We start from the raw sequence: 72089 nt of genomic DNA on the forward strand, positions 1-72089 counted from the left end.
ATAGTTTGACTTCTTCTTTGCTGATTTGGATGCCTTTAATTTCTTTTTGTTTTCTGATTGCTGAGGCTAGGACTTCTAGTACTATGTTGAATAGCAGTGGTGATAACGGACATCCCTGCCGTGTTCCTGACGTTAGCGGAAAAGCTTTCAGTTTTTCTCCATTGAGAATGATATTTGCGATGGTTTTTTCATAGATGGCTTTGATAATATTGAGGTATGTGCCCTCTTTCCCTACACTTTGAAGAGTTTTGATCAGGAAGGGATGCTGTACTTTGTCAAATGCTTTTTCAGCATCTATGGAGAGTATCATATGATTCTTGTTCTTTCTTTTATTAATGTGTTGTATCACATTGATTGATTTGCGGATGTTGAACCAACTTTGCAGCCCTGGAATAAATCCCACTTGGTCGTGGTGAAGAATCCTTTTAATGTATTGTTGAATCCTATTGGCTAGTATTTTGGTGAGAATTTTTGCATCTGTGTTCATCAAGGATATTGGTCTGTAGTTCTCTTTTTTGATGGGATCGTTGTCTGGTTTGGGGATCAAGGTGACGCTGGCCTCAAAAAATGAGTTTGGAAGTTTTCCTTCCATTTCTATTTTTTGGAACAGTTTCAGGAGAACAGGAATTAGTTCTTCCTTAAATGTTTGGTAGAATTCCCCCGGGAGGCCGTCTGGCCCTGGGCTTTTTTGGTTTGGAGATTTTTGATGACTGTTTCAATCTCCTTACTGGTTATGGGTCTGTTCAGGTTTTCTATTTCTTCCTGGTTCAGTTGTGTTAGTTTATATGTCTCTAGGAATGCATCCGTTTCTTCCAGATTGTCAAATTTGTTGGCATAGAGTTGCTCATAATATGTTCTTATGATTGTCTGTATTTCTTTGGTGTTAGTTGTGATCTCTCCTCTTTCATTCATGATTTTATTTATTTGGGTCCTTTCTCTTTTCTTTTTGATAAGTCTGGCCAGGGGTTTATCAATCTTATTAATTCTTTCAAAGAACCAGCTCCTAGTTTCGTTGATTTGTTCTATTGTTTTTTTTTGGTTTCTATTTCATTGATTTCTGCTCTGATCTTTATGATTTCTCTTCTCCTGCTGGGTTTAGGGTTTCTTTCTTGTTCTTTCTCCAGCTCCTTTAGGTGTAGGGTTAGGTTATATACCTGAGACCTTTCTTATTTCTTGAGAAAGGCTTGTACCGCTATATATTTTCCTCTCAGGACTGCCTTTGTTGTGTCCCACAGATTTTGAACCGTTGTGTTTTCATTATCATTTGTTTCCATGAGTTTTTTCAATTCTTCTTTAATTTCCTGGTTGACCTGTTCATTCTTTAGAAGGATGCTGTTTAGTCTTCATGTATTTGGGTTCTTTCCAAATTTCCTCTTGTGATTGAGTTCTAGCTTCAGAGCATTGTGGTCTGAAAATATGCAGGGAATGATCCCAATCTTTTGATACTGGTTGAGACCTGATTTAGGACCGAGGATGTGATCTATTCTGGAGAATGTTCCATGGACACTAGAGAAGAATGTGTATTCTGTTGCTTTGGGATGAAATGTTCTGAATATATCTGTGATATCCATCTGGTCCAGTGTGTCATTTAAGGCCTTTATTTCCTTGTTGATCTTTTGCTTGGATGATCTGTCCATTTCAGTGAGGGGAGTGTTAAATTCCCCTACTATTATTGTATTATTGTCGATGTGTTTCTTTGAATTTGTTATTAACTGGTTTATATAGTTGGCTGCTCCCACGTTAGGGGCATAGATATTTAAAATTGTTAGATCTTCTTGTTGGACAGATCCTTTGAGTATAATATAGTGTCCTTCCTCATCTCTTATTATAGTCTTTGGCTTAAAATCTAATTGCTCTGATATAAGGATTGCCACTCCTGCTTTCTTCTGATGTCCATTAGCATGGTAAATTCTTTTCCACCCCCTCACTTTAAAACTGAAGGTGTCTTCGGGTTTAAAATGAGTTTCTTGTAGGCAACATATAGATGGGTTTTGTTTTTTTATCCATTCTGATACCCTGTGTCTTTTGATTGGGGCATTTAGCCCATTAACATTCAGGGTAACAACTATTGAGAGATATGAATTTAGTGCCATTGTATTGCCTGTAAGGTGACTGTTACTGTATATTGTTTCTGTTCCCTTCTGATCTACTAGTTTTAAGGTCTCTCTTTGCTTAGAGGACCCCTTTCAATATTTCCTGTAGAACTGGTTTGGTGTTTGCAAATTCTTTCAGTTTTTGTCCTGGAAGCTTTTAATCTCTCCTTCTATTTTCCATGATAGCCTAGCTGGATATAGTATTCTTGGCTGCATTTTTTTCTCATTTAGTACTCTGAATATATCATGCCAGCTCTTTCTGGCCTGCCAGGTCTCTGTGGATAAGTGTGCTGCCAATCTAATATTTTTACCATTGTATGTTACAGACTTCTTTTCCCGGGCTGCTTTCAGGATTTTCTCTTTGTCACTAAGACTGGTAAATTTGACTATTAGGTGATGGGGTGTGGACCTATTCTTATTGATTTTGAGGGGGGTTCTCTGAACCTCCTGGATTTTGATGCTTGTTCCCTTTGCCATATTGGGGAAATTCTCTCCAATAATTCTCTCCAGTATACCTTCTGCTCCCCTCTCTCTTTCTTCTTCTTCTGGAATCCCAATTATTCTAATGTTATTTCGTCTTATGGTGTCACTTATCTCTCGAATTCTGCCCTCGTGGTCCAGTAGCTGTTTGTCCCTCTTTTGCTCAGCTTCTTTATTCTCTGTCATTTGGTCTTCTATATCGCTAATTCTTTCTTCTACTTCATTTATCCTAGCAGTGAGAGCCTCCATTTTTGATTGGACATCATTAATGGCTTTTTTTATTTCAACTTGATTAGATTTTAGTTCTTTTATTTCTCCAGAAAGGGCTTTTATATCTCCCGAGAGGGTTTCTCTAATATCTTCCATGCCTTTTTCGAGCCCGGCTAGAACCTTGAGAATCGTCATTCTGAACTCTAGATCTGACATATTACCAATGTCTGTATTGATTAGGTCCCTAGCCTTTGGTACTGCCTCTTGTTCTTTTTTTTTGTGGTGAATTTTTCCGCCTTGTCATTTTGTCCAGATAAGAGTATATGAAGGAACAAGTAAAATACTAAAAGGGTGGCAACAACCCCAGGAAAATATGTTTTAGCCAAATCAGAAGAAATCCCAAATCGTGCGGGGGGGAAGGGGATATAAAGAGGTTCAGAAAGAAAAAACAAAAAAAGAAAAAAGAAACAAATAAAAAAAACCAATAATGAAAAAATATAAAACGGAAAAAAAATATATATATTAGATAAACTAGTTAAAAAACATTAAAAAAGAAAAGGGTAAAAGTTAAAAAAATTTAGCAGAAGAAGAGAAAAAATATTGAAAAAGAAAAAAAATTAAATTAACTGCAAGGCTAAAGAATCATGGGGAGAAAGCCATGAGTTCCGTGCTTTGCTTTCTCCTCCTCTGGAATTCCGCTGCTCTCCTTGGTATTGAAACTGCACTCCTTGGTAGGTGAACTTGGTCCTGGCTGGGTTTCTTGTTGATCTTCTGGGGGAGGGGCCTGTTGTAGTGATTCTCAAGTGTCTTTGCCCCAGGCGGAGTTGCACCGCCCTTACCAGGGGCCGGGCTGAGTAATCCGCTCGGGTTTGCTTTTGGGAGCTTTTGTTCCCTGAGCGCTTTCTGTAGAGTTCCAGAGGACAGGAATGAAGATGGCGGCCTCCTAGTCTCTGGCCCGGAGGAGCCGAGAGCCTGGGGTCCCACTCCTCAGTGCGCCCTCAGAGGACATTGCCCAATTGCTCCCGTCACCCTGGCCTCGGGCCGCACTCCGAGCTGACCAAGCCTGCGAGCGGTTCAAGGTAACCCCGAGCTTAGAGCTCACTTCTCGGCTCCGTCTCTGTAGCCGGCTTCCCCATTCTAATACCTGTAAGCTCTGCGACACTCAGACACCCCCGATCCTTCTGTGACCCTGCAGGACCTGAGGCCAAGCTGACCCCGCCTGCGCTTCACCCCGGTTAAGCCTCTGGAGTGATGTCCCTCAGCGGAACAGACTTTTAAAAGTCTTGATTTTGTGCTCCGTTGCTCTGCCGCTTGCCGGGGGCCGGCCCCTCCCCCTGCGGTCTATCTTCCCGTCGCTTTGGATTCACTTCTCCGCCAGTCCTATCTTTCAGAAAGCGGTTGATTTTCTGTTTCTAGAATTGCTGTTCTTCTTCTCTTCTATCTTCCGTTGGATTTGTAGGTGTTTGCAATCTTTAGATAAGCTATATAGCTGATCTCCTGCTACCTGAAGTAGTCTCAGCCTGCTACTTCTCCGCCATCTTGAGTCTATCCCTAAATAGGTTTAATTATTAAATAAAAATCCTAGCTTCTGAAAAAAAAGGTATGTGATTATTCGACAAAAATAAATACGGGAAGTTTAATCCAAAAATTGATGAGATTGGTTAGGGATGGCTGAAATAGGTGGAAAAAATGGGAAGGAGAGAATGATATGAAAGGAATGATGAAGGAGCGATATTCCAAGCATATGCTTTGCTTAGTTTGACTTTTAGTACATTGGTTATATTTCACATATGTGAAATACAAATAAAGAACTAAAATGAGCCAGGTCATGAGGAGAATCTAAACTAGATTAAAAATAATAAATAATAAATGTAATATTATAGATAATTACACAAAGGGGTTAAGGAAGAAAAATGTAATCTAATTAACTTCAGAAAGCAGCAATTTGACTTGATACTTTAAAGCCAAAGATAAAAATGAATGTATACAAACATGGTACTATAGTTGGTAAATTTTTCTTCATAAGGTTATGGATTAGCAATTCTGAATTCAAACATATCGTGGATAATGAAAACTAGGTGTTTTGCTATCAGAGAAACAAGTTACAAATGGAAAGGAAAATATTAGAATCAACTCTGTGGGGTTAGATTGGAATCAGATATGTGTGTCTAGAAATACTGACAGAGATATGTATATAGATCAATAGATCATCCTCAGTTTATGACGGGGTTACATTGTTATAAATCCATCATAAATTGAAAGTATCCTAAGTCAAAATGTATTTAATACACCTAACCTACCAAACATAGTAGCTTAGTCTAGCCTACCTTAAATGTGCTTATCATGCTTATGTTAATCTACAGTTGGGCAAAATCATCTAACAGAAAACCTATTTTATACAAGATATTGAATATTTATGTGATTTATTGAATACTGATTGATTTCTTTGAATAATATTGAAAATGAAAAGAGACCTGGTTATATGGATATATAATATATGCTATCTGGTTGTTTACCCTTGTGATCACATGGTTGCCTTGTAACTGGGTGGCTGCCACTGCTCAGCATTGTGAGAGGGAGTGTCATACCACATGTCGCTAGCCTAGGAAAAGACCAAAATTCAAAACTCGAGTGTGATTGCTACTGAATGCCTGTCATTTTCACAATGTCATAAAGTTGAGAAAAATCATGTCAAACCATTATAAATTTGGGACTATCTGTATACGGATATACATAATGTTCCCTAACTTTGCTCACTGAGAAGCAATAAAACCTCAGTAACAGTGAGACAAGTTAGCTTCCACATTTTGGTTTCTAAATACCATTCTCTAATGAAAGGAATGGGATCAGCTTGGAGAACTGTTTGATCCAGGTCGTTTCACTGCATGGAAGAACCTCTTGGAAAAGAATTCATGCTTTGATCATAGCTGGGAAACTGACAAAGAGGAAGAAAGGTAGTTTTGAGGAATATGTCAGCAAGACAATAATCAATAACAGTAATAATGAAGAAGATGATGACAAACAATTTCGGGACCAAGCCTTATATGCTAAGTGGAAGAATGGCAATGAATAGACTTTCTCCTTGGCTGACGTCTATGCTTAGATACCAGCGAGAGAGTTGGGAGTAACATTTAAAAGATACAGTTCCCTACACTGAATGAAAGAGGGGTAACACTAACTCTGATTTCACACCAGTCATTCTTGCAGAAAGTTGTGGCTTTGACTCTGTCAGAGTCCTTCAGTGCTCCCAGATGATTCCAGTTCCAGATGACTGGAATTTTTCCTTTGCTCTTCCTGGAAGAACATTAGCAAAGATAGCCAGCAAAGTAGTGATGGGAAGGACTGGATCATAAGCACGTTTGTCACATACACCAGAGTAATCTCTGGAGTACATATAGGTTGCTGACATTGAGACAATTTGAGTTCTAGCCATTTGTGAATCTATTTTAATATTTTTGGTTTGGTGCTGGGGAAATCAGGAAATAAGGGCCTCTTTTCCCATTCGTTCTACAGATCTACAGAAGTCAGATATGGCTGTTTTCTTTGGTTTCAGGGCTGACTTGGCCTACTGAGCAGAGTTTCAATAAACAGTGACTTTGAACACTTTCAAGTAAAATCTGAGTAAATCAGTAAAGTCACCAGAATGTATTGTATTTGCAAACAAATATACAATACAACTTCTATAGTTAAACAAAACAAAATAAAACTTGTTTTTGAATGTGTTCTGCAATATGTCACTACCACATTATTATTTTACTCAAAATTGATGATCCTGTACCTCTAGCTGCATGCATGGGCACATGTGTGTTATATGGGAAGGGTGCTGGAACGTTGAGTAGGTGACTATATTTAAGTGTTTCACTTGTGTTTTCTTTTCTTTCTTTTCTTTTATTATTTCTTTTCAGTGTTCCAAAATTCATTGTTTATGCACCACATCTAGTACTCCATGCAATATGTACCCTCCATAATACCCACCACCAGGCTCACCCCACCCCCACCCCCCCCAACCCCCCGCTCGTTTTCGATTGCTTTGTTATATTTTGTTAGTGTCTCATTATTTGAGCTTTCTGTGCCTCTTAGTGATAGATTTCTTCTATATTTTCTTCATCAAAACCTGTGTGTCTGTTACTACAGTGTCACAATATTAGATTCATGAGTTATAAAATTCCTTTTTTAGGCCTTGTGGATAGTTGCCTTTTATAACATCATCATTCTTCTAAATATATTCCAGGGAAGCCTGGATGTGTGTGTGTGTGTGTGTGTGTGTGTGTGTTTGCTAGTGATTCTGTGTACAACTCTTGAGGATACACATATATTTTTCATCACATATCCTGTCTCAATTTACCTTTTCCGGGATATATAAATCTGTATAGTTGCCCAACTACAGTATTGTATGTATTCTCAGACCTAGAGTTTTAATGAATTTTTCTGATATTCATGTTTCATGTAACTCCAATCCAAACAAAATACCCTATTAATTTTGCCACCGAATAGGAAATGATCCCAGGTATAGAACACCAAACCTCCTCTTTGGTTTGCTAATAGACTTTTATTAACATATTTTTGGACAATTAAGTTCCCTAGTTGAGAAGGGAGAGTCTTCTTCCAAATGTTTAAGTTTCTCTTGCCTCCAAGAAGAATGATAGCTGTGATTGGAGCACTGCTCTGGGACTTGTCAGTCATCCATGAACAGTCTTCTCACTACCAGGGACATTCTCATCCAACTGGAGAGCTCTTCTACTATATGAAAATCTACCCTGGCTCTCAGGGAAGATGGATATAAATGAACCTTCTGAGATGTTTGATACCATCTTACTACTCATGGGACTAATGGGGATTTGGGGAGAATAGTGGAAAGATGAACTGAACACTGTGTTGTAATTCCACTTAAACCTGGACTGCACAAAAAGACCATTATACATACATTTAAAACTAACCTTAGTTTTTTTTTTTTTTAAATGCTCTTATTCCTATACACAACAAACAAAAATTTGTTTTCTATCTTGACAGTTATTCCAAGCTTTTGGTACATATTTCTATTTCTAATATTTCTATCTAAGCCATTCTTTAAATTCCACTTATTATAGTAAAGGTATAAGGAAAAATAATATGTTTGTGAAAAAGCTTCATAATTCAAAAATATTCTATCAAATGGGTTATCTTATTTGGTCTTGAAATAAACTACACGAAGTAAATAAGAATTTTATTATTATTATTAATATTTTGGTTGGGATACCAGAAGACTTAAATAATTTGCTCATTGTCATATACACACATAGTAAAGGTTATAGGAAAAATGAAATTGAAATCTAGGTCTCACAACTACAAATATCAGGACTATTTCAACCATGGTGTCCTCATATTCCCTTGTTATTTCTTTCTCTTAACTTTTTTTTCTGATATTGTTCATATTTTTCCATGGTGTTCAGTCACCTTGATACTTGCTCTTTCTATGAGAACTTCTTATTCACTCAGTCTTTTAAATTCTCCTTTCATAACTTCTTTTATCATTTCTTCATAGAATTATAAATCATAGGTCTTTAATCTTAGAATGTACATCCTTTAGATCCAAATTTAGATCCAAGATTCCAAATTCCAAAATAATTCTAATTATTCTCACAAAATCCTAGATTTATATTCTACTTTTTCTTTAATACCTATTCAAATTTTGATCTCAGTTCTGTTACCTGAGGCTATCAAATGTTCTTTCAGTACGCAAAAATAAATTTTATTTTCCGAAACCTCTTTTGTTGGCTAAATAATAATTTTATTATTCTTCTCTGTGTTTCACATCAGTTGGGAATATTTTTAGATCCAAGGGGCAAACAGCATGACCCAAACCAAAAAAAAAAAAAAAAAAAGAAGAAGATGTTATTTTCTTACACAACTGAAATATTTAGAAATAGGGCCAACTACACAACTGGGTTAGTATATAGTTTCAAAAGCACTCCCAAATGAAACAATATGGGACTGGGGAGGAACAGAAACCATAAGAGACTCTTAATCTCAGGAAACAAGCTGAGGATTGCTGGAGGTGGCGGTGGGAGGGATAGAGTGGCTGGGTAATGGACATTGGGGAGGGTATGTGCTATGGTGAATGCTATGAAATGTGTAAGCCTGATGATTCACAGACCTGTACCCCTGAAGCAAATAATACATTATATGTTAATAAAAAAAAAAAAACAAATCAAACAAACAAACAAAAAAACCACTCCCAGGTTGATGACAAAAGGATGTCATGAAGCAATTTTTGGAGTAATGGATATATTCTGTATTGTGACTCTGTTGGTGGTTACTCAGCTTTTTGCATTTGTCAAAGCCATAGAACTATATAAAATTATCCATAAAGAGTACATTTTATTTATGTAAATTTAAGGAAAATCAATCAAGATGCACACTAAAATACTTACTAGTGCTGAAGATTTAGGAATCAAAACTGTATTTATTTTTAATTCATCTAGTAAGCCATGCAAATCTTTAAGACACTATGTTTGCAATCACACTTCAAATGCTGTCAGTCAGTACACTGGATTTTATGATGCATAGGATGTTTTTAAAATTATTGAAGATTTAATTTAGTTTTGCTAAGGCAAAGAATTCTCCTTCTACATAAATGTAAGAGTTAAGCATTCAAAAAGCTCATTGACTTGATTTTGTTTTTCTCATCTTCATTTTTTTGTTTCATCTACATTCCAGTTTCTCTGGTCTTTGCAAAAATAAGTTGCTTGTTGAACATTCTGGTATAGTTTGGCATTTATGTTTTAAGTAACTTTTTCCATATGCTTGTTTTTGCCTCCATGAGGTCTCTTTGTCTCAACTTTCTTCATCCCCTACTCTTAAAGTAAAGGAAAAAATCTTTAGCTTTCCTTGTTGTGTTTGGCTATGATGTGTAGAACCAGTTATACCCAGATTTCTACTGTATGTTTATAATTTTAATTAGCTTCCTATAAAATTTCCCTCCTAACTCCATTGCCCAGTTAAAATAAGTTTCAACTTCCTCAACTCCCAAGAAGTGGGATGTGCAGGAAGACAGTGATTAAAGGATTAAAAAGAAACCTCTAGAAATCTTATTTCTTTGAACAAAATTAGGTCAGTTTTTGCCATGTTTTCTGCTTGGATTCTTAGTTCATGGCTGGCCATCAATATTTGATGATTTAAAATGGCTTTTGGCTCTCCCTCTTTAAAAACAAGATTAGTTACGTATGTCATATGAACTCCTACATTTGTGGTAGCACACACTAGAATTAAGGTTATTACTCTTTTTTCCATTACTATATGCTGTCTTTACTCAGAAGTTTTTCAAGAATACTCCTTCTTGGATTGGAATTTTAAATGCTTGGTCACAAATATTGTCCAATTACTGGTCATCTCAGCACATTTAAATTTTCAAGGCAGAATCAAAATAAATACCGGAGCATGATAGAGACAAAGATAAAGATTTAATACCCTTTAAATAAAAAAATAAAAAACTTAATACACTTTAAATAGTCAGCATTTATATAATCAAGGCACAATGGGATATAATTGAAAGATGTAGTCATTCTAATCTTCAAAGCCTTTTACCAATGTCCTATTAGAAGCAGAAATTAGGAAAAAGATGTGACCAGAGTAACAGATAATATTTTGAGAAGGAAATTTACCTATTCAATTTTCCATTTTACTTCTGTTCTAGAAATGAATTCAAAATCAATATAAATTACATTATTTAGATATGCATTTCATTTGAATGTAGAACTATTAAGTCTGTTCTCTTCTAACATCATTCTGTTCATGTTCTCTAGACAATCATAGATGGGGGCTTAGAAGTGTCACATCCAGTATCCTCAGTGACTTTGGACACTTTGGGGTCGGAGATGAAGTGCATCTATTATTCAGTTCAATGGTAGTGGCCAGAGTGTTGTTTTTTGTGTCAGCTCCCAGTGTCCATTTCTCACTGGTTTTCACAAAGAGGGCAAAAGGCCATGTGCCATAAAGTGGACTACTTTACAGAGAGGGATCCATTTCTTAAGGAACTTATTCTTTTATAATGGGCAGTAAGCATACTTGTCCTTTGCTCTGTACAGAAGCATTATCTTCATATGCCAAGACTATTCACTATACTAGCATTCTTGATGATAGTCTGGGAAAAAGTGAAGTTTTTGCTTTGCTCACATGACATGCAGATATGAGAGACCTATGGAGAATTGTCTCCCAACACCTACCCAAGTCATTCATACATGCAAAAGATAAGTACCAGATGCATTAAAGATAAAAGTGTATAAATAAATAAGGCAATGAGTAAGTGATATTGTAAATGTTCTTGAAGAAAATAAAGCAGAAATGTTTTTGACCTTATGGTGAGGAAGTTCTTAAGTGGGCAAGAAGTTTTTTTTTTTCCCTAAAAGAAATAAAATATTGATAAATGTAGTTACATAATCATTTTTGAATTCTAGGATAAGGTAAATGACAAATAACAGAATTGGAGAAATTACGTATTATTAATACTGGCAATATGATATTATTGGAAATATGGTATGACAATACCCTAATAACTGACAAACATCACTCAGAATATATACAAATTTCCTCCAAGGAGTATTAAAAAAAAAAAAACAAGGTAATGTAATATTAACAAAAATTGTGATCAGGTTATTTACATAAGAAATAGAAAATACCAATAATACATTTTTTTAAAAGTTCTCAATTTTACTGGAGGTAAATTCATGTTTATCTTTTTAATCTTTTAGTTTGATAAGTAAACAAATAAGTATTTCTGAGAGCATAGGGAAACATGCAATTCCATACCCTGTTGGTAAGGGTATAACTTATTATAGTCATTTTGGAGAGTAATTTGGCAGTATCTATTAAAATTTGATATTCATGTACCTCAAGAACCAGTAATGTTTTTTTCATGTTTACTCTAGAGAAACACTTTGTATGTCCCCCAGGAGCCATGTACAAACAAAGTATTGAAATATTATTTATCATGATATAACATAAGAATAAACAAGATAGTTCAATAAAGGAGTGGGTAAACAAAACACAGAATACTACTGACAGTTAAATATCCTCAAGATATAGTGAAAATTGTAAACTGTAGGCTGATACCTGGAACATGATGCCACTTATGTAATTAGAGAGAAGGAGAGAGAAAGAGGAGAGGGGGAGAGATAGAGACTGAGGGACTGGGGGAGAGGGACTAGGGGAGAAATAGAGAGTGAGAGAGGAAGGGAGAGGCTGAAATAAAGGAGGATAGAGAGGGAGAGGAAGGAAACAATATGCATATATGTCTAAAATGATCTAGAAGTATACAAAGTAAATTGATAACTAGAGTTCTTCTGGGAGAGAAATTTCCTTTGGCAGTTGGTAGTCAAGGAGAACTTTCTTTTGGATTTATGGGTTCAACATGTCCAGTCTGGTGATTTTTTGACCTATGTATTCACCCATGAACCTACCATCCGCAAAGATACAGAGCATGAAATAGGTAATTTATAGTATAGGTATATGTGATTTGACTCTCTTTTATTTAACATAAAATGGGAGACAAAATGATGATGGAGTTGAGTAAATGCATAAGTAATACACCTATCCTAGTGACTGTTAACAGATTGGAACATTAGCATTTATCTCTAGGTGATAAAATATCAAAATGGGAATAAAATATATATTGTATTGAAAAAGATTGATTTAATAATATTACAGTCAAAGTCTTCCTTGATTTGTTAGCACACTTGATTTTCATCTAATTCAATTACTCAGGATAATGGTGATTCTGGGATTTCCTCTTTCCTGTAATGTGATTTTTCCATTATCATGAGGATTAGCAGTATGAACTGAACTTTGGAAACAACTGAATAGAATTTTTTAACTTATTTGCCAGATAAGTCATGCTTGGACTTTTTTGTAGGAGGTGATTACTTTAAATTAATAACTGCATTAGATATAGTAATGATTTTGATGCTTAGAAGAAGTGGAACCACAAACAGATGTTTTGCATTTTTAGATGAGGAAAACATATATTTGGAGCATTGATGGACCTTGAGTAGTTTTTCTAGTTTATTCTCAATCTTAATGACATTTTGTTTGATTATGAGGCTAGCAAAACAGAAATGCAAATTGTCCCAGAAGCTAGAAATTAGGTTCATGTGGCCTGCACTATTCCTGGTGAGGACTTGACAGAGCTGAAATGTGAAACTAGTTTTTACCTTTCATTCTAATACAATAGAAGCACACACACATACCACAAGCAAATTGAAAAGTATAGGAAATAATATGTTGAGTGCTCATGCATCTTTTTCTAGGCTGGTGACATCTGAATGGCATATGGAGTTTGCATGTTTTAGGATTATTTTTAAGGAATAAACAATTGCTTTTATGATTGAAATTACCTTTGTACCTTTTCCTATTCTCAAATTTATCCTGTCCAGAGGGAATCTCTTTTGGATTCGGTATTTACCATTTGACAAACGTTTCATACTTTTTGTACATATGTATATTTAATAAAGAATACACATATTATAAGTTTTATAACTTCACATGAATTATATTGTATTCTATGTATTCTTTTAAAACTTGCTTATTTCTTTTAATCTAATATTGCTTTGAGATTTAGCCAAGATGAAAAAAGAGTTCCATTAGCCTCAGATCTTTGGTCAATAAATTAATTATTACAAAATAAAGTGAAAGCCTTTTATATTTCCATCCTCCACATCTCATCCTTTCTGTTCCTCCTGGCAATGAACACTATCATAAATGTTATTGTGACCAGCCACAATATTTGTACTTCACTATATTCATACATACATACATACACATATGTATATAGTTTATTATATATATTTTCTATATATTTTTATTTATATACTTCAATAGTAAGTTAGATTTATATTGTTTTGTGTGTTTGCATGTTTAGTTATGTGCACTTTGTCATTTTGTTATTACAGGACATTCTTTTATAATATTTGGTAGTACTTCTCATAATAAAGTCTGTTTTTACCTGAGTTTATTTTGACACTCCAGACTTCTTAGCTTTACTTTTTGCATACTTTACCTTTTTCTAGCCTTTTATTTTTAACTTTTTTGTGCCTTTGTATTGAAAGACACATAGCATATAGTTGGGTCTTTTTTTTTTTTTTTAAAGATTTTATTTATTTATTTGAGAGAGAAAGAGAAAGTATGAGCAGGGGGAGCAGCAGAGAGGGGGTGAAATGGAGGGGGAAAGAATCTCAAGCAGACTTCATGCTCAGAGGGGTCCGACAGGGGCTTGATCTCATGACCCTGAGACCATGACATGAGCCAAAACCAAGAGTTGGCTTAATTAATTGAGATACCCAGGTGCCCTGGGTCTTGCTTTTTAAATCCAGTATGATAATTTTCTTATTAATTGGAAAAGTTAGTCCATTTATAATTAATGTAATTGCTGGTATGATTAGATACAGGTCTGTCACTTTATACTTTGTTCTTTATGTTGCCTGTTCTTAGTACCTTTGATCATTTTTTATCTTCACTTATGTTAATCTGGTGTGGAGTTTTATCCCTACAGTATATGATAATGTTGAACAGAAATAGTGTGCCTTTTTTAAAAGGTAGCTTATAATGTTTCTTACTATGAATGATTATCAAATTTATGAAATTTATTAAGTTAAAGTATTTTCCTATATTATCAGTTTACTAAGAGTTATTTTTATGAATAAGTGTTTAATTTTATCAAAGTCTTAAGTAGATTTAATAGGATAATCATATTTCCCTTTTTTACTATTCCATTGTTGTAAAGGCCATTTCTAGAATTTCTATCTTAAAATCAGTCTTTGTATTCCTAAAAGGTAGTCATTTTTAATTACCATTTTTAAAAAGATATATTTACTTACTTGACAGAGAGAGAGAGAGAAAGAGAGAGCAAGTACCAGCAGGGGTAGGGGCAGAGGGAGAAGCAGGTTCCCTTCTTAGCAGGGAGCCCAATGTGGAGCTCTATCCCAGGACCTTGGGATCATGACCTGAGCTGAAGGCAGACACTTAACCAACTGAGCCACCCAGGTGCCCCTTAATTACCATCTTTAGATATAGTGTGAAATTTAAATTGCTATTTTGGTGTTCTACATTTATATCAATGAGTGATATGGATTTTTTTTTCCTTTTTAAATATTGTTCTTTTTCTGGTTTCTTAGTCCTATGTTCTTTTTTAGTAGTTCTTTGAGTAACTATGCTAATGGCAAATTGTCTTAATTTTTGTTTACCTGTAAGTACCTAAATTTCATTCTCATCTTGATTATTTTTCTGAGTGTATGTTAATTGTCAAAAATTATTTTCCAGCACTCTGAATGTATTGTTCCACTTTTTTTCCTGACTTATACTGTCCTATGAGAGTCCTTTTATTTTTATAATTCTTTCTAGTAATTTGTCTTTTCTCTTTAGTTACTTTTAAGTGCTCCTTTCTTTTGGGGTTCTATAGTTTTTACTACTATAAATTTAGCTTTAGATTCTTTTTCATTTATTCAGTTCTTGTTGCTTCATGAAGTATTTAAGCAGTCTCTTAATGTGCTGATGTCTCAACCATTATCTTTTCAAAGTTTGCCTCTGTATTCTGTGTAGTGTATCATTTTCAAAATCTTATTTGGATTTCTTCATTCTGTCCTTATGCTTTTTTCTTATTTATTTGTCTCCCCGTGTTCTAAGCTATGCTTCTGTTTTACTCTCAAATCTCCAATCTTTTTATGAGGTATTCTTTTTTCCTATGTTTTTAAAAGATTATTATGTTTTTATTAATTATTTTAAATATACTTATTTTATATTTCATCTGAGAGGATTACTATTTGAAGTTCTTGGTGGCCTGATTCTGTTGGTGTTATGCTTGCTGACTTTTGCTTATGGTGTTTTATAATTTTGGAATTGTAAGCTTCTTTTTAGCATAGCTTTAACTATGTGAATCTTGGAAAGCCTGAGGAAGGATTCAATTTACTTCTATCAGGGACCCATTTTATTGTTAATTTTTTCAGTTTGCAATTATCCCTCTCCAAACAACAAATACTTTAAAATCTATCATACTTCATGGTAGTTCCAGGTCTAAACTTTTCTTCACCCTCTATGCCATGATTTTCGGTAAATTGGCCCAACAGAAGAATGCTGCACTGATAAACTGTAAAAACTACATATTATTTCTTAAAAAAAAAATACGTTGATTAGCTGAGAATTCCGAGTGATAACATGGGAAAAAAAGATACATAAGTGGTTAATGTATTACAAATACTCATTTACTGTACTGAATTAGAATATTTACTTAATACTGGTGTGATGTATAATTTTAAGGGGGGTTATTAATATATTACAGTAATTAAGAAAATAATTTCTATGATCTGTGCTTCTAGGCACTGAAAATTACAGAAATAAACTAGCATTTGTAATGTGTAAATGCCAGAGTTTATATTAACATAGATATTTTATTACATTATTAGTGAATATGATAATAAAATAATTTATATTTATTATTTGGCAGTTCACATGGTGCTTCCTTAGAAGCAGTTTATTTGATCTTTAGAAAAATGCTAAAGGAGGTATGGCAGATACCATTGTCTTCATTTTACATATAGGTAAATGTAGCTTTAGTCTAATTAAGTAAGTTTCTCTGTAATAGTTACAGGAAGGAGTTGATTCCAGTCTTTCTAACACTAAATCCATTACTTTTATAATTATACCTCTGTGCTAAATATACAAGGAATAATCATCAAAAAATACTTAAAGGTTTTTTCACACTCCCCTTTTATGCATTTTGCCAATCCCCCCAGCCCCTCTCCTTTGGCAACCATCAATTGGTCGTCTGTATTTATGGGTCTATTTCTGCTTTTTGTTTGTTTATACATTTGTTTTAAGAGTCCACATGTAAGTGAAATCATAAGGTTTTTGTCTTTTTCTGTTTGATTTGTTGTTTTTACAAGTACCAAAATTTCACCTTCTTAATGGCTGAGTAATAATCCATTGTGTATATATACCACACCTTTATCCATTCATCTGTTGGTGGACACTTATGTTGCTTCCATATCTTGCTATTGTAAAATGCTGCAATAAATATAGAATGCTCATATCTTTTTGAGTTATAGTGTTTTTGTTTTCTTTGGGTAAATACCCAATAATGGAATTACTGGATCATATAATATCCCTATTTTTACTATTTTGAGGAACTTTCATACTGTTTGGCCCAGTGACCAATTCTTAACAACAGTGTACAAGGGTTCATTTTTCTCCACATCCTCACCAAAACTTGTTTTTTCTCATCTTTTTGAATCTAGCCATTGTGACAGGTATAAGATGATACTTCATTATAGTTTTGATTTGCATTTCTTTGATGATTAGTGATGTTGAGCACCTTTTCATGTGTTTGTTGGCCATCTGTATGTCTTCTCTGGAGAAATTTTTCTTTGTGTCTTCTGCCCATATTTTAATTGGATTATTTGTTTTTTGAGTGTTGAGTTGTATAAGTCCTTTATATATTTTAGATATTAACCCGTTTTTGGATATGTCATTTGGAAATATATTTTTCCATTCAGTAGGTTGTCTTTTGTTTTGTTGATTGTTTCCTTTGCTTTTTATTTTAGTACAGGCCCAATAGTTTATGTTTGCTTTTGTTTCCCTTGCCTCAGGAGACATAACTAGAAAAATATTGCTAATTCCGAGGTCAAAGAAATTACTGTATATGTTGTTTTATAGGAATTTTATGGCTTCAGGTCTTATATTTAGATCTTCAATTTATTTTTGCATTTGGTGTGAGAAAGTGGTCCAGTTTGATCTTTGCATGTAACTGTCCAGTTTTCTCAGCATCATTTATTGAGGAGATTGTCTTTTCCCCCATTGTATATTCTTTCCTTCTTTGCTGTAGATTGACCATATGTGAGTTTACTTCTGGACTCTCTCTTCTGTTCCATTTATTGATGGTCACTTTTGTGCCAGTACAATACTGTTTTGATTACCGTAGCTTTGTAGTATTTCTGAGAATCTCGGATTGTGATACCTCCAGTTTTGCTCTTCTTTCTCAAGACTGCTTTAGCTACTTGAGGTCTTTCGTAGTTCCATATACATTTTATTATTATTTATTCTAGTTCTGTCAAAAATGCTACTGATGTTTTGAATGTCTTGATTTTATTAAGAAAGCATGTGTGAATTAAGCCTTTGTTAAGTGTTATATCTAATAGTACTTCTTTTCTTGCAATCCTTTTTATAGATACACATACGTACATATGTATGAAAATGTACGTATGTATAAAAAGATATAATACATTTCTCTTTTGCTTTATTTACTAACTTCTACAATAACATTATGGTCTAAAAAAGAGATTATAGATGTTGGTATAATTTTGTCAAAACTATTTTGATTCGAACTGTGATTTTGTGTATTTTGCTATTAGTCTATAAATTTTTTTCACAGGGGGTTCTGAACTCACATTTTTGTACTTTGGATATAATTTATAAATTATAGTTGAAGTATAAATGTTTATCAGTAGCTGTAAATTATTGAGTAATATTTATTTAGCACATTATTTAAATACACATATTTCTATAATTATATCCACATGTTTCTAACTGCTATTATCTTTGAAAAAACTGTACTTTGTATTAAGTAAAAAAAATATGCTTTCCTGTTCATTTATGTGAAGTTATTCATTACAAGTTATTGATCTTAATGAATTCTAGTATTTATATAATTATTAGCGATAAAAACTGCAAATATTCTATTAATTTTGTGAATCAAGTATCATCCTGCATAGTGGTATAAAATAAAACATTAATTAGAAACACAAGAGATTTAAAAATATTTCAATGTAATGCTTTAAAGATAGTGCATATTATGTTATTAACAGTAACTTTTATGAGATTTCTAGAGGCTACATGGATACTATGCAGCATCTCAGATCTGGAGTTATTTATGTATTTTTGTTTGATTTGCACTTCTAAATTATCCTCCCATGTTCTGATATGTTTTTTCTTAATTTATGTAATCTCATCTTCTTTCACTGAAGTTATTTATTTGGTCTAACAAACTATTTTTGTTCCATAGAGTTTATTAAGGTATGTAAGATGTATGGGAAAAAATGATGACTAGAAACTACATAAAATATCTAATTTAGGAGACTATTGAATTTGAATCTGATTTAGTTTCACTAAATTCTTGACTACAAAACAATAATTAATTGTAAAGTAAGAAATTTTTTATTTGTAGAACTGATATGTATAAGAATTGTTTCATATTATTTTTAATTTAATAAAATAATTAGATATTGCAGTAAGAAGTACATCATATACTAAATATAGACCAACTTCAAGAGATCCAACTTATTTATGTAAATATGCACTTATTAAAAATCATATTTATGTTATAGTGAGAAGGAATTATAAATGCTAATAAAATATAAATCAAATATATAAACAGTTCCCTCTTGCCCCCAAATAATCATAATTCAAATTTATCCCCAAAGATAATTGTAAATCTAACCTATGCTGGAGGTAATGCTACCATGAAAAAAAAATCTATCACTATCACAATAGGGCAGGGGATAGGAAAAAAAAAATGTTTCCCTGATGGTTCATTTTCTTTCCATTACATAATTTACAAAAGGTTTCCCCAGGTCAGTCTTCCCTTAAGGACAATTTCATTTGAAAACACAGCATTTTCTCACAATGAAAGTATCTGGCAGTGTTTGAAAACCCCTTGCAAGTTGGAAAGATCGGAGATATTAGGATCAAATTTTTAAGCCAAAGCAGAAAACAGTGTCAGGAGTTCAACACAACAGTGATAAACAGTCATCTCCTGATGCCACATGTCACAGCTGATGGAGTCTTGCTGATCCACTTCTTTCACCATCCGCCTGACACTATGTTTTATATAGCAGGTTTTAGGGCATAGTGAAGGGCTTGGATGTTGAACAATTTTCCCCAATGAGTATCTGTCCTTGAGACTGTCATGCATGTGTTATTTACTTTGTTGTGTAGCATATCTTCAGGAATGCAACAAAGCATAGTGCATGGAATCAAAGTCAATAAATTGCTATGATTTCATCAGTCTGTATCCAAACATACTATCTAGTGTATGTGAAACTAAGAAGCTCAGATTTCCAAAAGAAATACAAATAGAAAGTTTTCACCAAAAGGTGCTTACTATACAATAACACACTATCTTATGAGAAACAAAACTTAAGATGAAAAATCTAAATAATACTCATGAAATTCAGTAGGTACTTAAAAAATAATAAAATTCTACATCTACATATACTCAACTATGTTGTTCCTTTCCTCAACCTGTTTATCTCATTCCAGTTCCTTTCATGTTGTTTTCCTTTTTCACTATTTTCCTTGCTTTTCCAATTCCTTTCATGTTGTTTTCCTTTTTCACTATTTTCCTTGCTTCTCCCTTGTCAATTTAGAAGAATACTAGATTCAGTATGTTTTCATTAAAGAAATTGAAAGCATCTGAAAGTATTCAGAGAAGCAGTGCATTAAATGATTTCAAGAGCACTTCAACTTGATGAAACAGAGAGAAGCATTCCTGTGTAATATAATAATTTGAGAAATTGAATATTGAAAGTATGTATTAGGAAATAACACTATTAATTTATCTTCAACAACTTAATTTTCCCATTTCTTTTCTAGATTTTATGCTTAATGATTCTAAAGTAATTGGAATCATTTTGGAATGATTATGGAAAAAATCCAAAGATTTTTCTTATTTTTTTAGGTTTTTATGTTATTTTTCTTATTTTTTTAAATTGTTTTTGTGTCAAGGCTTTACATTATGTAGTAGCAAATATTATTGTGGCAGTAAACAATACACATGGAATTAGCACAAAATGATCTTTAAGTCTAAAATAGTCCAAGAAATAAATGCCTAGTCATTTTGTTATATGATACAAAACACATGACTTAAAAAGTCAAAACATCTGAAGAACACAAAATATAGAGATATTTAGGAATACTAAGAAGATTACTGATTTTTTAGTTTATTTTATAATGTAAGTTTGTTCTGTGTTGCTAAAGGCACGGAACACAAAATTTGTTTTCTTCATTAGTTATTAAATTTTATTTGAGCTTATATCAAGAGAATTTGGTAGAAAATGTGGTTCACTTCCTGAAATACACAGACACCAACTCTATAAATTTTAATATAGACTTTTTAGTTTGTTCTTTTAATATGAATATAGTAGGAATGCCACATGAATTTAAACTTTATTTTGTCAATCAAAACTGATTTCAGTGTGATTGCAGTTAGTGAAAATAATTTCTTGTTAGCAGGGCCTGAGAAGAATGGGAAATAGCCACTAAAATTAGCTAAGTTTCATTGGAATTACTTTAAAAATGCCACACACACATCTTCAAGAGCAGATCATGGCATCAGCAAGATGGCAGAGTAGAGATCTAAGCCTTCATTTCATGGAAATCAGTTGGCTGTTCATGAATGAAAATAGCTCTGGGAAAGCTCAGGAGTCCAGTTAAGGAGCTGCAGCAACACAGTGGAGGAAACAAAATAAAACAAAACAAAACCCTAAGAATACTACACAGAAAGTGTAAGAAGCACAGCATTTTGCATGCATTATCCCATCCCCTATGCTGATACAGTTTAACACCATGAGTTTCCCTGACAAGGGAAGAGGAGAGCAGAATGAATGACTACCAATCCTAGTCTTGTGGGGGTACTGCCTGAAAAATCTGCTTTGATTTATCCCACCCAGGTTGCTGGGGAAATTGGCATAGCTGAGATGTCTGGAAACTGCTAAAAACAAAGAAGGGTGGAGACTATCAGTGTCAGCCATATGTCAGATTTAACATGGTGCCCAGTGGCCTGCTCTGCAGAGAACCCAAGTAGATTTTGCCACGGAGGACCTCACAGCCCTCGTGGCTGCCATGGACATCCAGTAGCTTTCTCCACTGAAGACTTTGCTGTGTTCACCATTGTGGACCACAGCAACCTATTCTACAGAAATCCCAGTAGCTTTTGCTAGTAAACCTTTGCCAATGCCAGTGAATAGCCATTGCAACCACCATGGATTTTCTGCAGTTCTACCAGTGAAAGTTCTACATTTTTTTTGCCTTTGCAGACTATAGCTGCCTAAGATGCCACCTTTCTGGAGCCAGTCTACCTAATGTTACTGCAGGTGCCTCAGTCACAGGAAACATTGTGCCTAGCATGTGTGCACTCACAGTTTGCCTCAGTCCCTGCCACCAGCCCTGGCCCAAATACATGCTGCTTGTCCCCACCACTGAACACATGTTCACAGTTATCCTTAGTAGCCACACATATTTATGCCACTGGTTTTGAACCCCTGTTGCCTACCTAGGTGTGCTCACCAGTGGACTTGGAGGGTTGCTGAGGACCCCCACAGCCAACTTGTATACCACACTGCTTTTGCCACCAAGGGCTATAGAGTTGCTGACATTGTAGACCATAGCACTCTGAGCCACCAAGTCACTATGACCCCAAGACCGAGAGCTACCACACACCACACATTTAGAAACCTGTATGCCACCAGACATTGTACCATTGAATCCTATATAGTCCCCTAGTCAGTGCCTTTGTAGCCCTCCCTTCAGGTGAAGGTCTTTCATTACTGAAGTTAGTACGTAAAATCTGAAAGAGGTGATGGCTTCTTCAAATGTGCAGGTATCAGTGCAAGGATATAAAGAACACAATAAATCACAAGGTTTGATGCCACCAAAAAAATACAATAAACTTACAGTAACTGACACCAAAAAAAATGGCCATTCATGAATTGCTTGACAAAGATTTCAAGATGATTGTTCTATAGAAGCTTAGCAAGCTACAAGGGAATACAAATTAGCTAATAAAATCAGGAAATAATATAAGAACAAAATGGGAAGTTCAACAACAACAAAAAAATAGAAAACATGAAAAAATCAAATTCTGGTGCTGAAGAATATAAACCTGAACTAAGTAGTGCAATAGAGAGCTTCAATAGCAGACTTTATCAAGCAGAATAATCTGTAAACTCAAGTGTAGGTCATTTGAAATTATCTAGTCAAAGAAGAAAAAGGAAAAAGAATGAAAAAGAGTGATGTATACTTACACGATTAATAAGACACAATCAAAGGAACCTATATACCCACTATAGGCACCCTAGAAAGAGAAGAGAGAGAAAAAGGGACACAAAGCTTATTTAAAAAAAAATAATAACTAAAAACTTCCCTAATCTGGGGAAAGAAATAGATATCCAGATTAAGGAATCCCCAAGATGTTGAATATAAAGAGATCAACACCAAGACACACTATAATTAAACTATCAAAAGTCAAAGATAGAGAATTTTGAAAGCTACAAGAGAAAGCAACTTGTTACATACAAGGAAAGCCTCTCCAAGATTGTCAGTAGATTTTTCAATATAAAAGTTGCAGGGCAGGAGAAAATGGAATGGTATATTCAAAGTACCAAAAGAAAAAAACATTGTCAACTAAAGAAAACTTTATTCTACAAAGCTATCTTTTAAAAATGAAGGGAGATAAAATGTTTTTCAGAATAAAAACTGAGGAACTTTGTCACCATTAGATTGTCTTACTTACAAGAAAAGGTTAAAGAATGTCTTTAAATGGAAAAAAAGACACATTGAACATCCATGTGAAAGCATATGAAAGTATAAATCTCAGTGGTAAACGTAGATATATAGTTAAATGAAGAATAATTTAATATTGTAATGTGATATGAAAATTAGCTGTATTTCTGATATAGAAGGTAAAAGAAAATTTTAAGAATAACAAATTAAAAAATTAAAAAAAAAGAAAATCACAAAAATTTGGTAACAGATGCATAGTATACAAAGAAGTAAACTTTGACTTCAAGAACACACTCAAGAAAGTGTGGAGGGGTGTGGTAAAAGTACAGAGTTTTTGTATGCAATTAAACTGAAATTGTTATCAGATTAAAATAAATGGTTATAATTTTATGAGAAAACTTACACAAGTCTCAAATAATCATGAAGGAAAGAACCATAGTTGACACACAAATGATAAAAAGAAAGAAATCAAAGCAAAGTGTTAAAAAAATCATCAAATAATAAAAGAAGAGAGGAAGGGAGGAATAAAAGAATTCCAAAACAGATAAAAACAATTAAAAAAATGGCAATAGTAAATCTTCATTTATCAGCAATCTCTTCAAAAGGATTAAATTTTCCAGTCAAAAGTCATTGAGTAGTTGAGTGGGTAATAGCCAATGAAATGCTGTCCACAAGAAACTGAAGTTCGATAAAAGGGTACACAGAAACTGAAAGGAGATTAAAAAAAGGTATTCCATTCAAAAACCAAAGAAGAGCAAAGTAGACTACACTTATGTAAGAAGAAATGGACTTTAAATCAAAATTGTCCCAAGAATCAAAAGTTATTACTTAAAGATAAATGGGTAATTCAGTTGGAAGAAATAATTTAAACATATGTGCACCAAATGTTAGAGCACCTAAATATATAAACAAATACTTGCTCAGTTCAATACTTGTCTCTGTGTCATATTTTGGTAATTCTCCTAGTATTTTAAACTTTTCCATTATTATTTATTGTGGTGATATGTGATCAGTGATCTTTGATTTTACTATTTTAATTGGGGGGTTCCATGAACCATGACTATATGGGACAGTTGTCCCCTATATGGGACAATTTGTCAGCTTATTTGATAAATGTGTGTCTCACTGCCCCACCAACTAGCTATTTCCTTGCCTTTCTCCTCCCCCTCCTTGTTCCCTAAGACACAACAAGTTTGAAATTAAATCAATTAATAGCCCTATAATGGGCTCAAATGAAACAAAGTCTTCAAGTTACACATACCTCACTTTAAATCAAAAGCTAGAAAACATTAAACATTAGTGAGGAAGGCAGCAGGTCAAAAGCCAAGACAGGCTGAAAACTAAGTCTTTTGCACCAAATAGCGAAGTTGTGATTGCAAACAAAAAGTTCTTGAAGGAAATTAAAAGTGGTACTTCAGTGAATACAGCATTGCTAAGAAAACAAAATACCTTTTTTGCCAACACAAAAAAAGTTTTAGTGGCCTGATTAGAAGGTAAAACCAGCCACAGCATTTCATTTGGCCTAATCCAGAGCAAGGCCCTAACTCTCTTCAGTTCTATGAAGGTTAAGAAAAGTGAGGGAGCGGTCCAAGAAAAGTTTGAAGTTAGGAAATCTGGCCATTTGTGACAACATCGATGAACTAGAAGGGCATTATACTAAGTGAAATAAGCCAGACACAGAAAGATAATAGGCATGATCTCACTTAAATATGGAATCTAAAAATGTTGAACACATAAAAGCAGGGATTAGAATGGTGGCTACCAGAGGCTTGCCAGTGGTATGTATGGGGGTAAAACCAAAAGTTTAGTTATGTGGAATTAATAATTTTTGGAGATCTAATGTACAACATGTGATGATAATTAACAATATTGTACTGTATACTTGACATTTGCCAAGAGGATGTATCCTAAATCTTCTTAACACACACACTCACCCACCCACCCACACACACACACACACACACAATCAAATGGTAACTATGTTGAGATGAAAGATACATTAATTACATGATTGTGTTGATCATTTCACAATGTATATGCATATTAAAACATCAAATTATATACCCTAAATATACAGAATTTATACAATATTACACCTTAAATATATGTAATTTTATATGTGATGTCATCTCAGTAAAGCTATCAAAAACCCATAGCCCATAGAAATGTACCCTCTCACTGAGCCCCGAATCAGGCTCTCTGCTCAGTGGGGAGCCTGCTTCCCCCTCTCTCTGCATGCCTCTCTGCCTACTTGTGATCTCTCTCAGTCAAATGAATAAAATCTTTAAAAAAAAAAAAAAAGAAATGTACCCTCTCTACATAAAATATTTTAGAATTAATATATAACTTGAATACTGTTTATATAACAGACATTTTTTTTCTCATCTGAAGCTATTTGTATTCATAAAAGTTTATTTGGGTCAATTAATAAACAGATGATTTGTGCAATGTTTGAAATTCAATTTATTTTCTATTGAACCACATCCAGATATGCCCCCAAAAAAGACTTGTTCAAGAAACAGAATTAGTTAAGTGTTAAAACACTGGCTAAATAACTGTTAAAATGTAGGTACAAGTGCATCCTATAGAAGTGTGCAGTTGCACATCAGGTAGGCTGAATCCTGTCAAATAAGTCATGAACAAACATATTGTGGCTAAAAGAAAAATGAATGTGTATCTTTAAAAAACACAGAAAAGGCTAATGTGCTGGAGTAAAGCACAGGTTAGTATTCAAAAATCAGGTTGGTCAGGTTAAATGGAATTAGTCTTTGAAGTCTTTATCGTTTCATTATTAAAAGTTACAAACATTTACAGAAGTAGGATGAAGATATTTATTATCACCATAGGGCCATTCTTATTCCCCCACATATAATGCCTGGATTGTTTTGAAACAAATATTAGCCATCATATAACTTCATGTACAAATAATTCAATATGTTTCTCTAAGAGATAACCATTCTTCATCCTTTTTAAAAACCATAACATAATTCTATTATCATACCTAAAAATAAGAGTAATTCCTTCATAATGTAAAATATCCAATCAGTGCTAAGAAGAACATAAAAGCAGAAATGGGGTTCTGAGTTTATCATGTAGGCATTAAAGAATTGCAGGCATTTTTATTATACTGGGGAAGAACGCTATGAGGGAGTATTTCCAGATGGAAATCAGGAAAAGTGACAGGACAAAAATAACTGGAAACATATGGAGTTTCAAGAAATGGTGTAATAATTATTTGATTACATTCTGTCTAATATAGCTGGAATATAGACAGATATGCTCAGACAATATAGACAGATATGCTCAATACAGAGCAGAAAATAAAATTGTGGATATTCACAAATGTAAAGGGTTAGCAGAGCATTTATTATATATTAAGCACAATTTTCTGTAATGGATTAAATATATTTGTTATGGCATCAGACAGAATGACCCTTTTTTTTTTTATATACTACATTCTAGAAGTGGAAGATACGTAACTAAACAAATAAAGGAAAGGATCAAATATTTGAAATAGTAAAAAATGTTATGAATAAAATAAAATATAAGTTTGTGATAAAATGAATAGTGGGAGGTGCAGGTAGCTGTTTTAGAATGAGCAGTCATGGTAGGCTACTTTGAGATGGTGACAGCTTAGCTGAAACCTGAGTTGGAAGAGGAGGACTGCCTTGGAAGATCTAGGGACCTTCCCGTGGCAAGTCTTATGGACTTGTTTAGAGAGAACAGCAAATAGAAAATCACTGAAATGGAAAGGATCTTGGCCTATCCAATGGTGATATGTGATAGTGAGGGAAGATGGCAGGGCAAGATGATATAGGGCCTTGTAGATATCTAGATTTTATATAGTGTGCAGTGGGATGATACTGAAAGGTTTTGAGCATGTAAATAACTTGAACTACTTTATAATGATAAAACACTGGTTGTGGTGGGAAGAACCGGATGAGACTGAAGTCTAAGATGTCAATAATGCTACTTCTTCAGGATTATTTATACTTTAAAACAGTGAAACGACACCAGCCAAGGTCAATCAGTTCAATTTAGCAATTTTTGATTACAATATTTCTGTTAATGAATCCGTGATGACAATGCCTGAAAAAATAAATGACTAGAACTACAATTCATTTATGTGTATGTGTTTTCTGCAAATTGAAATTATATGTATGAAAAAGGAAAAAAAAATGATGTGTTGACATTTACATTATAATGTGTTGACATTATGTTTGTATTATGAATCTGATTATTTTGCAATAAAAGTGAAACAATAAGGAATAGCTAAAATATTCCCTCAGATCAGGAAACAAAAATAAACAATGAGCACTATGAATAACATTTTGATGTACTTTGAATGGAATGTCAATAAAAATATTACATATAAAATTTTGTGAACTACAGTTAAGACAATACTTAATGGAACACTTAGCTTAAAAAATCCTTTTTTGGGGCGCCTGGGTGGCTCAGTGGGTTAAGGCCTCTGCCTTCGGCTCCGGTCATGATCCCAGGGTCCTGGGATGGAGCCCCGCATCGGGCTCTCTGCTCTGCGGGGAGCCTGCTTCCTCCTCTCTCTCTGCCTGACTCTCTGCCTACTTGTGAACTCTGTCTATCGAATAAATAAATAAAAATCTTAAAAAAAATTCCTTTTTTAAGAAATAGGAGAAAATAGAATGATTAAAAAATATAGTAAAATTTTGAACATCAAAGACAGCAATACAACTTTAAAAATTTAGAAGAGAAATTACTGTCAAAGGAAGCAAATATAAGACTGACAGAATAGTAGAAGCCAGAAAAATCACAAAATTATCTTTTTAAAATGATGAAGGAAATAATTGTGAACTTGGTCAATGAAGAATATCCTTCAAAAATGAACAAGAAATTAAGAGTTCTTACTGGTGCTATGGGAGCAGCCTGGATTTCTGCTCCTCTCACCATGTTTGGACTTTTGCTCCCTATGTTTAAGCAGAGATGTTTTTTGCTTTTCTCACAGCAGTGGTCATGCTTTGACTGGTGCTTGCACCACTGAGCAAGGGTTTCTCTGCTCATCGCCTCCCATTTTCGTATGCACACCTGGGAACGATTCATGGGAAGCTGAGTGTAAGTGTGACTTCAGTCTGAGTCTGAGCTACCCTGCAGTTCTATCTGTGGTCATATATTTAGACTTGAGAGATCAATGAAAATTTCAGCTTATTTTTCCTTACCCATTTGTATGGCAGCTACAGTTCTTCTTGCTTTGCCACAGATGAGCCAAATCATGCTTTCTTTCTTTTCTCAAGGGGACCTGACATCTGTAGAATTCATGCTTTTTGGATTCAGTGTGATTATCTCTCTCATGAGGTGAAGAAAACTTACTTTGCAGTTGATCTGGATTTTTAGAGTGGGACTCATGCTCTTCCGGTTTTCTCTAAAGGTATTTTTAAACAAACAGAAAATATGAGGATTCACATTTAGACCTGCAGTAAGAAGATAATAGAACATGTTCCTTCAGATAGAAGGCAAATAATCCTAGAGGCAATCTCAAATATTAAGAAGTAATGATAACTAATAGTAAAGGCAAATATACCGATAAATCTAAGCAAATTTTGACTTCACTAAAAATAGTAATGGCTTATGGGTTAAAATATTTTTATAGTTCAAGTACATCACAGTAAAGGTAAGTAAGTCAGGAGGAGGAGGACAGTCATAGATTTAAAGCCTTCCAAAATCCTTGCATTTTTCTGGAGGAAATAAGTTACTAATTTAAGTAGTCATGGATATTCAATATAAGTGCATGCCTGGATACATATAACTTCTAGAGTAATTATAAAAGAAATAAGGGGTTAATAATACAATAATTCAATCCAAAATAAACATTCAACTCAAAATAAACCATGAAATGAGAGAAAAGCCAACATAAGATAAGAATTATAAACAGAAAGCAAATGGTAAGATGGAAGACTGAAATCCATATTTATCAGTAAGATGAGTATTTCATAATGATTAAAGACTAACATCAGAAAGATGTATAAATTCAAAATACATATGCATGCAATACCGTAGTCTTAAAATATGCAAAAGTAAGTGGATTGGAGGAGCACCTGGGTAGCGCAATTTGTTAAGCATCCAACTCTTAGTTTCAGCTTAGGTCATGATGTCAAAGTGGTGAGATTGAGCCCTACATTGGGCTCTGTGTTCAGCACCGTGTCTGCTTAGGACTCTTTCTCCCTGCCCCTCTCCCACTCTCTCTCTCTCTAAAATAACAATTAAATAAATCTTAAAAAAAATAAAATAAATAACTAAATCTTTAAAAAAAGAAGAATTGAATTTAAAAAAGATATTGCCACACATTTAGTGGGAAATTTTAATATACCTCTGGAAATTGATAAAGAAAAAAATCATTATGCTCACCATAATAAATATAGTTACCATCTGTCACCATACAAATTTATTATAATATTACTGACTATATTTCCTATGGTGTATTTTACATCCCCATGAATTACTTATTATAACAAGAAACTCATACCTCTTAATTTCTTTCCCTTATTTCACCCATCTCCCCATCCCCACCCCAGCCCACCCCCAGACCCAACAGGTCTGGAAACCACCTATTGATTTGCTGAATCTCTGAGTCTGTTTCTGTTTTGTTGGTTCATTTGTTTTGTTTTTTAGATTCTACATATAAGAGAAATCATATGGTAATTATCTTTTTTTTTTTGTTTGACTTAGTTCACTTAGTACAATACCTTCTTGGTCCATCTACATTGTTTAAATGGCAAGATTTATTCTTTTTATGAATAAGTAATGTTCCATTATATTTGTATACCATCTATACCACATCTTTTTTATCCATCATCCATCATTGGACACTGGTTGCTTCCATATCTTAGCAATTGTAAATAAGGTTGCAATAAACATAGGGGTGCATATATACTTTCAAATTAGTGTTTCTTGTTTTCTTCAGGTAAATACCCAGCAGTGGAATGCTGAATTTTATGGGTTTTTATTTTTTAATTTTTTGAGAAATTTCCATACTGTTTTCCATTATGGTCTCATCAGTTGACATTTCTACCAGGAGTGCATGAGGGTATGAGTGTTGTCTTTTCTCCACATCCTTGCTAACACTTGTTATATCTTGGTTTCTTCTTTCTTTCTTTCTTTCTTTCTTTCTTTCTTTCTTTCTTTCTTTCTTTCTTTCTTTCTTTCTTTCTTTTTTTGATATTAGCTGTTCTAATTGGTGTGACATGATATCTCATTGTGGTTTTGATTTGCATTTCCGTGGTGACTAGTGATGAGCATTTTGTCATGTGTCTGTTAGCCATCTGTATGTCCTTTTTCTTTAAAGATTTTATTTATTTATTTAATTTGTATGTAAGAGAGAAAGACAGAAATAGCAAAAGAGCAAAGTGAACATGACTAGGGAGGAGAGAGAGAAGCACACAGGGCTCTATTGCAGGACCCTGGGATCATGACCTGAGCCAAAGGCAGATACTTACTTAACTGACTGAACCCCCCAAGAGCCCCCATCTATATATCTTTTTTTTTGGTAAAAAGTCTACCATGTTCTCTGCCCATATTTATACTGTATTATTATTGTATTCTTGAGTTGTCTGAGTCCTTTCTATGTCTTTCAGATATATCATTTGCAAATATCTATGCCATTTAGTAGATTGCCTTTTGCTTTTGTTGATAATTTCCTTTGTTGTGCAAAAGCTCTTTGTTGACGTGGTTTCAGTTGCTTATTTTTGTTTTTATTACCTTTGCCTGAGAAGACAGAGCTCCCCTAAAAGTTATTGCTAATACTGATGTCTAAGAATTTACTCCCTATATTTTCTTTTGTTTGTTTGTTTGTTTTTAAAGATTTTATTTATTTATTGAACATACAGAGATCACAAGTAGGCAGAGAGGCAGGCAGAGACAGAGAGAGAGAGGAGGAAGCAGGCTTCCCTCTGAGCAGAGAGCCCAATGAGGGGCTCAATCCCAGGACCCCAGGATCACGACCTGAGCCAAAGGCAGAGGCTTTAACCCATTGAGCCACCCAGGCACCCCCCTATGTTTTCTTTTAGCAGTTTTATGGTTTCATGTCTTACATTTAGATGTTTATTCCAAACTTATTTTTGTATGTGATATAAAAAGTGGTCCAGTTTCAGGACACTTGGGTTGTTCAGTTGGTTAAACTTCTGCCTTTGGCTCAGGTCATGATCCTGCAGTCTTGGGATCAAGCCCTATATCAGGCTCCCTGTTCAGTGGGGAGTCTGCTTCTCCTTCTCCCCATCTCTGGCTCTCTCTCTCAAATATATAAATTAATAATCTGTTAAAAAAAGAAAGAAAGAAAGAAAAAGGAAAGAAAAAGAAAAAGAAACTGGTCCAGTTTCATTCTTTTTTATGCAGATGTGTGGCTTTTTCAACACCATTTATGGAAGAGACTGTCTTTTCCCCATTGTATATTGTTGCCTCATTTGTTGTGGATTAGTTGACAGTTTATGCATGGGTTTTATTTCTGGGCTCTCTATTCTGTTCCATTGATCCATATCTATTTTTGTGCCAGTACCATACTCTTTTGATTACTTTAGCTTTGTAGTATGTTAAATTGTACATGAAACATTTGTAAAAATTAACCTTAGGCTAGGGAGCAAAATATGTTTCAACAAGTTTCAAAAGAGTGAAATCATACAGTGTGTTCTCTACCCCAGTAGAATTAAGCTATAGATAAGTAGTTACCAATATGTACCACATGTTTGGTAATTAACTAAAACATTTTTAGATAATGATAGTGTTAAGGATCATTAGAGTTCTTTTTGGCAGGAGGAATAGTATATTGATTGGGAAAAGTGCTAGTAATATTTTATTTCTTAATCAAGTTTACTCATTTAGCTGTACTCTCATGTTTTATGTACCTATTGAATATTTGTTATACTTATGATGAAACATAATATGTGTATAAAAATAGTAATATTTGAATAGAGTAAAGGGAAATACTACAGAGTTGATATACAGTTATATGTACAGGAGTAATTGATCTTTGGCAAGGATAGCATCACAAATCATTGAGCAACATTACACAAAGATAAGCTGTGTGATTATTTCGGGAAAATAGACTACTAAATAAAGAATACAAAATAAAAAAAATAAAATTGTATCTATACATCAGAGTGTACATAATAGAATCCAAGTAACTAAGGCTTAAACATGAAAAGTAATACAGTGAAATATATGTGTATGTGTGTGCAGTATACACATGTACACATAGAGACAGAAGAATGTCTGTACCTATGATGTGGGGAAAGTCTTCTTAAGACAAAATGTTCAAAGTATAATTTAAAACTTATGGATGTGACCATGTTAAATGTATGCTGAAGGACATCAGTGATGGATTTAGAGAGCACTTATAATGAATATAGTTTTAATATCTAGAAAGCACAAGGGAACTTCTGCAAATCAACAATAACAAGAAAAGTTAAGAAACCTCAAATAAAAAAATAGGCAAAGCATGTGAACAGATAATTCACAAAAAATAATATATAAATTGGCTAATCATCACAGAAAAATGGGTGATTTTCAATCACACTATTGCGAGTTAATTAATTAATAATTAATTATATTTTTGGTTTCAAGTTTTTATTTAATTAATTGGTTAACATATAGTGTAATATTCGTATTAAGAGTAGAATTTAGTGATTCACCTCTTACATTCATCTCTTAAACCAGTGCTCATCACAACAGGTGCCCACCTTAATCCCCAGCATCCATCTTCTTGCCCACCTCCCCTCCAGCAACCTCAATTTGTTCTCTTATAATTAAGAGTCTCTTATGGTTTGTCTTCCTCTTTTTGTTCTTCCTTCCCCTATATTTGTTTTGTTTATTATATTTCACATATGAGTGAAATTATGGTATTTGTCTTTCTCTGACTGAGTCATTTCACTTAGCAAAACACACTGTTGCTCTATCCATGTCTTTGCAAATGGAAAGATTTCATTCTTTTTTGATGGCTGAGTAATATTCCGTTATAGAATATATATATATATATATATATATATATATATATATATATATATATACACACACACACATATATATATATATATATATATATATATATATATATATTTATACACACACACACACACACACACCCCATCTCTTCTTTATCCATTTATCAGCTGATGAACACTTGGGCTCTTTCTATAATCTGGCTATTGTTAATAATGTTGCTATAAACATCAGAGTGCATGTGCCCTTTGAATTCGTATTTTTCTATCGTTTGGGTAAATACCTAGTAGTTCAACTGCTGGATTATAGGGTGGTTCTGTTTTTAACTTTTTGAGGAATTTCTATACTGTTTTCCAAAGTTTGCATCCCCACCAACATTCCCCTTTCTCCGTGTCCTCACCAACATCTTCTGTTTCCTGTGTTGTTAATTTTGGCCATTCTGACCAGTGTGAGGTGGGATCTCATCATAGTTTCGATTAGCATTTCCCTGATGATAAGTGAGGTTGAGCATCTTTCCATGTGTCTCTTAGCCATCTGTATGTCTTCTTTGGAAAAATGTCTGCTCATGTCTTCTGCTCATTTCTTTTTTTTTTTTCTTAATTTTATTTATTTATTTTGACACAAAGAGATCACAAGTAGGCAGAGAGGCAGGCAGAGAGAAAGAAGGGGAAGCAGGCTCTCCGCTGAACAGAGAGCCTGATGTGGGGCCTGATCCCAGGACCCTGAGACCATGACCTGAGCTGAAGGCAGAGGCTTTAACCCAGGCACCCCACATTTCTTAACTGGATTATTTTTTGGGGGGGTGTCAAGTTTGATAAGTTTTTATATATTTTGGATACTAATGCTTTATTGGATATATCATTTGCAAATATTTTCTCCCATTCTGTGTACTGCCTCTTAGTTTTATTGTCTTGTTTCCTTTGCTGTGCAGAAGTTTTCATATTGATGAAGTCCCAATAGCTCATTTTTGCTTTTGTTTCTCTTGCCTCCAGAGACGTGTCTAGTAAGAAGTGGCTGCACCTGATATCAAAGAGGTTATTTGGGTGGTTTCCTGTCTTACACTTAGGTCTTTCAGTTTAAATCCATCAGACTGGCAACTATGAACATGTCAAATAATGCCAAGTGACTATACAGTTGTGTGGAAGCAACAAGCCTCGTGATCTGCTTATAGGAGTAAAACAATATAGTCATTCTCTAGAGCAATTAATAAAACAATGAAATTGTGCATTAATATGGAAATTTTAATCATATCTTCAAGAGAATTATTTGCATAGGTCCATAAAGTCAAAAGCATGAAGGATGTCAATGCAGCTTCTTTGTGGTAGTGAGGAGTTAGGGATAACCCATGTGTTTATCATTATGGGAGCATAGATTAAATATAGTGGGCATATATGCAAAATGTTTTGAACCATTAGAAAAAATTGAAGTATAAATATCTACAGAAAATTGGGTTGATGCTCAAAATTTATTTTTGAGTAAGAATTTGAAACCAGTATAATTATAGCAATATATATCCCTATATATTAAAATACATTACACGTACACAGGACACCTGTCTTTTGTGAGGATACCTGAACATGCAAGAAAATTAATGAAGCACATTAAAAGGTATATGTGGGAGGGGGAGGTAAAAGTTGTGATGAGAAATGGAGAAAAGTAACATAAAATAAAAGATGGCTCTTGGCATGACTGATTGTGATACTGTTTCATGAACAGAAAAGTTATGAGAAACTCACTAGGGTCAAATAAAGTCATATATGTACAAAGGCAAAAATTGGGGGCACCTGGGTGGCTCAGTAGGTTAAAGCCTCTGCCTTCGGCTCAGGTCATGATCTCGGAGTCCTGGGATTGAGCCCCACATTGGGCTCTCTGCTCAGCGGGGATGCTTCCTCCTCTCTCTCTCTGCCTACTTCTTTGCCTTCTTGTGATCTCTATCAAATAAATAAATAAGTAATCTTAAGAAAAAAAAAGGAAAAATTGCCTTGAGATAGATAGTATGCCACCATTTTACATTGATGAATGCTAAGCTTTTATTTTCAGATGGTTTCCCCTACCCCAGTTTGTTCTTTTTCACATAGATGTAACAGTGAAATTGAGCTGAATAAAACAAATTCTTGGTTGGAGTTTCTTGCCAGAATGAATTATTAAAGTCATGTAAAAATTATACTGAAATATGATCCTTAAAATGAGAAACACACTGACACCAAATACTAGTTTGTTAAAAACTTTTCATACATTTTATTCCAATTGCTGAATTCTTAGGCCAATTTTTTCTACTAAGTACCTCACAGGACCTTAATAATGTATACATCACAGAATTCTCAAAATTCTCAAAATTTTCTTCCACAAATTGTTCATTATTAATCACACTTAAAATGCAAGACCATTCATGAAAGACAACTTATTTACTTTTTCTTAAGTGATGTAAATTTTAAAAGTTATGTGAATGCTTTTTTAGAAGCAACAGTTTTAGCATCACATGATAAGGATTCTGGTTTTTTTGCTCTATGAAATTCTCATGTAAAGAGTGGTATTCTCATTCTGTTTGTTTTAGAATGAAAGCTGTGTTAAGTGCAACATTGTAAAGAGAAATGAAAGATGAAATGTTCAGAAATATAAAAGCTGCACAAAAGTAACCTCATAGGCACAATTACCATATGTTTCTGGGCTCAACTAATGAGAGAACTTTGTTCAAATGCACATCGGCTCAATCTGAAAATAATAAAACCATGACTTCTATGAGTTAAAAAACATGCCCCTCTAACCTCCCCTTCTCAACCTCTAGTTTCACTTGTTGAAAAACAAGGAAAACAAATAGACATGTGGCCACCCACATGGTTGTGTAAATTGAAAAAAAAAAAGTGAAAATAACGTGCGACAGAATGCCTGAAGGGTTTGCTTAGTCCTTCACACATGGACTTAATCATTTTGGCAAATTCTCTCTCCCTCCCATACGAACTTTATAGACCATTCTTCAAATTAAAAGTGCCCTCTCTTCTTTCATGTCTTAAGAACTAGTGGCTGAGGGAACAGCTTTGAAGTGATTTGGGAAACTGTATCATCAACTAGGAATTTTTTCTGCTTTTTAAAATTCACTGGAAATGTGCCAGTAATGTAGGATGCTAAAAATTGTAGAGGAACTTCTTGGTATGTGAACTTCTTGGTGTGTATGTGTGTGGAAGGTTGTTTATATGCATACACACACTCATTATCTAAGCTTAAGTTCTCTTTAAAGCTGGTAATGTTTAAATTCCACTGGATACATATACCTTATAAGGCAAAATCAATATTTCATTGGAGTTTCACTTTTCAAGTTATTTCTAGGGGCTAACTGCTGTGCAAATCAGTGATCAGAGCTAATGACCAAAACATGTGATTGAGTTAACAATGGAGGGTGAATTAATTATAAACTTACCTGAAAAGTTTTCTGACAAAATCACATATTATTTAAAATTGGAAAATAATTAGCGCTATAGGGTAATGGGGACCTTTCTTTCCTGATATCCTGTACTCTTTGAGTTTATATGAAAAGTATGAAAACTGCAGAGTAACAACTGTAGACCGTTATAGAAGGATTTCATAGATATGCATACACAGAGATGGTCAAAAAAACACATCAGGGTGTCCATTTCATTCAAGAAGTTAAAGGTCAACAGGCACCTTGACCTGATTAAGGTGCTCCTGTGAGTGTTTTGTGGATGAACTGTTTACTTTAATTTCCATCTTTCCTAATTTCCTTGCTTTAATGCATGTCTGTTCTGTAAGCTCATTCTTCTTGGCATGCTTCCTATCTACGAGCTGATATATGGCAAAGACCCTCCACCTGTCAAAACACTTTTATATTACCACTTCCCTATATTTGTCAGTCAACTAATTATAGAGGTCAGCTAATATTTTCTATAAAGAGCCAGATAGTATTTTAGGCTTTGCAGGCCAGAAGGTGTCTGTTCCAACTACTTAATTGCTGGGTGTAGTGTGAAAGCAGCCATAGATATGTGAAAGAATGAGAGTAGTTGTGTTACAGAAAATCCTTTCTTTACAAAAATTGGTGACAAGCTGGATTTGACCCTTGGACTGTAGTTTGCTGTACTTTGAATCATAAGACTACTCAGATGGGAGAGAAACTTCCTCTGATTTCCTGCAAGACTTAGTTGGGGCACTAAGTAACACAGACTTTGCATTCATGTAAATAGACTTTGTTGTTGTTGTTGTTGTTTGTTTGTTTTTTTGCTGCATAGCATAGTGGTGAAGAGCACAGACTTGGTGACAGTCATACTAGAAGTTCTGTGGTCTTGCAAAAGCAACACACTTTCAAAGCCTCATTTTTCTCATCTATAAATTAGGATAATCATAATATATACTTCAAAGACTTGTTATGAGATACAATTAGAAAATGTCTATAAGGGGACAATATGGTTATATTATACTTCAGGGTTTGTTTTTCAGAAGGTGAGCTCTGGATACGTTAAGAGATATTGGTACAAATTTTGTGGTGAAATCTTTTGTAATCCACAATTAGTTGGATATTATGACACATCTGCTTGAACTTATACTACCATTTTGTAACAGGAAATATCCATTTACCATAGGTGTCTTTCATGACTTACTACATTTTCACATCATGGAGTATACTTTCTATTTCTCCTATTATTTATTTGGGACACATGATTTATCTTTTGAAACTGACTTTGATAATTGCCTTTTCTGTGAAGTCTTTTCCTAGCTTTGCAACTTCTTAGGTACTCAAGTGGCAACTTGTGTAAACCTCTCTAGCAGAAGTTGTCACATTTTCTTACGTTGCTTTTTTAATTCTTTGTAAGTGCATTTATTTTTTCCTGAAGCAGTGATGAATAAGCTAAAAAATAATGCTTTAAAGTAAAACCATTTGACCTTTAATTTAATTCCACCAGTTGTAAGTTGTTATCTCCAGCAAATTGCCACAGATTCTTAGAGAATACTAAGGGTTTATCTTGAAGAGTTGTAATGGAAATTGTATGACATAATCTATGTACATGGCTTTGTATATATTGATAGGTAATAAGCCTTGATAAATATTGTGATGTTTTTATTGTTACTATTTTAGTATTTAAGACACTATATGACACATTAATAACACTTATATATGTTTTTTCAATTAATGTAATATCACAAATGAATTTAATGAATATATTTTATATACTGTTGCAAAATATAAGGTAAAATATAAAGCTATCTTATTGTCTACTTTTTAAAGTTTTCCTTCATGGCATACATCAATTTCAGAAATTATATTTTTTAGGGTTTCTAGATGAAGTATGTGCTGAGACACTTGTAGGAATAAGTCAATAATTTCTTGTATAACTCTAACTTATAATAACAGTTTTGTTCTGAAATTTATCCACTCAAGAAATATACCTGTATATGTAGCTTTAAGTGTTCTTTGGTAATCACAAAATAGAATTCTTAAAAAACAGTAGAAATAAGAATATATTTTACTCTTTGATCATCTTAGCATTTTCTGTTGTCCCTTAATTGTAAGATTAATTAAAAACACAGAGTAATGATACACAGAATTAACTAAACACAGTTGACCCATGAACAACTTGGGGGCAAAGGGGTTGACCACCTGCAGGTCCGAAATTCATTTATAACTTTGAGTCCCCCCAGAACTTTGTTGACTGTAAGCCTTATGGATTACATAAATAGTTGATTAACACATATTTTGTATGTTCGTGTATTATATATTATATTCTTACAGTGAAGTAAGCTAGATAAAATAAAATGTTACTAAGAAAATCATAAGGAAGAGAAAATACATTTACAGTGCTGTACTGTATTTTTTGGTGGGGGGGAGCCCACATGTAAGTGGACATGCATAGTTCAAATTGTGTTGTTCAAGGGTCAGCTCTACATTATATAAGAAAAAATGTCCTGGTTTAAATTTACAAATTCCTAACATAATCTTTAATTTATGATTTTAATATTTCTGATTAAGATTAGTTTCCTTGTATACCTTCACTAGAATCACCAGGAAGAATAAAATAAGACAAGTAAAACACAAGCAACATGGAGTTAAATAGATTTCTCTCATGCTTTCCCCAGTTTTAGTGTTTATTTAACTGGAATGATGCAAAGACAGAGCTTAGCTATATGTGTTGCTATCACAATAATTTATGCATTTATAAAATGAAGGCATTTGAACATTTCTAAATTTATTTTCTTTTACTTCTGCCAGAGCATTGTTTCAAGGGCCACTTAAATATTGTGAAATACTATAAATTGGATGTTATATGACTAATAATGATAAATGAAAATAAGAGCAAAAATGAGGAAGCAAAATGGAGGCTATAGTCAGCAAACCAGGATCCCAAAGCTTGAAAGATTCCATGGACTTCACATGTTCTATTTAAGTGGTTTATTCCCTATACCTAGAAAATTGTTTTAAGTTTCTAATGAATGCTATGAACATCTGATGATGACTTTTCATACATATGCACTTTTTTTTAAAGATTTATTTATTTATTTTAGACAGAGGGTGGGGCAAGGGGCAGAGGGAAAGAAATTTCAAACCAACTCCCCGTTGAGCTTAGAACCAGACTTGGGCTTGATTCCATGACCCATGAGATCATGACTGAGGCCGAAGCCAACAGCTGGATGCCCAACCCAGGTGCCCCTCATATGCTTTATTTTAACAGAGATGAGTTATCTAGTAAGAAGAAGGCATTTGAAATGGCTCTCAACTATATTCTAGAATTGAGTCATTTAGCTGAACAATATTTATCTAAAATTATAGTACTCTGAAGCTGATCTTCTAAGAAATGCCCATGTTTCCTCTTCATTGTTTTAGTCCCAGCATAACTGGGGCACATAATTTCCCCAGACTCAAAACTCAAATTGATGTTTACTTCATCAATTCAGTTAGATAGTTTCACATTCCTTGAAAGAAATAAATTAACAACAAAGATCATTATTGCAGTATGAAGCCAAATTGGAATGGTACAAAATATGAATCTAGTAAGTATTTATGTTCGTTTAGTTAACTTAATAATATGCATTGAGTTAAAACTATTTCTTGACTGTTGCTTTAGGAAAAGTGTAATACACGAAATTAAGCATATATTTTTAAAATTCTCTTCTTGTGGTGTAATTGTTTCACTGATAAGCCTGGATATACAGCTTTGACTGTAGTGCCAGACTGAATGCCTGGGATCATTTGACCATTAGACTGTGGCTAGTGCCAGACAGATCCCACTGAAGCTAAGGACTTGCACTCTTCCTTGCACAAGTAGGTGAGACTCTCCATTACTATTTGCCAATTTGAATTTATTCCTATAGTAAATAGATCAGTATGAATGCACACATACTGTATTATTTTTAAAGTTAGAATTATATGTTGCATGGTTAGAGATCTTCCATATTTCTCTGAGCAATAGTAGAAGATAAGATTTACAATGATATGCATAGAAAATTTGGTAGTGATGCTATCTAAGAACATTTTGGAACATTTACAGCAAATGTCCAAACAATCAAAGCTCTTGTCTGCAACTTCTTGAGTTTTTCAGACATTCACACTTTCCTTTAAAATTATAGCTTCTAGACTAGCAAGTTTCTATATTTGTCTTTTAATGTAATTCAAATGCCCTACTTTATATATGTATCCCTGTGTTTTATTATGTATGTTTTCAAAAACATGTTCTCTTGATGAGTTTACTACAATATCCAAGTCCCATGAATAGTTTCATTTTGTCTCTTTTATCAGAAATATTGTAACAATAGGCAAAACTTAAAAAAGTGTTCTTTTTAAAATGCAGATTACAACATAGGACCCATGAGAAATAGCGTGTGAAGTACATTTGATCCATAAAAAGCATGTGAAGTACATTTTAAGTGAAAATTAGTATTTAAAGCCACACTTTATGTAAGTATTTAGAATTTATTCTGTCAGCTTAAGACAACTTATGATGATTAATGTATACGTAGTAGTATATATAGACATATATTCCAATACAGTATAGAAAATGAAGGCAGTTTTTCAGCTGCGGGCAAGTTAATGAAAAAAGAAAGAAAAAATGGATTGACTTTTTGACTTACACTCTGTACTTTTACCTGTGTTTAGATTTTAAAGTTTCTTGTAGTGCAAAGGGGAACCTTCTTACACTGTTGGTGGGAAAGCAAACTGCTGCAGCCAACTAGAAAACATTGTGGAGTTTCCTCTAAAAGTTAAAAACTACCCTACCACCCAGCAATTGCACTACTAGGTATTTATCCAAAGGATACAAAAACAGTGATTTAAAGGGGCACATGCACTCCAATGTTTACAGCAGCAATGTCCACAATAGCTAAATTATGGAAAGAACCCAAATGTCCATCAACTGATGAATGGATAAAGAAGAACTGGTATGTATATACAACGGAATATTAGCCATCAAAAAGAATGAAATCTTGCCATGTGCGATGATGTATATGGAGCTAGAATATATTATGCTAAGCAAAATAAGTCAGTCAGAGAAAGACAAATACCATATGATTTCACTCATGTAAAATTTAAGAAACAAGACAGATGAACATAGGGAACAGAAAAAGGAGAGAAGCAAACCATGGAAGAGTCTCTTAACAATAGAGAACAAACAGGGTTACTGGAGGGTGGGGAGAGTGGTAGGGAATGGGCTAAGTAGATGATGGGGATTAAGGAGGGCACTGGTTGTGATGAGCACTAGATGTTATACGTGCATGATGAGTCACTAAATTCTATTTCTGAAACTACTATTACACTACATGTTAACTAACTAGAATTAAAATAAAAACTTGAAAGATAAAGTAAATAAAATTTCTTCTAGTGCAATTGATGACACCAGAAATTTAAAACTACTTTATTTATCTTTTTTTAAGAAAGAGAGAGAGGGAAGGAGAGAGAGGGCATGTGAGTGAGGGGGAAGGACAGAGGGAGAGAGAATCTTAACCAGGTTCCACGCCCAGCATGGAGTCTGAGGTGGGGGCTCAATCTCACCACCCTGAGATCATAACCTGAGCCAAAATCAAGAGATCAACACTTAACCAATTGAGCCATGCAAGCACCCTGAATAACACCAAAATTTTAAATTATAAATGGCAGAAATTTTTAAAATCTGGGAAAAACAACATGGTTACTTTTTCATTCTTTGCTGTTTATGCAAATTGTAATATATATTTTTCATCTTTATTATCCTTCAAGCTTTCCTGTAAGTGAGCAGTAAAACTGCCATCACTGTCTGTCTGTGGGAGTCCCATAACTTTCCCTGGGTGTACAGGCCCCATTGAGGACAATGCTTGTCTTATTCTTCATCGTTGCTTTTGCCCAAACTCTATGTTGAGGGAAAATGGAAAGTGTTGAGAAGTATGTTTTCTTCCCAGCTTTTTAGGGAGGGAATTGTGGGACTGGGATTTTCTCCACACACATTTCATCAGATTCATGACTTTCCTTGAGCACTGATTGGTTGGTGCTTGCAGAGAAGTCCAGATTACTGAACTCCTAATGGGATACCAGCAATAGATAAACATGACCCAGCCATCAGAGGATGGGACCATAACCCAGAGACTGCAGTATGTTTTGCACATTATTTTAAAGCCCTAGACAACTGGACTTGAATTCTTGATATGTAGTGATTTTGCATTAAAAAGATCAGAAAAGTTTTGGCTGGCTTGTGCCTCAGAATGCTGGGATCAATTGTTATTTTGGAATCAGCTTTTTTTTTTTTCTTTTCTTGATAAGAAACATTGTGATGGAAGGAATTATTACACCGTCACATTGTTTTAAAAGTTGAGCTCCAGGCAGCCATTGCTCATCCCTGGCTGATTTAGCCTGATTAGGACTGATGGGAGATCAACTCCTGGTTCTTGCTATAAACCTGCTTCATCATCTGGGAAGGTGCAACTGTAAACCATTATTTCATTTTTTTCAAGAGTTTATGATAAATTTAGCTGGCACACTGAATTCAACAATAAATTAAAAGCTTTCAGGTTTTATTCTTTTAAAAGGCAGAGCTCTCAGCACTGCAGCACAGTTTCACAATATTTGTAATGAAGATTTAGTATGAGAATATTAAAGTTTCAGTACTAAATATTTAAGGATTAACTCCAAAACTGAAGGTCTTTTGTTTTTAAAATTTGTTCCACTAATTGACATGATTTGCCTAATATTAAACAGTTTGTCTTTTCATTAGTTTCTTCATAAGCAAAATAAAATTCAGAGGTATATCAGTATTCTGATAATTCAAGTAGAATCATGTTTACATTAGTTTCCTGTGCTTTTATTTTATCTGGGGGCTAAATCTCTTTAGCTATTCCCTTTATTCTAGCAAATATATATGATTCTTAAGGTCAGCAATTGTCTATTTTTTTAAAAGATTTTATTTATTTATTTGAGAGAGAGAGAGAGAGAGAGTGAGAGAGAGCACAAGAGGGGAGAAGATCAGAGGGAGAAGCAGACTCCCCATAGAGCTGGGAGCTGGGAGCTGAGACTCCAGGATCATGACCTGAGCTGAAGAAAGTTGCCAACCAACTGAGCCACCAGGCACCCAGCAATTTTCTATTTATTTTAGCATTTTAAGAATAAATACAAATTTCACCTTATATCAAGTGGGAAAATTTGGAAGAGTGCTTTTCCCCAAATCTCCCTGTCAAAACACATCCCTCTAATTTAAACACATTCCAAAAAATATTTGCACATAATATAAATAGATTGTTTATAAGATTTTGTAAGACTCTATACAATCTTACATAAATTAACACATCTACATAGCTATCAAGAGATAGGCATTAAGCATTTACAACAATTGCCTGTAGTTAGCTATAGGTTTATGAACTCATCTCAGATAGGAATTGGGTCTTTTAATTTTTCCCCAGTGGAATTTATTTCTCTATCTACAGTGGTGGCTCAGTAAATATTGTTGTCTTACTAACTACATAACAAATATGGTAAGCTTAGTTAAAATAAAGAATAATACCATTAACATTAGTGAAGCTCTCCAAAGCACTCTGTTAGATATATTAGTTCAATTATTTCTTTTGTTATAAAATAACTCTAAGAGATGGGAGCTATTATTCTCTAAACTTTAGACCTTAAGACTGAGGTAGGGGAGTATCAAGCTCAGAGAGGTGGAGTCAGGCCAAGAACCTGGTCATAAGAGCTCATATTCCTCATTACTACCCTACACAAATCTAACAAAGATTCTTTTTTTTTTTAAAAAAAAAAAACATTTTGTTTATTTACTTGTCAAAGAGAGAGCGGGCAAGTGTACAAGCTGGTGGAGCAGCAGACAGAGGGAGAAACAAGGTCCCCTTTGAGCAAGGAACCCCATGTGGGACTCCATCCCAGGATCCTGGGACCTGACCTGGACACTTAACCGTCTGAGCCACCCAGGTGTCCCTCTAAAAAAGATTCTTGAAACCCATTCCATGCCTTAACCTGTAAATGTCCAGAGAGTGGAAGCAGGGATATCATACCATCCTATTCTTTTGGAGCTCAGAGTCAAAAGTGTAACCATGTATCCAAGTAAATAATTCAAACATTATGATGTGTATTACAATAAATGTGCATACAGGAAGCCAGAAGAGGGAGCAGTGCATTTGCCTGGTGAAACTAGAGAAGGCATTCCAGAAGAAGTAGTATCTGTGCTGAATCTTAAAGGATCAGTAGAAAATGTTTGGGTAAGAACATCATTGGGGAGAACCCCACAGAGGAGTAAACAGAATGTGGGAAGGCTTACAAGGGTAAATTTCAGAAAAGTATTTTACTTGACCAGGAAATTGAGTAGCTTCATATTTTCCTATCCGGTGGTAGTCTAAGGTTTAATACCAGCCTACTTACAGAGTTCTAAATTCCTTTTTTATTTAAACACAGTGGCACTGCCAGAAATTAGTGGACAAAACATTTAGCTTCAAAGAAATATACATAATTATTTCCTATTCAGAGACCATCGATTTAGAATTTCTTGTGCATCAGATTAAGGTTACAGATCTAATGAGGTTAACAATCTGATCTTACCACGTTTAAAAGAAATTGTATGAATTTACAATGGATAGCCTATATTGCAGTTGGAGAGGAGAGAAATCAGCAGAAATAGAAACACTGAGAATGCTATGAAATAATTAGACCTAAACTTTATGAGGACAGGAATTGTCTGGTTTGTTCACTGCTATATCCATGGTACTAGAATATTCCTGGCTGGTTGTGGGCACATAACAGATACTTGTTGGATGTTTGTGAGTGAAGTAACAACCAGATATGAAGAAAACATACAGAAACAACTAATATAAAAGCATAGCCATCAGTTGTCATTTAGAACAGTTGGTGGCAAAAATACACATCTGCAGCTGGGTGTAGAAAACTACATATATAACCTGTGATGTTCTGAATAAAGATCCTGAATAGACAGGAAAAGATTAAATCATAACAAATAATAAAATGTGGATAATTTTACCTTTTAGAAAATATTAAAAAATTATTAGAATAAAAAGAATCAGTATACAAAGCAATAAAATTCTCTTTCTGGAAAATTTTCCTTCGTTAACTATATTCCAAAGGAGTTAGTAAACCAAGTGTTACTATATTTTTGTGTGTTCATTTAAATACACAATAACTACTACAGTATTATTTTGTCTTAAATATTCAGGCAAATTTAGAGTTGACTGTCCATTGAAAACAAGTTATCTAATAGTGAAAAGTGATTAAAATCACAATACAGTTGGGGATCCCCACACCCAGTGTTTATTTTAATAGTTTTCATTACTATAGGGTTTAATCACTTAAGGAGAGTGAAAGTACTGACTACTTTGATTCATTTTGAACAATTAAATATGAAAGCTTTCTCTTTTTTCCAGCAATTGAAACGTAGGTATTCCAAGTGATTATAGGCCACCTAATGTTGTAAATCAAAATGTTCATGATCTAAGCCATTAAGTAGGCCTTCCAATATTGAAAACAGTTCCTGATAACAGTCTTTTTTTTTTTAAGAAAATAAGAATGACTTTTTTCTTCCTTTGTGATTCATATATATTTTATTTCTTGATCTCATTCTAATGTCCTAATTATACCCTCTACAACAATCTAGGAACAGGAACGAGGCATTTTTTGTCTCATTCCTAATTTTAAATACTGTGAAACTGACATTTTCATCATTATATTCTATGGAGGTTTTTTATTGGTAACTTTCATAAACTTAATGAAGTCCATTCTTTTCATACTTTACTAGGACTTTTTAAAAATTAATGAATTTTTAATTTTAGAACAGACTTAGATTTACAGAAAGAAATGTTAAAATATTACATATATCCCACATCCATTCTCCCTTATTATTAACATTTTTCACTAATATTACACATTTGTCACAATTAATATACCAGTTGTGATACATTATTATTACTTAAAATCCATATTTTATTCTAACTTCTTTCATTTCTATCTCACATATTTTTTCTCTTCCAGGATCCTATCAAGAATCCCATGTTATATTCATCATCCTGTTGCCTTGCCGTCAACTACTCTTGGCTGTGACAGTTTTCCAGACCTTTTCTATGACCTTGACAGGTTTTTGTGCGTGTGTGCTTGTGGGGAGGGACAGTACTAGTAAGGTATTTTGTGGACTTCCTCTATTTGTACTTTTATGTTAGTGTTCTCTTATGATTAGACTGGGGTTATAAATTTTGGGGAGGAAGACCACAGAGAAAAAATACGGTGTGAGGACACCGTATCAAGGATCCATAAACTATCAACAAGATTTATCATAGTGTCAATCTTGATAACCTAGTGAAGGTTTGTAAGATTGCTGCACTGTGATATTCTTTTTCTCTCCTGCTACGCTCTACGTACAGGCCACATTGCCATTGTGTTCTGACTTCCCAAGGGTAAATTATCTACAGAAACTATTTGGAATTCTGCATGGGATATTTGCCTATTCTCCCCCATATGCTTATTTATTCAGTCATTTATTTATTTATTAATTATTTATTTATTTTTAAAGATTTTATTTATTTATTTGACACAGAGAAGGAAGTCACAAGTAAGCAGAGAGGCAGGCAGAGAGAGAGGGGGGCGAGCAGGCTCCCTGCTGAGCAAAGAGCCCAATGTGGGCCTTAATCCCAGGACTCTGAGATCATGACCTGAGCCAAAAGCAGAGGCTTAACCCACTGAGCCACCCAGGCACCCCAGTCATTTATTTATATCAGTATAGAATCATGGATATTTAATTTATACTTGGTCATAATCCAATACATCTTTATTTTGCTCTTCAGATTGTTCCAGCTTTGATCCTTGAGAACTCTTTCAGTTGGTTGTGTGTCAGTTCCTAGAATCAGCCGTTTCCCCAGTGATCTTTGGTTCTTTTTATTAGAAGGTAGTATTAGAAACCAAGAACTAGGCCCTAGAGGTGCTGTTGCAACTGAGATTTTATGGCTTCTAGGCCTTCTCAACTGACCAAGCAAGTAAATATATGTGTGTATACTAATTCATATATAAGAACATATATATAAATAGTCCTATAGGTAAATCTCTATTTATATTAAGGTAAATATCAGTTTAACTGATGTCCCCACATAAATCATAAACCACTGCCACATAAATCACTCTAACCTCCTCCTCTTGATTCTCTGAAACCTCCTACTCCAACAGTAAGAAACCTGGTTCCCACTACCAACCACCCACTTATTTAATTATTCAGTTCTAATACACATTATAGTGGTTTCTGAATTGATAGCCCATACCCCCATAGGGAACAACTTTATAGTACTCTATGTGGTCCTTTTGACTTTAGTCTTACAGGCTTCACATATTTCCAAAGTTGCTTAGGCCAGCAACTTTCTCCCTCACTCCCTTTGGGGAGGTTAATTAATACATTCATAAAAAAGGTTTTTTTGTCACATTTTAGATTCTATTCTGGGATCTCCTGACCTCCTAAATGATTGTTTATAGAAGTTGTGTACATGAAATTTCACTCTGTCCTGCTGGTGTTTTGTATCCATCATTAGAGTATCATACATAATAGTTTCACCAACTGAAAAATTATCTGTACTTTACTTATTCAACCTCTATTCTTCTTCTCACCCCTGACAATTCATTCTAAAATACAAATTTAGGGACACCTGGGTGACTCAGTCAGTAAAGCATTTGCTTTTGGCTCAGGTCATGATCCTAAGGTACTGGGATCCAGTCCCACATCAGGCTCTCTGCTCCGTGGGAAGTCTACTTTTCCCTCTGCCTGCTGCTTCCCCTGCTTGTCCTCTCTCTCTCTCGGACAAATAAATAAATAGAATCTTTTTTAAGGAATACAAATTTATACAACGACCAAATATGCTAGCCTAGAGAGCACTATTGCCTATTTTCTTTCTTCTCTTTAACTTATTATTTAATCAATCATGAGTCTCCTTATACTCTTTAAAAAAAATTCCAAGATTTGACATGTTTGAGTTCATAAAATCATTTCCTCTACTTTTATTGGAATGGGTCAGTAACCACATATTTTGTTTTTCTGTACAGACCCTATTTTCTGTCTGGAAACAACCTTGGGAAAATAGCTACTAAGAAATTTGCTCTTTGATGACATGAGTAATGTTTTTTCATATTACCTGTTTATATTAAATCAATTGTGCCATCACAGTAAAAGACTTTTCACTTATATATTCCTAATTTTAATTATAAAGGCCATCTATGGATCTGGCACACTCAATAAAACTTGAACTATACCATTTATTTGTATCAGCATAGAATTATGGAAATTTATTTTATACTTGATCATAATTTTATTTTATTTTATACCTGATCATAATCCAGTTTCTTCATTATGTCACAAAATTTTGATTTTCATGAAATATTTCACCTGTGGCATATACACAGTGGTTACTCCATGGTGCATGCCTCTCCATCATCCTTTTTACTCTAATTCTTTGTAGCAGCCATGTAATTTGGTAGCAGTAGATCCCATCCCAAACTCTAGTGGAGACTCTTGACTATCTTACCCTAAGGGGTTAGTTCAAGTAACATAAACTTCATCTAACCAGTATATGATAACCCCTTGGCCACAGGAATTAACATAGTGGTAATCTAATTAGTGCAACACTCAGGACTTTTTTTAGATTGTTAGGAGATGATATCTCTTCTCTCCTTTTCCTTGATGTAAGTGAGGAATTATGACAACAGTTATTAATGACATCATACTATGACCCCAAGAGAAGCCAATCTAAAAGCAAAGCTCATATATGAAGGCAGAGGTGAGAAATAGTAGAGATGTGGACTTAGAATCTGTATCTTATCCCACATGAAACCAACCTCAGGATGTTTCAGTAATATGCAACACTAAATCCTCTTATTTGATTAAATTGTTTTGCATTGAATTTTCTATTATCAGCAACTCAAAGTACTCAAACAGGTATTATTGGGAATAATGAAGCTTTAGGCTGTTTAAAATTCAGTCAATTAACATTCTGGTATATCTACTTTAACTCTGCTTTTTCAGAGCTTCTCTTTCTCAGCTTTTCCTGAGCACACATTTTATGTTACTTTTATCTGTCTAGAGGATCTGCTTAATATGTGGAATAACTTATTTTAATAAATTAAAAATTTCCAAAGACCCTATCAGCATAAAGCTCAGGCACAAAATGAAATAAATATAAATAAAATAAAATATATTAAATAATATACTTCTATAATTCTTCTGATTTATTTTTATTATACTTATTTTCTATCTCCTGAACATGAAAATGTTATACAAATACAAGACTATTTTTTACCTTGCACATAATAAAATAATTAAGAACTTCAAATATTTTATGTGAAAATATAGTTGGGTTAGCTTCATTATATATTATTATGTCAACACTATAATTAAGCTGTTCTTAAGTATTTGGTTTTGGTCTGTGTTATAAGTAGATAAATCTTTATCCTCCTGTTTTACAACCCTTTCTCCAAAATACTTCATGGTAAACCATTGTTAATTAAAAACTTACTAAACATTAAGGATTTTGTTATAGTTTCAATCCTTCTAACTATGTTAATAGGTAGGTATACCAACCCATTGTACAGATTAGACAATTAAGATTCAGATAGACTTAGTCTCACACCCAATATTATAGTTACTAAGTAGATTTAGGGGAGTTTACAACCTATATTTATAGAACTCTAGAGTCACTTAATTTACTTGTTGAATTTTCAGGTTCCATAATTCTATCACTCTCGTCTTTTCTTCTCAGTGCTTGCTCACTTCTGTATAAAAACATTTGTGTTTTAATCTTCCCTAAGACACTTTTGCTGAACAAACTAGAGAGGAAAGTAGAACAGAAGGAAGGAGAAATAGAGCTTCCCCATGCCCACAGTCACTGCTGGAATAGATCAAATCAATCCAATAAATTCTAAAAAGAGTAAGCACATGTGGATAGCAGAATGGACATGTTGAAAGTGGCTTCCTCAGTGTTCTGTAGTGAAAATATGGATTATAGATGAATCCCCATGCTTTTCAGGAACTCTGATAGTGTTGATTCTACTTGTAGAGGCATGATTCCAGAAGAAATTCACATGTTCTTTTGAGATTCTAATATTTGTTTATTTTCCTCTGTAGTTGGGTAGAGGGGAGAGGTAAGTGGCACATCTTTTTTAGCCCTCCATGACATGGCCCATATGGAACTCCTTTGGTTTGACAATTCTTTTGATGCTAAATTTGTAATGATTAATCCCTTTTAAATTAGAGTATTATCACATCTCGCTTGCAGAACCTTTTATTTTAATTTAAAATTTTTTTCACTTAAAATTTCTCAGTGACTAAAAACTTACAAGATTCATGAGCTACTAAAATTTTGACAAATTTTTTAGAGTAAAAATTCAATAAGTAAAATCATTCTTTCAGTCCTACTGAGTCCAGAGAACAATTATATCGAAGTGCCCACAGTGAATATAATGCATATTTTGATTATCAGACCAAGCTTTATGACTCCTTTGAAGGCATCATAATAAAATTTTACATAATTCAGAAACACTTTAAGACATGAGGACAATTCACCTTTATCTGAAAGATAGAATATGTTATAGGATAGATTCAATTATGTAAAATTGTTAGACTCATTAATTCTTTATGCCTTTAGAGAACATTGAGCAGTAATGACTAAGAAGTAAACTTTTCTATAGCCAAATGAATGAAAAAGTCTAGATATTTGAAATATTTCTGTTTATTCAAATCAAAGAAAATTGTAAGCTTGATCACTCCAAAAATGTACAACAAAATAATAATAACAAATTGTATTAGGTATTTAAATAATTTCCTCCCTCAGGTAAATTAATTTTCCTCATTGATTGAATTAAGTAAAAAATTGGAAAATGTCACTTTCAATCTAATTGGCAGATCTGAAATTTTAGTATGGAAGAGTCTTCAGAGCAACAGTAGGGTTGGATAGAGTGTGTTGGAGTTGGGATCACTGGTTAGGAGATTTTTTTTTGAAGATGCCTGTGTTTTGCAAGCCTACTTTTTTTCCCCTCATAGTTCATGTTTATGGTGTGTCATTCAAGTTCCTCAAATCAACTGTTTCTTGTATGTCTTTGTATTGTATAGCAATGAGGAAAGAACTTATCATGGTTTCCTTGAAAAATTAATGATTATCATTATTAAGAGTCTGATGACTGAAAAGTATGGCAACAGCCTACATATTACATGGTCAAGATGAAGTTCCCAGTTAAAATACATACTACTTTTATGGCCTTGGAATGTACTTGGTGGCCTTTTTATTATTGGATAAACCTGAATAACAAGGAAAGTAGGAATATATATATATATATATTTATATTTATATATCTCCATATGTATTGAGAAAGATGTTAGGTAATTTTAATTTCAAGGAGACAGAAAAACTAAAATTTTTACACATCAATGTAGCCTAAAAGAATAAAATGCAGGGCTATTTTTTTTTCAAGGTAATTGTTTTTTCCCTGATTATTGGACCAATTCCCTTCTATAGTAGATGGGCCTTTAGCTTTTCTAATAAGTTTCGTCCATTTATAAACTAGTTTTAACTCAGAGCGTCTGCATATTTTGCAGCATTGTCATGTAACTAAAAAGACACTACTACTCAGTTTGTTCTGTAAATTAACCATATGGTTGTTTAGAATTTCTAATGTTTAGAATTAGAAATTCTAATTTTTAAAATTAGAAATTTTTAAGATATTTTTATTTGTGTATATGTAACGTGTGTTCTTGCAGTTAAATGCTTACATCACTTATGTGATTGCACTAACTGCCGCAGGAATATCAAACTGTGGTTCATTATATCAGTATAAAATTATTGCACAATTAACATTTATTGGACTGTACATGTAACAAAATGCCATTTTTAATGATGAGACACATTTGTCTTTTAAGTTTGTATATTCTATATGTAATCTAAGTTAAAAAAGAAAAAAAAACTATGACTTTTCAAATTAAGTAAAAACAAATGAATTTCTATTGGTGATACCATTTTTGGTTCCATTTTTAGAAGAGTTGGAGAATTCATAAGCTTTATGTTTTTGTGATATGATTTTAGCCTCATATGGATACAAAATATATTAGTATAAATTATTAATCAGATTATTTTTAATTATTCTATAGTTCTTAAATTATTCATTTTTAAAACATTGAACATACATATGAAGGGAAGTGGAATGTATAAATATTCTTCTGAGTAATCCCAATACAAACAGTTTGCTTCAATTATTTATGTTTTAAATGTTGGTTTTTAATTTTATTTTTTGGAGGTACAGTTAGTGTTTCTTTATACACAGTGTATAATGACATTTATATAGTTTAGTATTACACTGTATAATAGTATGCTATCAATTGTGTTATTTTACTTGAGCCTTATAATATACATCATATATCTGGAATGGGGGCAAAGTAGGTTCTTTCCCCATGAAAATAAATGAAAGGCCAGAAGTACTTAGAATTTGTTGAAGTTCATGAGGCCATTAAAGAACAAAGACAAGAATAGACACAAGCTGAGAATCTGTATTTTTTCCATTTTAATACATCTATTAGAAAATATAAAACATAAAGAGGAAATATATTAGGAAAATAGTTCCTTAAGAATAATAGCAATACATTTGATATATGTGAAAACACTTAGCAAAAAGAAAATGGCCAGATTTTATGGAACAGAATAGGAAAATTTTTGAATAAGTGGTGGGAGAGATGTTTCTGGAGAGGAAAAAATCAACTCTCTCCAAGTTAACCTATAAACTTAACACATTTCTAATCAAAATCCAAGTGGGACTTTTTTTGGAACTTGTCAAATGATTCTAAAGTTTATCTGGAAAAAAGTTAATGAATAGCCAGAACTTTTATTTTTAAAGAAGAGCAATGCCCCCCACCAGATTGTAAAATGTACTATTAAACTATAAAAATAATATGCAGTGGTGTTGTGCCAGACAGGACAGAAAGATCTGTGAAGCAGAAGACAAATGCAGAAACAGAACAGCTATATATGGAATTTTAGTATATGATAGAAGTGACATTTCAAACTAGTGAGGAAAGAATGGATAATTGAATAAATGGTGTTGAAGCCAATTGGAAACAACCTCACACATTATACCAAACTGAATTCCAGATGAGTTAAATATTTATATGGAAAAACTGAACATAAAATGTACTGGAACAAAATATAACTGAATATTTATATACTCAGATTTTCTAATACCTAATACCTGAAGAAAAAACATTCACAAACTTGAGTACACAAACATACTAAAGTATAGCTAATTACCATAATTAAAATTAAAAAGGTAACTGATAAATGTAGAGCTCATGACATTAGTAATTAGGGATCCTATTAGTTAATAAGAAAAGTTTGAATATGATAATATAAAATGAGTAAAGGGCAAGTGTAAATTCACTAAATGAGATTTACAAATGAATAAAACTCAAACAGAAATGTTTACTAGATTAACAAAATGTGCAAATTAAGTCAAGGCAGTGACTTTTCTGTAAAGGAAATATTAAACCGATTTTTATTAAACACTGAGAACACAAAGTTTTTAAGACTTTCACATAGCTAGCTTTGCAAGTGCCTATTTATACACTGATTGTAAATCAAAATCTTGTGAACATTTTTCTTTAAAAAAATAATCTAAATTTCTAATTGGTAGACTTTGTGATAGGGCAGTAACATGCAGACTATGATTTCCATAGCTACTTGAGTCTTGACCTTGTCAAGTGCCAAACCCTATAGAGGCCCTGGGCATAGTGAGGTGACTCTGCATTATTAGTAACATTGTTATTTTTGTCTAATGCTCATGAGTAATCTAGCAGGGGCTATTATCCCAGAGTAGAAGGTCTAATATGCTAATTGGGCCCTGATAGGGTTTTTTTAGAGGACGAGCTATGAGTTCCAAGAACCTTTTTCCCTATGATATGAAACCTTGGCACTTCTTCCTTTGAATTGCTTTGTGTCTCCCCCCTCTAGTTAAGCTTTCTTAATACTTTGGAACAAACAGTGGAGTATAATGGTTAAGAATGTGATCTCTGGAATTAAACTGTCTAGATCCAAGACCTATCACAGAAGCTAGGTGACCCCAGGCAAGTTACCAAACTCCTCTCTGCCTTAGTTTTATCATCTGAATAATGGATATCTTAAAGTTGTTGTCAGTATGCTAGTACTAGTTCAGCAGGGGAGAAGAGAGCCAAGAAGCTGGGACTAAAGATCAATTTGGTTTCATTTGTGAATTGGATTGATGTAGCCTCTAAACTGTGTATGTGCCTTCTTTATCACATAGGGAACCATGGCTATAGAAATGCTTTAGAAATTTAGACTACGGAAACTGATTTCCTTATCCTTGAAGAGATGGTGGTTCGTATTGATAATTACCTAAGCATTTGGACGGTGTTTAATTTTCTGTAGTTTTATTTTAAAAAGAATTAATATAATTTCTAATAGTATAATCTGGATTATAAATAGAAGTTTTATTTACATTTTTTACATTAATTAATATTTTAAAACTATAGTCATTTTTGTAAGAATTCAGAATTTGAAGATTAAATAAAACAAAGTCTTTAAAACCACCCTGCTTATTTTTTCATTTTGCTTATTTTTCATATTTGTTCTTTCTAGATATTTTCTTCCATATTTTCTATTGTTCATGCTAAAGTAGTATTTTTTAAAATTCTGAAGTAGGTGATGGGTTTTGTATAGATGGATTCTGTAGGTGGGATTATTTATCTTAAAAAGTAACTCAATATTCTGTAGTCATACTGGAAAATACTGCAGACAGTAGGTGATTTCAGATGCTAATGATTTCTATGGATGAATCACATGACAGCTGACAAATACCATGAAACATCAGACTAGATGGAAGTAGAGTTTCACATTACCATATGAGAAAGAATATGTGTTTGTCTTTACTGTAGGTCTTTCAAAATCTAAATATACAAAAAAGCAATATCTCAGAAATTAAAAAGGAAAAAAAATGAAATTAAAGTAGTTAAAAATCTTTGTTATATTTAAATCCATACACATTGTTTGTAATTATGTTTCCTAACATTTTCTTTTTTTTAATATTTAAATAGATCTGGCATGTAAAACTATTTAACTTTAAGGTGTGCAACATGTTGATTGATACATTTATGTACTGTAAGGTGATTGCTATTATAGTGATAGTGATAGCACTTCTTGTCACAAAATTGTTGTTTCTTTTAGTGGTTGGAATAATTAAGTTTTAATCTGCTAGCAAACTTGATGTTTATAATACAATAGTATTGTCTATGTTCATTATACTGTGCATTCGATCTCTAGAACTGACTTACTACTATTCCTTGTAAGTTCAGACCCTTAAACAACATCTGTCCTATCCCCCTTTTCCAGAGCCCCTAGTAACCACCATTTTACTCTCTTTTTACAAGTTGGGCTTTTTCAATTTCACATAAAAGTGATATTATACAGTGCCTGTCTTTGACTTCTTTCATGCAGTTAGGACTACAGCATATGCCTGATCACAGGAGTGACTCTGTGAGTTTGTGGCACAGCCAAAGGTAAAGAAAAAGGAAATGGAGAGTGGGACTCTCCAGGACTGCAGTTCTGTCTACCAACTGCTAAAGAACCCAAGACACTGCCTGTAGGACTGACATTGTTACAGCTGACCAAATTTTCCTTTTACATTACTGTGGTAACCAAGAGTTTATAACTGAAGCATATATTTTCAGTTTTATAATTTTGACCTTCTTAGACATTTCAAGATATGTTGCGAGGAAGTTTGGGGCTCTTTCACCCCGTTGGGGCAGAATATGATTCTCAGAATTGTCTTAGCAAAGATGCATCTGGTGCTTCTTGGGCTCTCTGATCTGAGGCTTCTGGTTCAGTAGGTCTGGGATGGGGAAGTGGAGACAGATTCTCAAGATCTGTCAATGAGAGGGTATTGTAGTAATAATTTGCCTTTTAAAAAGTTAAACCTCTGTTACAGTTAATGATACACACTGACACATCATTATCTCCCAAAGTCTATGGTTTACATTAAGTTTCACTTCTGGTGTATATTCTATGGATTTGGACAAATTTATAATGCTATATATCCACCACAACACATACATGTTATTACAAGGGAGGCTATGCATGTGTGAGGTCAGAAACTATATGAGAAATCTCTGCTTTCGTTCAACATACCGTGAACCAAAACTGCTCTAAAAAAAAAATCTATAAAAAAAAAGCTTAACCTAAAAAAGTGAACATCAGACCTTGAATAAACATTTGAAATAAGTAGATGCTGAAGAACATTGTATGTTTATAAGATTATGAAGAGCAGATGTGAGAATATGAGAGATAAGCAGATTTGTCTGATTTTATTTTTATTTCATTTTTTAAAGATTTTTATTTATTTGATATAGAGAGCACAAACAGAGGTGAATAGCAGGCAGAGGGAGAGGGAGAAGCGGGCTCCCCACTGAGCAGGGAGCCTGATGCAAGGCTCCATCCCAGGACTCTGGGATCATGACCTCAGCCAAAGGCAGAAAGACACTTAACTGAATGAGCCACCTGATTGGTCTGATTTTAACACAGTTTTTAACTCGTTTTCTTCCCCAGTGATGCTTAGTGGTGATTTTATTCACCTTCCTTGTATTTGTTTTACTTTCTGTTAAAATCCCCACCCATTCTCAGCATGAGTCTTTTTATTACCATGCTCCTAGGTCAAATCTTGTTTCAGAAGCCAATAATGAAACAAGTTTTATTGGGTGTAAAATCACTTTAAAACCTCTAGTTTACCTCTCTTCTTTCCTTTCTGTTGAAGTGGAAGACAATTTCTTTCTCTTTCACAACGAAGTTTCTTCAGCCGTGCTTTAAGCATGCGCTCAGGACAATTTCTCCAGCAATTTCCGTCCCTCTTCTCTTCCCTGTATTTTTGAATTCTTGCCTTTTTCTTCTTTGCCAACTCCTTTCTTAACACCCTGAAGAGATTATTTCGCACAATGTTGCTTTCTTTACTAGCTACACTGTGTATTTTTTCTCTCCATCATTACCCAAATTTTATAAGAATCACTGGTTCTTTTTTCTTCTTTTCCTTTTGTCCCATTGATTTCTTAATTAAGTTAATTCTTTTAAAATTTATAGTCTAATACTTCCCTCTTCCTACTAGTTATATCCCAATCAATCATTTAAATCCTCAACCGGCTTGTTGTATTTGCACAATTAACACTTCATGTAGTTCTTATCCTCTGGCTTCCAGAACACTATTCTCTCTCTGCTATTATTTTTCTATTTCTTTTTCCTGAGACTCCTTTGATGACTTTTCTTCGTTAAAGTCTACTTTCAAAAAAGTAAAAAAAAAAAAAATCATAACTCTAATACAAATGTAAAATGAGCGCTTGTCAAGTATTTTATTTAACATCAATTAATGAGGGAACAAGTAAGATGTTATGCTGGTTCAGAATGTTTTTTAGAAAGGTAGAAAGGACTGTATATATGTCTTCATGTATGTAGTCAGTTTAATAAACAGGATAATGTCGCTGTTGGATGGTTACATACAAAACTGTTTTATATCTTATAGGCAATAAACCGTATTTTTTGTGGTTGTTTATCACACAGCCCTCCCCACACCCATACTCTCCCTCTGCTTTTAAGATAAAGAGAAGGAATAACCTTTTGTTATGTTTACGGTGACTGGGATTATGTTAGTGTCCTACTGCAGCTGTAACAAATTACTATAAATTTAGTGGCTTGAAATCACAGGAATGTATTATCCTACAGATCTGAAAGTTAGAAATCCAAAATGGGTTTCAGTGGGTCAAAATCAAAGTGATAGCAGGTACGGCACGTTTGTTCCCTCTGTTGGCTTTAGAGGAGAAACTTCAGTGATTATATCCACTGTCCTTGTTTTCACAACTTGTGTATTTATAACAAAGCACAGACTTCTCTTGATTTCCAGACAGCTTATCCTACTGACTCCCTGCCTAAATTCACTAATCAATTGTCTCACAAGCATATCTGCCTTCATCAGGTTCAGACTGCTATAACAGAGTAGTTACAGCAGTCGGACTGTAGCTAATGTAACATAAGACCAGGTAGCTAATGAAAAACAGAAATGTGTTTCTTATAGATTGAAGACTAGAAGTCTGTGGTCAAGGTGCCATCATTGATAGGTTCTGGTTTTGCAGACTGCTATTTTTTCTTATTTTTACATGGCAGAAGGGTTGAGAGCACACTCTTGGATCCTTTTTAAAGGGCAGTAATTACATTCAAGAGGGCTCTACCTTCATGATGCATTAACTCTAAGGCCCTACTTCCTAATATCATGACTTTGAGAATTAGGATTTCAACATATGAATTTTGTAGAGATCTATTAAGTTCATTGCAACCTCAATAATTCAGTGTTGATTTTCTATCTCAGATATGCTTCTCCTTCAACATCTCCTATCTTAATAAATACTTTGATTTGTACTAGGATGGGTTCAATCTTGGCCCTAATTTCTCCTTTTCCTCATGTCTATTAAGTTAGCAAGTCCTGACAAGTCTACATCCATAATGTGTCTCAAATTTCTTCCTCTGCTGACATTATAAGTCTTGGCCATTATTAATTATTCCCTGGATACTACAGACACTTTCTTCCTTTCCTTTCCTTATATTTTTCCTTTTTTCTTTTTTTTCCCTTCTTCCCCACACCCTCTTTACCCCCCTCCCTCCCTCCCTTTTTCCTCCCTTCCTGCCTGCTGTCTTCCTTTCCTTTTCTTTCCTTTTTCCTTTCCTTTCCTTCCCTGTCACTTTTCTTTTTTCCTTTCCTTTCCCTTTCCTCTCCTCTCCTCTCCTCTCTCCTCTTCCCTCCTCTCCCCTCCCCTCTTTCTTTTGTTTCTGTTTATTTATTTAAGTATCTCTACACCCAGTATAGGGCTGGGATTCTCAAACCCAAAATAAAGAGTTGAATGTTTTTCTGACTGAGCCAGTGAGGCACCCCCCAGGAACTTTCTAGTTAGTCTTCTTCATAATCCCAGTCTATAACCCATTCTCTGTGGAACAAACAGAATGATTTAGTTCAAAGACAAATCTTCTCATCCTCTATTTGACTGTTAGTATAATACTCAAAATCTTTAACAGGGTTGTGCATAATTTGTTGTGCCCCACCCTCCACCCCACTGCTTTTTTCGCTTTCTCTCCAGGTTTTTTTTTTGTTTGTTTGTTTGTTTGTTTTTTTGCTTTACCTTCAACCTCTCATACCCTGTGCCTTACATATTAGTATTCCACTCAACTTCTTAAGGTTGCTTAATGATTTCAAGCTTCTTATGCTATAGAGCCTTTTAAAGAGTTGTTATGCTCAAGACATTCTTCCTCCTTTATTGTTACTTGACTACCTTCTACCATTCTATCATGCCCTAGCTTATACATTGCTTTCTGGGGTGACCTTCTTTGATCTGTTAGCCAAAGAATGAGCAAATTGCCTTTATGTTCCTGTCTGTGTTCTTTCACAGCAGCCAATATTTCCCAGGACAGGCTTTCTCATAATTGTACACTTATTTATAGCATTATTTGTTTAATATTGGTTTCCCATATTAGACTTTAAGCTCCTGGATAGCAGACATATCTCTTTTCCACTGCTGTATAGATTGCCTAGCATAGAACCAGGTACTTGGTAGTACTGAATAATTTACCTGTTGAAGAAATGGATGAATAAATGAGTGAGTGAATCGATTATACTTAGTTTACAGTGACTAATTCTGTTTCAAGTTCCTTTAATGACATCTGCATAGAACTGTGTTCACATTGCTTTCTAAAAGTTGATGCAGGGGTGCTTAGGTGGCTCAGTGGGTTAAGCCTCTGCCTTTAGCTCAGGTGATGATCTCTGGATCCTAAGTGGGGGGGGGTCTCTGCTCAGTGGGGAGCCTGCTGCTTCTTCTCTCTCCGCCTGCTGCTCTGCCTACTTGTGATATCTCTCTCTTGTGTCAAATAAATAAAAATCTTTTAAAAAAAATAAAAGTCGATGCAAACTATGACAGCAAATACATTTTCTTAAGGATCTATCTTCTTCTTTTTCCTTATCAAGACTCGAAGTTTGATTTTATATATTTCAATGTAATCCAGGTTATGACCGCTAAGTACCAGGGGCAAAAAGCGAAACACAATAAAACAAACCTCTGCATTATATTTTGCAATATTCAAGTCTGAATTATGGCATTATTAGCCCTTCTCATTTTGCTTGATGTGAAATCCAAAAACTTTAAGGAGAAACACACCACCACACATGCATCTTACCTACAGTTTCCCTTACTGGTTCAACTATGGAGTCAAGAAATTGTTTATTTAAAACTGGTTGTAATTGAGGTCGTAAGTCAGGCAATTTTGAGTTCATTTACAAAAAGCAATCAACTCGACTACTAATTTTAAGGAAAAAGATTAAAAAGAGCTCTTTGATTAACATACATATCTCTAGACATGTGTCTTCAGAAAATGCAGAAAAGCATTTTATTGCTTCAGAGATAGTGAATTCTAATGGACAAATGCTATCCTGTGATGTAATAGATTCTGTACCCTTGAAATTGCAGGTGTTTTTTTGTTTTTGTTTTTGATTAGCAATTTTAATCTGACTTTTAGATTTTCCATTCTACAAAGTTAAATCGAAAGAAGTTTTACTGGGATGAAAAAACATACAGACGACCAAAGGAAATATACAAAGGAGGAAGAAGAAATGCCATTTTAATTAAAAAGGGAAAAAGATGAAGTTGTAGGCACTATTTTAGAGCTTTATATAGAAACAACACTTGGTGATGACATTGCCATCATATTCGTAATCTCTACATTATTAACATATTTTATCTTTTCTTTTCCCTAGTGAACAATGTAAACCCATACCAAAAAATAATCTCCTTTTATAAATAGATCTAGATTTTTAAGTATTTGAAATCAGGTAGTTGTGGATAGATGTGTAACTTAAACCAATCAACATTAAGTATAAGTATATTGGTTTTGAATTAACTCAAAATATGAACATTTAATAAAATTTTGCACTAAACAGAGATTATCACTTTTGAATTTAGTAGGACTAAACAGGCATTTTTAAAACTGAAAAATGACTTAAAATAATTTTTAAAAGTAACACTTAATTTTCATATTGGTTTATATTTGCAAAGAAAACACTTTTATGATTATGAAATAATCTTCTAATTTCTCTTATGAATAATAAGGAGTAGAAATTTTAGTGGATTACCGAAGGTCACGAATCTCTACTAAGCATAATATTATGGGTAATATCATAGAAATTCTCCAAAAGATTTCTTTTAGAACATTAGGATAATGTTGGTTTTAATAAAGATACAAATTTTAACTCTTTGTACCTCAATATGATTTAATTTCAGTATTTACATTTTAAATTGGTGCTAAAAATTCTGGTATTCTGACTGATTGTGGAAAGAACTGGCAATAAAATTTTGATTTATCACATCAGACTTTAACAGGAGTCCCTATTTAGCATTTTTGATGGAATGTGTTAATGAGGGGAAGAGGAGGCAATATTTTACACTGTTAATAATTGAAAATATATTCTCCAAAGGACATGAAAAATAATCAATTAAATTTTAAATCTTACTACTTATAGTCTACAGGCACTGAGTATTAAATTACAGTGACTGGTTTTAAAGAGAAAAGTCTCATATGTATTTAAAAAAAAACCCTCTCACCCTACAAAAATTTATTATAAAGCCTAGGGCTATTGAAAATATTAAAACACATTCTTGGCCACTGGATTTGCATTTTTGGAATGCCATTTACCATCCCACAACACTTGTAATCCTCTTTACATTCAGATACCCTCTGTTCCACCTAACCCCCTGTTTAGGAAGTTCAGAAAAATTCCTTTTGTGGGCCAGCATAATATTCTCAGGGTCTAAGTTTATATTGAACTCTAGATTCTAGAGTAAATGAGTTTTGTTCTTTTATTTTTATACTGGCAACAAACAAACTCCTTACTCTTATAAGGTGCTCATTTTCTATAATGAGTTTCAGGTATGGACTATGAATCCGGGGGGCTTTATGTTTTTTAAAGCTGTTGAGAAAGTATTACTTATAAAACTGGCTTTTATCACAAGTGTTGCAAAGCTATAAATATATAACCTATCTTATAAATCTTGAGTTTCAATAAACTACTTGCCCATTACCTGATAAACCTGTTGATAGGTGAAGACACTGAGCTGTGAATGACATCTTACACTCCTGGATCCAATATCACAGAATTTCCACTTAAATAATGAAATATATTTTAAAAAATTATGTATTCTATTTATTTTATTTTTCTAAAGACTAGCTTAAATTGAACTCTGTACCTGAAAGAATACTAATACTGTTGTACTTTTCTTTCTTTTCCTGGTGTCATTCCATATTTTGTGATCATGGACATCCAGGTTTGTCCTACTACTGGATATCTTTGCTAAAGTAAACAATATAAGAAGAAAAGTCATTTGAATTAATCAGTGTTCCCTACATTAAAAACATAAGGCTCCGAGTGTCTTAAGCCTTTGATTCTTTTCAAGAATGGTACCTTTTAAAACAATACTAGCAAATCAGGTGTGAAGCTAGGAAATGACATAAAGTATGTCCAATATGTATTTCTCTTTCATAGCGTTCCTAGGAAGAGCTACATTAGACAACGTTGGGGTGCCTGGATGGCTCAGTCAGTTGGAGCGTCCAACTCCTGATTTTGGCTCAGGTCATGATCTCGGGGGTGGTGAAATTGAGCCCTGTGTTGGACTCCATTCTGGATGTGGAGCCTATTTTAGATTCTCTCTTTCTCTCCCTCTGCCCCTCCCCCCCCCAAAATAATTAAATCCTTAAAAAAACTAAATGTTGGACCAAATTGAGTTATACTAAGAATGGAAATACAGGGCATGTATCAAAACTCATATGGTTAATATTTTGAAAAGTATTTACTCACAAACACTGACATTTCATTTCTTTTTCTGTGGCTGGAATACTTCTGTGAAGATCTTGCCCTTGCCACTGTGTTCATTCTTTCAACTTTACTGAGACCATTTGCAAACTGATTTGGGAATAGCCAGGAACTTCCAAAATCTCTCCCGTTCAAATAAGCATTTCTTCTCCATCCCCATCTGGAGCTAACCTTTTTTAATAAACACTGAACTCATCATTATGTCTCTATAAATTATTAGGGACATTTTAGAGTGATGACCCGATGAAGGTCTCATATAGCTTTTTTTTTTTTTTAAGATTTTATTTATTTATTTGACAGAGAGAAAGATCACAAGTAGGCAGAGAGGCAGGTAGAGAGAGAGAGAAGGGGAAGCAGGCTCTCTGGAGCCTGATGCGGGGCTCGATCCCAGGACCCTGGGATCATTACCTGAGCCGAAGGCAGAGGCTTAACCCACTGAGTCACCCGGGCGCCCCCTCATATAGCTTTTTTATAATGCAGTGTGAAGCAGACACTTCCCCCATTATCTTTTCATAGTCTTGATTGATTTAAAGAGTTCTGTAGTGCATCCTTCTTGAACAATATAGAAAGAAGGTTTCCCACCCTTCTCATAAATTATTCCGTTTAGTTGGCCTTGTACTGTTCAATTTACTATCTTGTTTGAGGATGAGTAAGGAAATTTACATAACATAGTATTGACTGATAACTCTAGGAACACTGTGCTAACTTAAGAATGACATTTCTTTGTTTTGCAATAATTAATACATCACTGGGAATGGCTCTAATGGAATGTTACATCTTTCAACTTCTTGTATTACACAAAAGTATGGCTTTATTTCTTCTGGCTCAGTTCCTTATGTTAGCAGTTTTACAACTGGTTGTTGAAAATGGCTGTATGTGTATAGTTTGGTCATATATAATCATATATAAAAGCAGTACTGAAAGCTGCTGCTTTAATATTCTGAACATATTTTGTTGGCCTATTTTCTATGTTTGGTTTAGACTTCCACTCAGACCTACTCAATGACTTTTTAAAAAAAAATTAGCAATGCCTTTATCCACTATTTTTAAGAATATTTAATTAATTTATTTATTTGGGGGTGGGGAGAGGCAGAGAGGGAAGGAGAGGAAAAGGGAAAGAATCCTAAGCAGATCCTGGCTGAATGTGAACCCCACACAGGGCATCTCATGGCCCTGAGATCATGAGCTGAGCCAAAACTAAGAGTCAGACACTTAACTGACAAGCCACCCAGGTACCCCCACTATTTATTAATGATACCAAAGAGACAAGATGTCTACAAAATTGTGAACAAATAAGCCGTTCTTCATTCTAAGGACATTGATTTTTATAATATTCTCAATACTGATAGCATCGATTATTTTTTCTGTTTCATGCTCTGAATTCAATTATTAAGCTTTCTCTATGTCAGCAAAGTTAAGTCTTTCGTACATGTTGTATTGGGTGGGAAAATTGGATTGATCAACTCAAATTCACTACTGGAAGTCATATATGTGCATACATAACACAGACTGTGCATTAAAATTTTATGGCCTCCTGAGCATGAATCAATAAAAAGGAAAACCTTATGCAGAAGCCAAAAATAATGTGATTGGGTAGGTGCTGCCTCACATTAGCTCTTCAAATAGTTCCTAATTATTTTTGACTCTTCTCTTGTATAAAACTCCTTAAAGTAGAGCATGAACGTGGCTAGTGGTACAGTGTATGATACAGTAGGAGAAGCATTAGGTAACCATGACAGTTTTCTAAAATGTTAACTTTATAAAAGAGCAAATAACTTTAATTTTAACCTCCAGCATGTTATAAGTATAATGCAGAACTAATTACAATCTCAACATATAAGCTTGTGGCTTCAAAGAAATTTCCTAACTTTCACAGTTCATCTCAGAAGACCTCTCTCTCTCTCTCTCTCTCTTTTTTAATCATTAGAGGCAGTTAAGTGAACAAGTTGCCAAGCAAGTATCTGAATTGTTCTCCACTGAAAGTAGCTGGTATGGCTGACATATTTCTATTTAAAGTGACTCCCCTTCTGAAAAGAACTTGTTTGCTTTTCATTTTAACCCAAATGCTTAAAATGATTTCAATCTGAGTTTTCCAGCAGACTTATTAAAATGCAAATATGCCATTAGGAAAAAGGATGATCAGTTAACTTGCTATGTATTATCACAGCTTGTACTTTCAGCAGGTTAATGACTACGTAAGGTTCTATGTAAAGGGAAATGTGAAATATCTATTTAGACAAGGTAGTATTCAGTAATTCTGTATGGCACTAATAACAAAAGGATTGTATAAAAAATACTGATAATCTCTGGGGCACCTGGGTGACTCAGTGGGTTAAGTGACCAACTCTTGATTTCAGCTCATGTTATGATCTCAGGGTCCTGAGATGGAGCCCTTTGTTGGATTCCTGGACTAGGTGCAGAGCATGCATCCTGCTTAAGATTCTTTCTCCCTCACCCTCTGCCCTGCCTCCCACTCTTACTCTCTCTCTGTCTCTCCGAAAAAAAAAAAAAAAAAAAAAAAAAAAATTGATAATCTCATGAAATGGATGAAGTAGGAAGTATAATTGTTCAGCTTGGAAGGTAAAGGTGCCTAGGATTCGCTGGTGGGTAGCAACATTTTTATCCAATATGAAATGTTTCATAAGTTGATTCTTCTCAGGAGAGTTAAGTTTGCCAAGTTGTGTAGTTAGATGCAAACTTTTTGGTCTGATACACCCCAGGTGCAATTTGGGCTCTTCTCCTATGACCCTTAGTTCCCTCTCTATGCACAGGAGATTTAAGGCTTAGAATATTTCAAAAGCCTAGCATAGTGTCTTGACCTAGAAACTCCTTATTACATTTAAATCTTTTTTACCTCTCTGTTTTATTCTTACTACATTTTGTTAATTTACCACAAGGTCGACAGTAATAATGTCACTGGCCAAAAAGATTTATAATGAAATTATGCCACTGCTCTCCTACTTCATAGTAAGTGGAACATGTTCAACTAGTTCAAATAATCAAAAAGATTTACTGCTACACGCTTGTGTGTAGTAATGCTTTTTCACTCTTAGTTTTTCTTGTTTTTATCTGAGGTTTCTGCCTGTACTGAGTCAATTTTATTATCATTACCAGTACTCTCAATCTTTTGGCAACATCTTGGTAGCCTCAGGGAGGGCAGCCAACCAGTGAAAAGAGCAAAGATAGAAACAGGAGTTGGTGGTGCGGGTGGAGGGAAGAGGGACCAGGAGTTCAGCCAGCCATTCAGCCAGGGGGACTCAGCTAGTTCTAAGAGGTCAGGCATCAGTCAGCCAATGTTTGATAAACAAATGAACTCAGCTACTAACTTCAGTCAGCCTCATTCTACTGAGTTCCATCTTGGGAGAGAGTTGACCTGACTCTTCCTTAAGTTCCAGAGGGCCTTCCAACTAATCACTGTGTTCTGGAGCCAAATTTTAAAGAGTATTACATATATGGCAAAAACTATGTCTTTTTCATCTGTGTGGGGAAGAGAAAAATAAGAAACAAAATTCAAAGACATTATCCTATTTGCCAAATATCCTGATCAATAATGGTATAATTCTCAGTCTCACAGGACAAAACATATGGTTGAATTTTTCATTATTTCCATGTATTATTTTTGATTTGCTTCCTTATGTTTTGAAATGGTTTAAAATTTATATTCAGTTTGCCAGACAGTCCAAAGAACTCCTAGATTCCTCTCCCAAAGTTATCCCATAATTATCCCATATTCTAGAGTCTCTAATACAATACTTCATTTGTTCTCTCTTGCTCTTTTCCCTGAAAACAGAATTTTCCTACATTGTCATCATACAGTTATCTCAATCCAGAAATCAGTAGTGAGGCAACATTCATTCAATTTCACCAACTGTCTCATTAATGTCTCTTTTTTATTACTTGTCCAGCATCTTATTCAGAAAGGCATGGTACAATTAGCTGCCATATCTCATCAATTTTATTTGAACTACTCCTCAGTCTTTCTTTGCCTCTCATATCCTTCAAAGTCTTGATGAATGAAACATTTCATTATACCAAATGACCTCAGCTTGTGTCCCACTGATGTTTCCTCATGACCAGATGTTTCCTCAGGCCATACATCTTTGGCAGAAATATCACAGAAATAATGGAAGCACATGACTTCAGCTTGCCATACTTGTGATATTAACTTCTATTACCTGTACTAGTTACTATCAACCTTTTTTCTCCAGTATAAAGTTATCATTTCCCTTTTTTATTTGACAGGTACCTTTGGGGGGGTGATATTCCAATATTTTCTAATATACTGTATCTCATCAAATGTTCAACCACTAGCTTTAGCATCCATTGATAATCCCTAGGTTTATCAGTTACTACTACGATGGTTACCAAGTAATGAATATCTATTTTGTTCATTCTTTCTTTATTGATTAGTTACAACTCTACCATCCCTTGTATTTTGTGATTGATATGCTTCTCCTTTGTAAAGTAGGAATTGATAATATATTTCAATGAATAAGAGGAAAAATTTTATTTTTAAATTTAAATAATTAGTATATTAACCTCATAGTCTATAGAACATCTTTGAGAAGGAAACAAAACAATTACTTAACTTTAAGTGGATTAAAACTGATACGTAATGAAAAAATTCTCAAAAACACCAAATAAAAAGAAAAACAAAATTCAAGAGTGTTCAACAAATGAATTATGGACATTGGCAGTGTTCATAACTATAATAGAAAGTTATAAATTGTACGTCATGCTACATACAGGTCAATAAAGGACACATCTTGGTGGTAAATCAAATGAAATATGTGTATTTTAATCTGATATGTGTAATGATACACATAATTATGGCATTTTTGAAGTTAGGTATTTATCATTGACATAGTTAAATTGATGATACTGTAAAGTAAATGAATATATATATATATATATATATATATATATATAAGAGGAATACATATAAATATGTAATTTTTCCCTTTCTCATAGGTCATTCAATGGTAGTCACCATTGTTTCTTGATATGACATACCATCTGATATTCATTTAACATGTATTCACACACAACAGATGCTCAGGATACTAAGTGGTAAAACCCTAGATCTGGCACTCTAATAGATGAAGTTTCCATTATTTCTTATTTTGGTTCATCTGGATAATCCCTATATGATGTTTTCCCTTCTTCCTTACTCTACGTGTCCCTTTCCACACTCTTGCTTTTGGAAAAAGACCACGTGTTTAAAAGAGAAACTTTCCCTGATTAGAAATCATTTATTAGCCTGACGTCTGCTTAGAGCTTAAATTTAGATATAAATCTAAAAAGATATAAAATATAAACACAATGCTTAGGCACAGTTAGCTTAAAGGTATTGATAATTATGTAACTCTGTGTGATCTAGAAAAATATTTTATAGGTTATATGAATCTAGTAGCAATAGAAAAAGTTACTACTGATGAAGCTTAGTTATATCTAGGGCCATGAGGTGGAGATACCAAGTAGGGAACATTTAGTAAACTGTGAGAGGGTAGCTTGCTACCTGAGCCTTTTGGTAAGAGGCTATCAGAGTGGCTAGGGATGGCCTGATAAGATCTAAAGTCACTGAAAGAGAGTAGGTAGGTGCTATTTTTAGTATTATCCTCATTATTTTTATCCATGCATTTTAATTTTTCTGCAAATCTAACATGTCCTTTTATATGTTACCACTGTAGCAAAATGATTCTTTGAGCCACTATGATATAATCCATTAACTGGCTCTTCCAAACTTGAACTCAGCTCATGGTAATAATCCACTTTCACAGTAACAGCCTGTGCAACAGAGACCAAATGCTTTAGCATCAGTAGTCTCAGTAATCTTTTTGTGGTCTAACTTCATTGGCCCACATGCAAGGTTACTGAAGGATAATTTCACAGAGAAATTTAGGAATAGTCAAAATTTCCTAAATTGTTTTTTGAACTTATCATGGAATTGAAACATTGTATTAAGGAGACCGTAAGATTGTAAGTGAATTGGAATTGAAAAGATTATCAATATAATTAAGATATATCTACCTATACCTATTTAATTGTCTTCATGTTATCATTATGTTAGGGAATAAATAGGTTGTATGAAAAATGGCATTTTAATGTAGAAATATATTCCAAACTTGGTGTCAGTGTGTGTTTTCTCTTAATAACTGCTTTTCAAATGCTTCCATTTACCTTAAAAATACCAAGTAATATTCCACTTAAAATGTTAAAATCCTTGGTTATGCATTTTCCATTAATTTATTATCTACAAAATATTTTTATTGTAGCAAGATTTTCTTGTTTTCCTCAAATTGTTTTATAGTTTAGCAAAATGGACTCTATTAGCAAAGACATAAATGACCTTCTTTCTAATTTTTTGGATTTCCAGTTAGCTACTTTATTTCTTCAAAAAGACCTTTCTCTTATTGGCTATGATATTTGGACTTCTTGTCTTATGACATTCTTATTTAGGTAATCTTTAGTTTTATCATCTTTATCTGACTCTTCTTTCCCTCTTTTCTCTTCTTCTGTGGGTATGTGCGCATGTACATTACCATCATCGTTACATGCAATATTAGTAACAATAAAACATGTGACTATATGAAGTATTTCCAAACGATGAATGAAGAGATCTTGAACACTGGCAGTACTTAATATATGTTGGATAATAAATAAATAATTTGTCTTACTTCAAGTTAACTCATCAATAACCATCTAACTTATGTTTATTTAAATTTCTTAGAGCTTTATTTCTTTACCTATAAAATGGTGAGAATTGTCCTTTTACTTCTTCCTAGTCACAAGGTTGTTGTGAGGGCCAAATAAAGTAGTTAGAAACATTTTGAAAATTGTCCAGTATTACTTAAAACTAATTTTTATCATTATCATAATTATAAGAAAAAAATAGTTCTATTCATTGTAGGCCCATATGTAATTGAGTGGGTAATAGCTTGTCTAATATGAAAACAAGACCAAAGATTATATTTTAATTCCTGATGACTTCTAATTTCTAGTGATTTAAATGTAAAGTTTTAAAATGTAGCAAGGATACCTGGTTGGCTCAGTTGGTAGAGCATGTGACTCAATCTAGGAGTGGTGGCTTCAAGCCCCACTTTGGGCATACAGTTTACTTAAAAATAAAGTTTATAAGAAAATGATTTGAAATAAAAGATGTATGTTATAACATTAATTTTAGAATAACTCTGGAAGCTTTGATATAAATAATTCTTCATGATTTATCTGAAAGTTCACAGTTTCTAAAAATAGTTTTAAAATTTTATTTTATATATACATCTATGACAGAAAATGTGGAATTGTGGTCAATAGCAGTTTCATTCTGGATTATATTACTTTCTATTCTAAGAGCAATTTTCTAGATCACAAACATACAAAATTGCAACAAAGAAATCAAGGGAAATAGGAGGAAAATGGAAAATTTGATTCAAGATACTATTGACTAAAAAGAAGACTTATTATTTTAAGTTTGTTTTGGGCTCTTGGTCTTCTTGGATTAACAAGGTAGAATTTTCTATGCTTCTATGTTTAAAGGAAATTATTAATATTTTCTGTACATATTAACATTGGAATTTAAAACAGTTCATCTTGGGTATTATTACATTTTTAATAAGGGGAAGTTTGTTATTACTAAGAATATCTGATTTTTTTCAGTGACAGGCATAAAGTATGGATGATCATCTGTGACTTAACTAATAGTCACAAAAATCCTCATTTCAAAGTTTTTTTTATAATTAGCTGTGATATTTATTTTTTAAAAACAAAGTATTTTTAAGGGATTTTTAAAATTAAACTCCACTATTTTTGTACTGTTTATTTTTATTTATTTATTTTTTAAAAGATTTTATTTATTTATTTGTCAGAGAGAGAGAGAGCACAAGCAGGGGGAGTGACAGGCAGAGGGAGAAGCAGACTCCCCACTGAGCAAGGAGCCCAATGTGGAACTCCATCCCAGGATCCTGATATCATGACCTGAGCCAAAGGCAGATGCTTAACCAACTGAGCCACCCAGGCGTCCCCATACTATTTAAATATAATCAGTATGTTATCAGTTTAAAGGCATTAAAATTGTTGAGCATTTCAAATGAAACCTGATGTTTATTTCATATATTTAAAAAATCTCTGTAGATTTCGATCTGAAAACCTCAGACTTTCTACAGAGGTGTGTATGCCACTTCCAAATTCACAAAAAGAGATTAAAATAAATTGTCCTTCTTTTTTATTACAACTGATGACATGTAAGCAGACATATTCATTATTCTAGAAAGTTATAAAATTGTAAAAATGCCATTGGAAAATCTGTTATAAGAAATATTAACTACTATATAATCACTTTTTCTTCTGACCATCCTCTTTTCTCTCATTGGGGTTCTTATTACTATAGGAAAGGTCTGTAAATTAGGCTTTGATTTTCTATAGAGAACTTCCTAAAACTGATGGTACCCCTACTGACA

This window comes from Lontra canadensis, unplaced genomic scaffold (genome assembly GCF_010015895.1).
Source record: "Lontra canadensis isolate GAN:19392208 unplaced genomic scaffold, GSC_riverotter_1.0 scaffold1, whole genome shotgun sequence".
Taxonomy (NCBI): domain Eukaryota; kingdom Metazoa; phylum Chordata; class Mammalia; order Carnivora; family Mustelidae; genus Lontra; species Lontra canadensis.